This window comes from Sitophilus oryzae, unplaced genomic scaffold (genome assembly GCF_002938485.1).
Source record: "Sitophilus oryzae breed Bouriz unplaced genomic scaffold, Soryzae_2.0 scaffold_808_pilon_pilon, whole genome shotgun sequence".
In the NCBI taxonomy this organism is placed as follows: Eukaryota; Metazoa; Arthropoda; class Insecta; order Coleoptera; family Curculionidae; genus Sitophilus; species Sitophilus oryzae.
Genome location: NW_022147426.1, coordinates 4,141,381 through 4,213,469, shown reverse-complemented (window position 1 = coordinate 4,213,469; position 72,089 = coordinate 4,141,381). Strand labels below are relative to the sequence as shown.

The following is a 72,089-nucleotide window of genomic DNA, read 5'->3' as shown; positions in this document are numbered from 1 at the left end:
ATTTAGAAAGTCCAACGAAAAAAAAATAGAAATATAATTGCACAAACTTAAAATTAACTTCTCAACACACTTGCATCCTTGGCTATATAAAAGCGGCCTATAGAAGAGTAATTAATACAATTTTTAAAATAAAAAAAACGCAAAAAACAAGCATCGTTACACAGTGGAAATAAGATTATGACATATGATTATGACAATAGGATGACAATGAAAAGTTGGTATTCTAAACCGTAAAAAATTGTGATTATTTTGGAAATACGTGCAACTTTTAATGCGCATGCGCAAAGTAAGGTCCTCGGAAAAGACAAACTTATTGAACGTTTCATAAGTGCAATAAAGAAGGTTTGAAAATGGCATGTCGTGATGTTGGAGACATATTTTTTAATGCTAAACTTACGGCGTTGATTTATCCACGTAAGTATATATATGATCTAAGGTTTTTATAAATTCGAATTATTTGATGTACAGAGTCTTACTGTTGTAACAATTTTTAATATTTTGAATAATTATGATAAATATTTTACAACTTTTATGTTAATATAAAAAAGTAAAATGCTCTGTATATCTACTTTGTTCTCAAATATAAAGTAAAATATTAAAACAATAAAAAAAAAAAAAAATAAATAAAAGTACAACTGAATACTTTACTTGTCTATGAAAAGGTAATTCGGGGACCTTTATATTAGAACTTCCACACACCAAACACTTTCTAGTCATTTTTACGAGTATTTAGAAAGTCCAACGAAAAAAAAATAGAAATATAATTGCACAAACTTAAAATTAACTTCTCACTGAACACACTTGCATCCTTGGCTATATAAAAGCGGCCTATAGAAGAGTAATTAATACAATTTTTAAAATAAAAAACGCAAAAAACAAGCATCGTTACACAGTGGAAATAAGATTATGACAATACACATGACAATAGGATGACAATGAAAAGTTGGTATTCTAAACCGTAAAAAATTGTGATTATTTTAGAAATACGTGCAACTTTTAATGCGCATGGCGCAAAGTAAGGTCCTCGGAAAAGACAAACTTATTGAACGTTTCATAAGTACAATAAAAAGGTTTGAAAATGGCATGTCGTGATGTCGGAGACATATTTTTTAATGCTAAACTAACGGCGTTGATTTATCCACGTAAGTATATATATGATCTAGGGTTTTTATAAATTCGAATTATTTGATGTACAGAGTCTTACTGTTGTAACAATTTTTAATATTTTGAATAATTATGATAAATATTTTACAACTTTTATGTTAATATAAAAAAGTAAAATGCTCTGTATATCTACTTTGTTCTCAAATATAAAGCAAAAATAAAATATTAAAACCTTTTTAACGGCGTAAGAGGTTTTCTTTTATTTATTTTGTAATTTGTTATGGTTGTTTTAGGAGGTTAACTTTTTTATTGTACAGTTGATTAGTGTTAATAGATTTTTAGACGTTATTTTAATTGGCTTACTTTTAATTTAAAGTGTTATTTTAGTAAACTGTATATTATCAAAAAATTATTATTGTAAAATAGCAATTCAATAAATATATTGTTAATTTCTTCAAAAATTTTATATTCTTTCCTTTTTACGGTTCCGTACCCCAAGGGTAAAAACGGGAATTCTATTACTAAGACTTCGCTGTCCGTCCGTCCGTCTGTCACAAAGGTCTATCTTATGAACCGTTATAGCTAGACAGTTGAAATTTTTACAGATAACGTATCTATGTTGCCGCCATAAGAATAAATACTAAAAACAGAATTAAATAAATATTTATAAATAAAAAAGTACTTTCACTAAACATTATCTTTTAAGTTAGGCAGGGATGTGTCTTAGCGCCTCTCCTATTCAATATATTCATGGCAGCGCTCTCCATTATAGTAGATAGCAAACTGCAGGAGAGAGGTTTGGGCATTAGATACAGATACGACGGCGCACGGTGGGGTATTAGCATGAAAAAGGTGATCGAAATTCGAAAAAGCAAATGTGTTTAACATTTCCCAAAAAAAGATAAATGATAAGTTAAATCATGTCTGCCATGAATGGCGTTGCTATGGGTGCGTTTAGTTGCATTCATTTGTTTCAACGAAATGTCAAAGTTGTTACTTCTCACAGATAAGAGGTAAATGGCTAAATTTTATGTTTAAAGTTATAAATTGTTGTTGTTCTTGTGCTCTTTTTACGTTTATATTATTGTTTTGATTGAAAATGGCTCAGCAAGCTGCAGGTATGTATTCTACAAAAACGTATTATTTATTTCGGCAGTTTAATTTCGGAAAAGGCCAATATCGACTCTGAAATTCAGCACAGGATTAGCAGCGCGTCAAGAGCATTCTGGAAATTAAAAGACAGGGTTTTCTACAATCATGACTTGAGCACAAAAACTAAACTTGCGGTGTACCGAGCGATAATAATTCCCACCATGTTATATGGAAGCGAAACCTGGGTGCCGTACCGCCGACACATGAACGCATTAAACAAGTTGAAACAGAGACATCTTAGACAACTTTTAAGAATAAAATGGTTCCATCGTGTCTCAAACGTATCGGTCCTTGAAAAAGCTAACTTGCGAGAGTATTGAAGTCATGATTACAAAGTCCCGCTTAAGATGGGCTGGTCACGTATGCAGAATGCAAGAAAACCGCATGCCAAAATCGCTGCTTATAATAAAATAAAAATACAATAAAATAGAACATTTAATCATTCTTTAAACTAAAATTATTTACTGTATTTTATCTATACAGGGTGCTACAAATTCGAGGTACGAGCATTGGCATCTCGGTAACCGTAATAGATACGAACATGGTTAAATTGGGCTAAAGTTGCGCTTTGAGATGTTCACCAAGATGCCATCAAAAAAGTTTTAAAAATTCCAAGGATTGCTGAGTTTTTTTGAAAAAAACGGACGTCGTTTTTTTTTGAAAATCAAAAAACTAATTGCATATTTTCGTAGCCACTTTCTGATGGTATTTTTAGAAATTCAAATTAGCTCATAATTTGTGAGATACAGAGGTTAACTTAGTTTTTTTATATACGGACCTGCAATTTTTATTTCAGCTTATGAAAGAACTCGGTCTCCTGAGTACAATGAGATGCTACACTTATTTTTTTTTTGTTTCGGACATTCAAACACAATTTATTTAAACTAATTTCAAGTCCGGCTCTGTTTTGTTTTAATATTTAATCTATTCATCCTTACAAAATTTATAAGCCTTTAAACTTAACAATGGCGTGGGGTAAATGGGGTAAATGGGGCTATTCACAATAAAAAAGTTAAAAATAATATCTTTAAATTGCTGACCTAGATATTATTTATTTGAATCTTTCTATTGGCTCGATTTTCTTTATTCAATGTTAATTAGCGCTGATCAGTATTGTTGCGATGAATATAATCAGATTTTATAATTTGAAAAACCAGCGCAGCGTCGGACTTGGAATTCAAATAGTAATTAAATAGTTCTGTTGTTAAGGTACCCAAAACAAAAAAGGGAGGTACACATAAGATAAAACCGTTTAACTTAAAAGTTTTTTTACCGATTTTTATTTTATCAAGATTATAAATATGCATATCAGATTATTTTAAACTCACTACTGGTTGAATACCCTGTATAGTCCGTATTTATCATTGGTATTTATATTATGCAACCATTCTCTAACGGATATTGCTAATTAGTTCTCGTTAGTAATTTATGGCATTTGTGCAATCATCCCAAAGCTAGTTTGTTGCGATATCTAGTCTTTATAAACATTATCAATATTATGTAGACACATCGGCGTCTATAACAACAGTTATTGTGATCAAGTTCGATTTAAATATTATTTTTATTTAATACCGTAGTTAACAAATTAACTCCAGAGTATAAATTACCTACTTTTATTACGTAAGTTTTATTAGTAATAGCTAGATATAAATAAATACTATTATGTGAAGCAATATTGAAAAGGTTATCATCATTATTCCTTCTTGAAGCGCTTATCTCTCTAAATAAATGCCTTCATCTATTTAGAGATATATTATTTAAATTGACTGTCTGTGATATACATCAATTAAATAAACGTTTCAATAACAAAAATGTAAATAAAATACACTTTAATTTCAAGTACCCGGACGATTTTTTTTTTAAATAATACAGATTTTATATAAAAGGTCTTGTCGTGCACGTTTGAAGTGTTTTAGTTTGTGTTTTTTAAAGGTGATTTGTACAAAAATGAGAGATTATATTAAAATATTGCTCGTTTTTGCATTGCCTGTATTTGCAAACAGCAAATATGTAGGCAATTATTACAATAACGTAATTGAAGAAGATTCCTGTAATTTATCACAAGAATTATTGGATGAAATTCATTCATACGAAGACACGGCGAATAAGATTATTAACAGTTTAATTAATGGAAAGTATAAAGTAAGTATATGCCTTTATATACAATACTATATACTAAAAAAACGACGTCACAGTTGGTTTAGAAATTTATTTCCAAGCCAACTATTTAGTACTATTTTTGTGTTACAATCAAATATTAGATTTTCAATATATTTTTTCATATTAGGGTGGTACCTACAAAGAATTGGCTCAGTTTGTGGACAAGTTTGGTGCTCGCGTTTCCGGTACTGAAAATTTGGAAAATGCCATAGATTATGCGTTGAACTTAATGACTGAAAATGACCTGGAAAATGTACACGGTGAAGATGTTGATATTCCACACTGGGTGAGGTAAGTTATCCAAAAAATTATATTATACCGGGTGCGTCTCAAAAGTGGCTCACCTCTATAACTTTTTTATTTTTTCAGATAAAAAACGAGATTTGGTATATTAGTATATGACATAAATTAGGATTGATTGACGTATTCAATTGTTTTCGGTCACTTCCTGTTTCACCGGAAATGACTACAACTTTTGATTTTTAAATGGCACCCTCGGTATTTTTTTTACTTTATTCGATAGAAAATAACACTCTGAATAGAATGATATATGTATCATATGTCAACTTTTGACATTTTTGCATATGGTTTATTTGAAATTATAACTTGCGGTTCATAACGAATATTTAACTCGAAATACCAAGTGTGTGGTATCAAATTATTCGTAAAAAAATGCTTTTTCCAAATATATTAATGAGCCACCCTCGTTCCATTTGAAAAAATTGAGATATGACTAAAAATACAATTTGGACATCTTTTAACCGGCCAGGATGAGACACTAAAAGCATTAGATGATCAAATGTATTTTTCCAAAGCTCATTGATTAAAAATTAGTGTTTTTAACATAGTCATGGCACTCTAGATTGAAATCTAAAATACGATTATGTATTAAGTGAGAATGTCAAAAATTGACATACGATATGTCATTCTATTCAGAATGTCGTATTCTATCGAATAAAGTAAAAAAAATACCGAGGGTTCCCTTTAAAAATCAAAAGTTGTAGTCATTTCCGGTGGAACAGGAAGTGACCAAAAATAATTGAACATGTCAATCAATCCTAATTTATGTCATATACTAACATACCAAATCTCGTTTTTTTTTATCTGGAAAAATAAAAAAGTTGATAGGGGTGAGCCACTTTTAAGACCAACATTTTTAAACCTTTTTCTTATGTTTGCAATTATTACCTATCTCCCTTTTTCTAATGCCTTCAAAGTGTGGCTAATACAATTTGCACAAAAAGATATTTTTTTATAAACTATACACAGTGTCAATAAAATTTTGTTTATTTTTAAGAACATTGATAAACTGTTTTTCATGAAATTTGGTACTCTTGCACATATTTTAATACCAAAGCGAATGGTGATAGTGTAAAATCCCGTAACAGCTCTGAATAAAAAAAGTACGACCAGTAGTACTATTTACTATAATGGAAAGTACCCTTCCATGGGTGTTACGGAATTTTACACTAACGTCATTCGCTTTGGCATTAAAATGTGTCAAAGAGAACCAACTTTCCAGAAAAAAAAACAGTTTACCAATATTCTTATAAATAAAATATATTTATTATTGATGTAACTTCGTCGGGAAGCATTTTAAGACATATGTTCATAGGAACTTGTTTTTTTATGTGTAGAATAACTTACACTACTTACTACTTACACTTTTTTGACACACTGTTTATCTAATGTTGAAATATATCAGACAAAAACAATGAAATCGTAGTCTGTACAACAATTTTATTGTCACCTGGTACAGACACTTTGGAGCAAAAATTAAATAAATATTATTGTCTTAGAAATTATGAATACGCCGAATTATTGGAGCCCAGACAAGTCAAGCTGCCTGTTTTGGGTTTAGGTGGATCTGTCAGTACTCCAGCCGAAGGTAAGAACCTCTATATGAAACAAATATAAACAAATAGAAAAAAAACACTCGATAATGTTAAAATGTCAAACATTATTTGTTTGAAAAATATTGTTATCAAATATCCTAATGCCACTTCAGTGCTGGATAAAACCAGATTGGTTTTACCAAGATAAGAAAAATCGTCTTGAGTACAATGACTATGCAAAAATATATTGATTTTTTTTTAATTTAGTAATTGCAACTCATGATTGAGAATTTTTGTACTGATAATAAATAATACTTAGTACTGATAATTATAATACTCTCTCAAAAAAATTATAGAAAGCACCACTTACATGTGAGTAAAAATGACAGACACAACTGCCACTGTCATGCTGTCATGGATCATTTCATTGGACAGAATATATGTCTAGTATTCTACTATTAATAAATAATATTTTCTTGCCTTTAGCTGTGTATTTTTTCTAATTTCGAAAAATCGAAAGTAGAGAAAAAATTTAAAAAATAAAAAGTAAAAAGAAAATTGTTTTGCTTGTCGTAAAGGGGGGAACCAAGCTCCACTCCCACAACCGGTTTCTGGGCCTACCCTTCATCAGGTGGGCTGCATGGTACAAAGAATACAAGGTATGATATTGCGCAGGTTGGTCGCTACGTCACAGGTGATAACTGGCGCTATTGGTCAGCACCATAGATTTAGGAAGAACAGATATCACATTGTGCATTTTAATCCAATCAAACAATCGGAGGTTGACTACGTACTGTAAAAACCAACTGAAATAGAGAAGGCGACATTGCCACATCTCAAATTTGCGCCTATCTACTTAGTTTGATTTGCAGAAAGGTACCCTTTTGCAGAAAAGGTTAAAACCTTCACCGGATATCAATAAATCTCAATTTCTTAATTAAACTAATAGTTTATTTTTAAAGAAGCATGCGTGATTAACCAGAGGATATATGCGTTACTATTAAAGGACATGTTTACTGTTTAATGTGCTGAAACGTCTAGAACTATTGGCAACGTCGCTGCTAGTCTTCCAGAATGAAAATGAGCCGTCCGTCCCACCACCCCTCGCGACGACCCTTGGTCCGCCAAGTTATATAATAATATCGTCATATTGTTTTTTCTCATGCTGACATAAATGTGAGAAAATTTTATCCAGTTTGTATGTTAATGGAAATTTTTGCTTTGCTTTATCATCACCATTACAAATGATTAATTCGACGCGAACGAAGTCGCTGGTATATGCTAGTATTGTATATAGGGTATCTTTTTAAATTTAACAATGCTTTAAAATTGATATCATATCAATTTTTGTGCCCAGCTATCGTTTTTAGGGTTCCGTACCTTAAAAGGAAAAAACGGCACCCAGGCTTGATTTTCATGCTTGATACGATGGTCCGACGGCGCTCTGATTGGTCATAGCGTTTTCGCGCCACTTTTCATCCGTAAATTTTTACTCCAGCCCGTCAACGGAGAAAGATCGTACGATAACGGACGTTTTGACACTTTTTTGACAGATTTAATTTAACCTTAATAGAAATATAATATTACAAGGACTAGCAACGCAATGTCGGGACAACGAGAATTTTAAGAAAGCTGGTTCTTTAATATATTTTTTGCTATGCTCTCCTGACTAAAGTGCGGGTCGTCTGGCTGCCGGTAGACTACTGCCCATCACATCTGTACAGGGTATCCCATTTTCGTGTGTTTTATAGGATTTCTCGTTTATGAGTAGAGATACAATGATGCGATTTTCACATTACTTTGCTACTTTTTATGAAACTAAATATGCTACACATATGTTTGTCCTAGTTACTTAATTCCTGAAACACACGGCGAATTTTTTATGCTCAATATCGACAACACATCGACAATAAAATGACACCAATCGCAAGCAAATCGTATATCCGATGAACGGAGGCATGGAAATGCAATATATTTAAAAACTGCGTAATTAATATTAATATCGTATCGTATCATCGGACATCAAAAAAAAATATATATATGTATGCGTATTTCTTCTTTTTTAGGATAGAGGCGAAACAATCAAAATTAAGCTTTCGTTAAACTACACTAAATATGAAGACTCAAAATCTCGTAACTCGGTGGGAGAAATAGCGGGATCGTCCCTTCCAGAGAAAGTTGTTCTCATCAGCGGTCACATTGACAGCTGGGATGTCGGCGTAGGTGCTATGGATGACGGTGGTGGCGCTTTCATCAGTTGGTATGCCTTGGCAGTACTTAAAGGTTTAGGATTGAGAGCCAAAAGAACTTTAAGGTGGGTATTTGGATAACTATACTAAGGGCTGGCAAAGGTTAGTCTTGGGTCGAGATCTTCGTATGTAAGAAGAGTACAATGCGTTTATAATGTACTGAACAAAGAGAGGACAGTAAACACGTTGCCAAACATATGAAATAAACCGAGAAACTGTGCACATCGCTAAGAGACGTGGAAGGGGATATAGCAGATTTGTCGCAGTTGACCGCTCGACCCAATCAATACCTCTGTCAGTACTTAAAGTTCTAGGGAAAGGTGTACGTCATGCGTTCAGCTTCACGATTTAATTACGTCTCGTGATACTTAATTTGTTCATTTATTAACGAATCGTTGTAATTTTCTCTATAGCTTGAATTTTTTTAAGTGCAAACTAGAAACACTTGCATTTTTGGTAAAAATAAGTGAAATTGAGTGGGTGTTCGATAGTGGTCGCGCTATTAGAACTCTGAGTTCAAAAATCGATATCTCGAAATCTATTAGAAATAATAGATTGTAGTTTTTTCAAGAACTTTATTAATATTTCTGCTGTATTTTCTTTGTAGACAGTATATGAAAATCTAAAATAAAAAAAATTACACGATTGCTGAAAATTGCTATGCTCTAAAAGTAAATGGATGGATTGTTTACAATTTTTGAATAGAAAAAACAACCTTATCGAATTTTTCTTATGTAAACATGTTGTAAAATATCCGATCTTGAAAATAAAAAAAGTTTCAATATCTAAAGTGGTTCTTGACTTGAATTATGGCCTGTTATGTGTTAAAAAGTTCAGTTTTTAAATTATCGCGATTACTGACGTTTTCTCGTTATAAAAAAAATGACACCCTAACGATATCCTTATAATTCCATTTCAGATGCTCAGAAACATGTCTAATGATTTTATCTAGTTATCTCTTGAAAAAAAAGTCTTTTAAAAATAAGCGGTTTGCGATCGTGATTTTACTTTACTTGATAGGGAAAGGCGTATCGGCAACGCCGCAACAGCACACCGTCGCGCGTCGCGTCGGTCGGTCGCATTTCTCTCACTCCGACTTAATAAGATCCTTATGCGATTTACTTCCACACATGTAAATGCCGACCCAAAAGTAACAGTTGCCAGCACGGTATTGTGTATTGTTATCATTGTGTCTATGATTTGGGGTCTATATTTCGTTTAATGTTTTGTCAACAAAATATGGCGGGTAGTCTCGTTTTTTATTAATGTATTTTTTATGTGGTTTATATCTCTGTTTAGTGAAATGTCGTCTGAACATATTATTTTTGCCCTATCACATAAACTTTTTATAACACCTTTTTTTACACTTATACTGTGAAAAAAATATCTCCTATTAAGCCCTTTTATAAAAATCTATTAAAGACCGTTGGAGGACTCTCATTCCAGGTTACGGATGGAGCCTTTCAATTTCTTGACTTCTGCTTTAAGTTGGTTTCCACTTGGGAAACAGAACGGTTCTGGTCCAGTTAGTGGAGTGTTCGCTCCTTTTCTAGCTAGATCGTTTGCTTTTTCATTACCTTCTATTCCATGTAGGCCATAGTCATAATTTTAATAAAATAAGTGATAGATTACAAAATTAAAAAAGAATGTAATGTTTCTTGTTCAGGGCAGTACTTTGGACTGCTGAAGAACCCGGCTTGATAGGATGGCAGGCTTACAACGCCACTCATTTCAACGAACTGGGTAACTTCACTTTCGTTATGGAATCGGATGAAGGTACTTTCACTCCGCTGGGTATCGAATACGCGGCTGGTACTAAAGGAGGTTGCATAATCAACGAAATTGTCAAGTAAGTTAGATATGTATAAGCACAGACTTAGGCTGTATTCCGTTGCAAAACCAGGCGAACCAGACCGGTAAACTACGGTAAAGAGCGGTTCCTGAAAAACATCAGTTTGATCAAAGAATATACCTAGCTAGAAAAAGAATGGACTCTGCCATACTGAAAAATGGTCCTACAGAAGTGGCGCCATCTATTGAGTAGGGCTTGTTTTAAATGGATCGAAGCGCGGGCTTTTTAAATGATCGTATTTATTGAATTTTACTCTAAAATAATTAAATTTGATTATTAAATCTTATTTTTTACACAAATTCAACAATACTAATAACAAGTATCGTTGTTATGTGTAAAAAATAAGATTTAACAGCATAATTTATACAATTATTAAATAAAATTAAAGCCAAACATGTGAAATATTATTTATTATTTAAAGTTTTTATTTATAAGTCAAATATTTAAACATCATTTATTATAATAAAACAAGACCAACGTAATACGCCCAAAGTTTTGTAAATGGAGTAAATATAAATAGGTACTTAAATGATGGCAAAAATAAAAGACTTACATTATATTTTTAGGACCACAAACAAAAGGAATTGTCTAATTAAAACACATACACAACACATATAACAAATTATAGTTTGAAAAACGTTTTGATAATCATTTATTTGATAATATTATGATTGGCGCTATGACAACGACAATATTTTTTGAGAATTTGACAATAATATGACAATGGCCATTGGTAACTATGGAAACTAAAAAAAAATTCTGATTTAACGCCATCTGGCAATAACTAGTAGCAACTTCTTAACCTAAAAATTAATTGCACTACCACCTAGTGGCTAGGGCTGGAACTATTTTATTTGAGATTTCCGTGGAAACGGTGGAACCGCTTTTGCTATTTCACTTTCCCGCCCCTGGGGCGCTGTTCTGTACAATCGTCGGTATCGATAAGTTACCGACAGCTATCGGTACATATTTGTATATAGTAAACATGTGTTGATTGTTGTTGTCATAGTTACCGATCGGCCCTATGGCAGATATCGCAATTTTGTACCGACGAAAATCGGTATCTCTACCGTGCCTTTGTCAACCTCACGGTAGAGATACCGAGAGTCGTCGGTACAAATTTGCGATATATGCCATATAGTATTGGAAACGTCAAATGTGAAGTTTTCTAAATTTCAATACCTCTATTATAAAATGTATCTTTTATGCATTTTTAATGTACCTATTCTCTACTTTTACATTTGCTTCTTCTTTTCAATGGAGTTTAATATTGAAAAGTACTTTATTAATAAATTGTTAAATTCGTTAGACAGTTCAAGTGAAGATTTGCAGGTCCAATATTAAAACAAATCAATAATAAATAAACAAATCTAATCAATATTTATATTTTTATAGCTTACAAAACATTCACGATTACTTGTTGTCTTGTTTTTCATGTTTTCTTTAAATGCTCCTGACTTTAAGAAGCAATGAGTTTAAATGCTCCTAAAAAGTAATTCTACTTAGTTAATGAAATTTATTTACCTTTACTGCCTACCTCCATTGCTTTTGGATGTAAATACAAAATATTATTACAAATTTTAGAAATTAAATGACAATTTCACTCGAACTTCCAATATTTACTTGATTTCTGTCACATCAATGACATTGACAAACAAAACCAGAAAAAAACAGACCTCTCTGAACCAGACTTCTCGCGCTGGTTAGTTTGGTGACAGTTATAACCGAATTTTTCAGGAACCGTGTTCCGTAATAATAAAACTTTCAGGAAACCGATAGAAACGCATGATAGAAACGGAACATAAAACCATAACTAAGGTAAGCAACGGAATACACCCTTACTAAAAGTTTGTAATATAATAGATTAGGAGTATGCACAAAGTATCACAGTTGTTTTCATTAAGTTTTGATTTCTGATTAATGTTGAATGCCGTAATTTTTTATATTATACATTTTATTAGGTTTTTGGCTCCAATAAATGCCACACAAACAAAGTCTAGCTCTGCTGTTGGTTCAGATATATCCTCGTGGACAGAATCTTTGATCCCAGGAGGTAGTCTTCTCAACGCCAATGACAAGTAAGAACATTTTGTATTGGTAATCGGCATTAATAATTGGTCTATTCAATTGAGCTAATCAGAGTAAAAAGTCAGTGACATACAGTTTTTTTAGAAAAATGTTCCAGTGATTATACAACTCTATGTATATTTTTCCTATATAGAAGGATATGATTAATAAGTGATAATCATTTAAGTGATTATCGCTTGGATGATATAAAGAAAACAATGTTTTCTTTGTATCATGGTAATAATCATGGTTGCCACCTGTCCTTATTTGAAAAAGACAGTCCTTTTTTGGAACAAATTGTCCTTTTGACTTTTTTTACCCTAAAAAGTCCTTTTTATTTACGTATTTTCTCTGAAAAAATTATCTACCGCAACCAGCAATATTCCTTTCATCCTAATTTAATTCGCAATCGACAACTTAACCTCTCCCCCCCCCCATCTGCGCGACGGTCCTTTTTCATAGTCCAACGTCCAATTATTTTATGGTTTTACTTGACAAAAAGGTGGCAACACGTACCTATTCTCTGGTGGCAACCCTAGTCCCTTGTAAATCTGTCAGATTTTTTCATCATTAAAATATGTTGCACTTATAGTAACTTTTACCCTCAAAATGTCATTCAAAAAGCTAAACGTCTTGGTAGGAAATTATAATAATTCTAATATTCTTTTAGATACTTTTGGTTCCATCACACCCAGGCTGATACCATGGACGTTTTAGACCCTGACGATCTGGATAAAGCCACAGCGGTATGGGCCGTAGTCTCCTATATAATAGCCGATTTATCTGAGGAATTCCCAAGAGAAAGGGACAATTTTGTACTGGACAACATTAACAAAATACGAACAGACCCTTTGGTCAAACTAGTTCCTAAGAAAATAAATTGAATTTAGATTTTAAAAATATTAAACGATAATTACAGTATTAATGAATGTCTGTTTTTCATTTATTTAATATTTTCTTGTACCTAGTGTTTTAAATTTTATATTGATCCACTTTCAACAGGCAATAACTTTTTTATTTTTAGAGATATAACATTTATTTCAATTAATTGTAAAATGTTAAGATTGTTAAGATTCCATTAAAATAGTTTTAAATTAACTAGACATTTTAAAAATGAGAATAAAACAGGCCTTATCAAAATATATAATTTATTCTCTTCATTAGAAATGTATTTCTATTAGCGTTCTCCGCCGTATCTGGCCCTATTTAAGAAATATTATTTACATATTTACAAGTATATAATATTCTTCGATTATTTATTTAATTTTGCCTTTTTATTGAAAGCCTGTTGCAGATGTTTATTTTTTTTGTTTTCTTTGTCTGATAATTAACCATAGATTATAATTTAGACTCTCGCCTTTTGATTATTTTTTTCTGGACACTGGCCGAATGACCTATATAACTTCAAGCCATTTAAGAGGAAAGAAGAGCTATGTCAAATCTCTGGGTGCCCATGTTTCGAGCCATAAATATAAAAAAGAAGAAAAATATTACTTTGATTCTGTGGTTAGGGTTCTTTTAAAGCCTAAAATACGAAAAAGAAGAAGAATGCCGGTGGCGCCAATGTGGAAAAAGTGAGAAAATTATGAACTAAAGTGTTTTCAGAGTTGCCAAGATATTAGAGAAAGCTTCAAACCAACTTCAAACTAATCTAAATCAATATTTTTTGTAAGTCCAAGATCAATCGAACCGTTACAAAATCATAATAAATCTAATAAATACCTATATAATACAAACTTTGTTTCGGTAGAATAAATAATATATTTTCTTTAAGAGACATCATTATTTATTATTTATTAAACAAAAAATGACCATTCTGTTTTACGTGTTCAATCTGACAACGTTGACGTGCGACATTTTCAGTTAACAGAAATTCCAAAATTCGTTGTAGTTCTTAAAATTTTACTGATTTTTTGATAGAAAAAGTTATTTTTCTGTGCACTATTTGAGTTTATTCTGTTCCTTAAGGCCATTTTAATCTTCTGAAAATGTAAGTACCCATTATTTTGTCTAGTTTCTATAGACTTTTTCACTTAGAATATTGCAAACACATCGTCATTAAAAGCTTATATAGTTTTCCAATTTTCATAATTTTCGTTTTCAGAGTTGAGTATATGGAAATATAGATACGTTTCTTGAACTGTGATGCCTCTATTGTACAATAAAAGTAAAGTTATTTAGAATGTTATTGCTTCATATTTCCAAATATTGAAGTATTTTTTCCGCCATTTTTTTTTGGTTGAAATATTTTAGTTAACAAATTTGCATTGTTTTAATAGGTATAATGCTTTAATTTTTAATTTTCCTTTTTAGGAGTGTTATTACAATGATAATACAGTTCCAGCACCTAAAGAACACCTAAGAGAAGAGACTTTTGATCACCCTTTATATGTATAATTCTGTTTGGCCATTATTCTGGTTCACAAGATTGGATAATTTCTATTATCTGATTAAAAGTAAGTTTATTTTATTATTGAAAAACAATTTTAATAAATTTATTAAATGTTTATTAACAAACTAACCATATTTTTTAAGATACCTATATTTAATCTTAATATGACACAAAAGGAAATGTAATATTATTTATTTATTTTTTATAGATTTTATACAATTCAATACAGTTACAGGGCAGTGCATTTATCCTTTTTGTGAATATTACGAACGATGCATCAGGACTTATAAGTATAAAATATTATTTCTTTTGTGTGAATATATATTTTACTGGTTTTTAATATTCATCGGTAGATTTCATCATTTTTAAGGGAAAAAATTCCAGTAAGTCTCTGAGTTATATTTTTATGGTTCCTTAATTATTATCACATAGAAATTCAGACCAACCCTATTTCTGGGACAACCCTGTTTCTGGGTATTTTTTTTAAAGGTCTGAAACAACTCACACTCTATTTGTCATATGTAAAATACAAATATACAAATACTTTATTGCCGACAAAATGATCTTCCCGATCACAAAGCAACGTCACAGAACAGAGTATATTATCCCATTACAGAGTATATTATCTTAGAACATTAAAACATAGTAATAAATACACAAATATAACAATAATAAAAATTCAACAATATTCAGACAAAGGACATAATTAAAATTTCTTAGCTTCCAAGATTTTCGTAGAATATATCATACTTCCATATGAATTCAAAATGTTATCACAATGTTAAATAACGTTGGACATTAATAGGTATAATTACTTTGTTTTTTTTTTTTTATATGTATTTTAGTATTGTATTGGATCATTGTAGAAATATCTGAACAATTATAAATCGCACAGCACACAAATCTATTGTTGCATAGAAACAATAGGTAATTTTTTAAATTATATTATGATCAAAAATACACGTGGCTACGCTATTTTGCATTTAAATAGAATAAGTAGAAATAAGTAGAATAAATATATATCTAAATAATAAAAATATATGAAATGAACAAAATTCTTACAGCTTTAGTGTATATTAATAAATAATATTTTCTTGCCTTTAGCTGTGTATTTTTTCTAATTTCGAAAAATCGAAAGTAGAGAAAAAATTAAAAAAATAAAAAGTAAAAAGAAAATTGTTTTGCCTGTCGTAAAGGGGGGAACCAAGCTCCACTCCCACAACCGGTTTCTAGGCCTACCCTTCATCAGGTGGGCTGACCAGGGGCTGGTTCTCACCGATACGGCAAGCAAAACTTCTTCTATATCAACAGACGATGTCGTAAAGTGTCGGTGAGATATTAATGCATCTCCCGTCAAAAGATGGTAAAGAGCGTTTTTCGGCCCGCTCAAATATAGCAAGAAATGAACAAAATTCTTACAGCTTTAGTGTATATTAATAAATAATATTTTCTTGCCTTTAGCTGTGTATTTTTTCTAATTTCGAAAAATCGAAAGTAGAGAAAAAATTAAAAAAATAAAAAGTAAAAAGAAAATTGTTTTGCTTGTCGTAAAGGGGGGAACCAAGCTCCACTCCCACAACCGGTTTCTGGGCCTACCCTTCATCAGGTGGGCTGTCCAGGGGCTGGTTCTCACCGATACGGCAAGCAAAACTTCTTCTATATCAACAGACGATGTCATAAAGTGTCGGTGAGATATTAGTGCATCTTCTTACAGCTTTAGTGTATATTAATAAATAATATTTTCTTGCCTTTAGCTGTGTATTTTTTCTAATTTCGAAAAATCGAAAGTAGAGAAAAATTAAAAAAATAAAAAGTAAAAAAGAAAATTGTTTTGCTTGTCGTAAAGGGGGGAACCAAGCTCCACTCCCACAACCGGTTTCTGGGCCTACCCTTCATCAGGTGGGCTGTCCAGGGGCTGGTTCTCACCGATACGGCAAGCAAAACTTCTTCTATATCAATAGACGATGTCGGTGAGATATTAGTGCATCTCCCGTCAAAAGATGGTAAAGAGCGTTTTTCGGCCCGCTCAAATATATGAAATGAACAAAATTCTTACAGCTTTAGTGTATATTAATAAATAATATTTTCTTGCCCTTAGCTGTGTATTTTTTCTAATTTCGAAAATTCGAAAGTAGAGAAAAAATTTAAAAAAATAAAAAGTAAAAAGAAAATTGTTTTGCTTGTGAGCGAGCCGAGCGGGCCGAAAAACGCTCTTTACCATCTTTTGACGGGAGATGCACTAATATCTCACCGACACTTTACGACATCGTCTGTTGATATAGAAGAAGTTTTGCTGCCGTATCGGTGAGAACCAGCCCCTGAACAACACCTGATGAAGGGTAAAACCAGAAACCGGCTAACAGGTGTCAGCTTGGTTCCCCCTTTACAAGTAAACAAAACTGGTTTACTTTTACAATTTTTTCCTACTTTCGATTTTTCGATGAAAAAAAAACTACAGCTAAAACTGAAAAAATATTATTTATTAATAATAAAAATATATATCTAAACTATTTACTTAGATATTAAAAATATGTAGTGAAGATCTAATTGGCAGACCTACATTTTATAGAGCCGATGAACCATAGTGAACTTTAGAAATAAAACTATTAATAATTTCACTATTGAAGTGTAGATAATCTCCATTGACGGACATAGGGAGACCCCATTAACCTTCTTGTAATTTTAATCATTTTTTATGGCCTTATTATCAGCCATGCTGATGGTTCTTTATTCTATAAAAATATCGACGATGTCTGAATAAAATGGCCAATTAATTTCTATTCATTAATCTCTCAAAACCTCTTTCAAGTTTATTTTCTGTACAGGGTGGGTCAAATTCGACGCTTTTAAATGGAAACACCCTTTTCTATAGGAGATAGACGAAAACTAGTATCGGTGTCTGGAGCTCAATTTTCATCAAAAACATGATGGTGAAAACCGCACATCAATATCTGTTACCGTTTCGGAGTTACGGGGTGTTTTTCAAAAATGTGCATTTTTAACAAATCGCTGTCACTTTTTTGTTATGGAAAATTTTGTATTTCTATGAAAACATTTCCAAAGCACCTTTTTACGTAGAATTTAATGGTTTAAGTATAATTTTTTTAAAATTAATAATTTAAGAGTTATGAACAGAAAAATCCATTTTTTATTTGGGACACCCTCTATATTTTTAATTAACTGAAAAGAATTTAAAATTACCTTTCCAAAAATATGGCACACTTGATATTTTGTTATAATCCCCTTCGAAATACAGAATTTTGAAAAATTCGCCACTTTTAACTAGTAGGCTTTGGACCCCTTATTGATGATATGCCCTTAATGGAACTCGAAAACATATTTTTCCACAAGACGACGCATCGCCTCAGAACGCTGAAGTTATCAGCGTTTTTTTGAAGCCAATTTCAAGAATAATTGAATAGCTAACCAAGATCCCAGCCGTTGGCCGTCGAGGCCGCCTGACCTAGTGCCCATGGATCTAATCCTATGGATATATTTGCGGAAGAATAAAGGTTCCTTATTCTTTCGTATAATCTAGACAAGAATTAGAAATACTTAGCAGTTATGAGAGTGTATCTTTCACCCCCACTGAGTTAATGAATTCCGCGAGAAATGTTCAAAAACAGCCCCGTCTGTCCATAGCAGAAGACGGTCGATATGTCGAACACCTGTAGCAAAATCTCATGTCTTGGTTTGCTATTTATTTTTATTGTTATTAGATATAGTTTAAATGTGTTGATGTTGGTTAATTGATGCTCACAGCTAGATTTTTTTTTGCATTACAGCCGGTGCCGTTCAAAGCCTACTTATTTAAAGCGGGCGAATTTTTATATACTCTATATTTCGAAGAGGAATCGAGCAAAATATCAAGTGTGTTATATTTTTGGAAAGGTAATTTTAAGTTATTTTCAATAAATTAAAAATATACAGAGTGCCCCATATAAAAAATCTAATTTTCTGTTGATAATTCTTAAATTATTAATTTTAAAAAATTATACTTAAACTATTAAATTCTACGTAAAAGGTGCTTTGGAAATGTTTTCATAAAAATACAAAATTTTCCATAGCAAAAAAGTTACAACGATTTGTTAAAAATGTATATTTTTGAAAAACACCCCGTAACTTCGAAACGGTAACAGATATCGATATGCGGTTTTCACCATCATGTTTTTGGCAAAAATTGAGCTCCAGACACCGATATTAGTTTTTGTCTATCTCCTATAGAAAAGGGTGTTTCCATTTAAAAGCGTCGAATTTGACCCACCCTGTACAGAGGTTTTAGAGATACCTACTTTTCTAAGAAAAAAACTTTACATGAATGTTTATTCTAAACATTTTAACTTTTGAAATATAGAGTAGTAAAATTTAAAAAAAAAATTCGTGGTAACTCTGATATTATAGATATATCCTTATGAATCATGTCTTCTATATTTACAAACAATTTTATTTTTTTAAAGTCATAAAAGTGTTAGTTTTTGCGATGTAATTGACAATATAAAAAAAATCATTTTAACGCCTAATAAGAAAGGCGAAAATGTATTATTAAACTGACAGAAAGTGTTAAATTCAACGACCGTAACCATAATTTCTTGATAATATATTTATTTACAAGGTATTATTTTTAAATCTTTCTATATTATTTGGTAATCTGTGAACGTTTGAAAAAAATTGGCGCCTGGAGGCACGTAGAGCTGCCCATACAAAAACTGCGACTTTGACTGATTTTGATGTTATTACAAATTTTATAGCAAATAGTATTCCTAATCTTAAAGTCAAAACCGCGTTTCGCTAGCTACTGTAATTTTGGAGTTACGATTTTTTAAAATTTTTAACCCCCTCCCATACCCCCTTACCAACATCCCACCCCCCACCAAAAACTAATGGCCAGATTCTCGGGTGCCACAGTATTTTTGTGCCAAATTTGGTTAAAATCGGTTTAGCGGTTTTTGAGTTATCGTATTACAGACGGACAGACAGACAGACACCATGAAAATAAACACACCGGAAAAGTCTAGGGATATTACAATTTTACCCAGCCATCGTCAGGAATTTTATTATTTGCATTTCTGATATAATAAAATTAAAATAAACAAATAGTTTACAGGACATATTGGAAATAAAAATGCTAAATTTACTGAATTTTTCAAATTTACCTTGATTTTTATTGAACTCAAAAAAATACACACATTTTTTTTATTCTAAACTGTGAATTAAAAAAAAAGATAAAAACCATTTTTACTTAATAAAGGGTATGGCCTCCTCTACTGTTCATTACAGCCCTACATCGTCTCTCCATGCTCCTGATCAGGTTGTCGATCTCTTCTTGAGGTACAGCCTGCCACACTGCATTCACGGCCCGAACCAGATCCCTACGAGTTTCACGAGGCATACCCATTCTCAAAATTCTTCTTTGGCCGCGTTCCATACGTGCTCGATGGGGTTGAGGTCAGGAGATTGTGCCGGCCAGGGTAAGATGTTTAATTGATGAGCATTGATAAACTCACTTACCACTCTGGCTGTATGAGGCCGTGCATTGTCATGCATGAGAATGAAGTTTCTCCCAAAATCATTGCCATATGGTAACACGATAGGCTAAAGAATTAAATCACGATATGTCCTATTAGAAACCTTTCAAGAAAAACGAGATCGGTTTTTCGGCCTAACTGGACTCCTCCCCAGACCATAACTGTTCCACCTTGATAAGGGTGCACTTCCTGAACATGATCCAACCGAATAAGATTTCCCGGTTCTCTCCATAGCCTAAGCCTTCTCGAATCCCGAGGAATTCCAAAGCGTGACTCATCCGTGAAGAGAACATTGGCCCATTGTTCATTCGACCACTGAACATAATCTTGAGCCCACAAATATCGTACCTCTCGATTTCCTCTCGTTAAGGGTTGAGCTCTCCAAGTGCGTCTGCTTCTTAAGTTGACCTCTCTTAATCTATTGCGAACAGTGTCAGGACTCACGGTTACATTATGTGTTTCCTGGAGAATTAAACTAAGCTCTGGTGCTGTTAGAGTCGGTCGGCGTCGAGCATTTAATTGTAAAAAATGATCTTGCTGAGGGGTAGTAATGCGATGTCGCTCTGTGTGCCTTTCAGCAACATCACCACTTTCACCGTAGCGTGCACTTAATCGCGATATTACACTTTGCGTTGTATTTAATGCTCTAGCTACGTCGATTTGGCGCATTCCAGCTTCGAGCATACCCATGGCCCTTAGCATTTCGTCTCTGTTAAGATGTCTACGCTCCATAATGTCGTTTAATACTAAACAGAGTTATTTGAATGAATTCTGACCAGTTATCATAAAAACATAGCCAGTACAGGTTAAATTCGAACAATTGATGCTAGGTGCTTTTTATACATCTGACAAAAAATGCACAAACACTTCTGCAAATATCCTAAATTTAGAAATAACTAGTGTGACAACTTCGTTTCAATCGAAGTAGAAAGAATCGGCCTACAAATATGTGTTTGTTTATTCAAAACATTTATTTTTAACTTTAATAAAATGATATCCCTAGATTTTTCCGGTGTGTGTATTTTGTATTTAGGTCATTTATGACCCAAATAACTCATTTTGAGTGAAATAAAAAAAAACTTTTTTTTGCCGATCTTAATAGCCTACCATACCTGTTGGTATGGTCGGCTAAAAAATAGCATGTTCTATTGGGATTAAAAATGACTTTTTGTGTCTTGTCTGTAACATACAGCCTCGCCACAAAGAGTGTCATTTTTACTCCTAATAAAACAATATACTATTTTTTTAGAAAATTTTACTATTCTGTATCTGAAAAGTTAAGATGTTTTGGACATATGAAGATTTTTTTCTTAGAATAGATCCAAGAATCACCTCGTATATATTAGCACGTTTCTAGGTTTGACTATACTTGCGTGAACTGTTTTTGAATTATTTTGGTTAAATGTTATCAGTGCTTTGAAAATTTCTTTCAATAAAATTCTACAAATGTTTTCAGTGTATTTACAGGGTTTTCAAAGATAGTAGTAAATACTATCTATAACTATTAACTTATATACCATACGTATTTATTTTAACAACCGGTAATAATTCTCAGTGTGTGAAAGTTGTAAAAGGTCAAGCGGCCGTCCTGTACCATTTAAAATAGCAAATTTATTACTGGCTGTCGTCTAGTGTCCACGCTGTTTTTGCGTGATTCTGAAACGAGATATTACTATTCGTATCCGCTACGAAATAAATTTATGTAACTTCAACGTTTACAGAATATTTCAGATTAGATAGTTCGCGTCTACCAAATAATCCGAAATAATCACCAATGATTGACTACAATATTGGACAAATATTTCACGACTAATCAAATACAGAGTAAACTTCTTTAGTCTAAGGAGCAAACCTGTGTTCATAGACAAAGAAATTAAAAAGCAGTCCTCCTATTCTTGGTCTAAAAGCAAACAATCTGGCTAGAAAAGGAACGAACACTCCACTAACTGGACCAGAACCGTTCTGCTTCCTAAGTGGAAACCAATTTAGCGGAACTCAAGAACCTGGAAGACTCTAACCGTAACCTGGAATGAGAATCATCCAACGGTCTAAGACACTCGAAGAAATTTCTCAGAACTTACGACCGAGAAAAATCAAAGATTTTCCTTGATTTAAGTAGGAACAATCTTCGGATTGTCACGGGGTCTTTGACTCTCTCCTTAAGGCAGGCGGCCACTGCGAGCGAAACTAAACTAAGCCAAGCGAAGATAAGATTTGTAAAAATCAGCTCCCATACTTTTAAATGCATCAGCGGCCACTTTAGCGAAACTAAACGAAAATATATGAACGAAGATTCAAATCGTAGTTTAGTTTCGCTCGTTTTAGTTCGTGACAGGTTCCAGCGAATTTTTCGCAGGGATTAAAGCCGGAGTCTCATGCATCCGAAATCCGATGACACGACGATCCGACGGTGCTCCTATTGGTCGAAATATTTTGACACCAATTTTTATCCGACAATTTTAACTAATCGTCCGATGTCGTATAAAGTTAAATTTTGTTTAACTTTTGTACGATATCGTGTGTTTTTTAACCTCACTTTTTTTGAAAACATTTGTTTTTAAAAACAAGTTTAGTGGGAAGTGGGCAATTTGGGGATATTTGGCGAGGAAGTTATTTTTATAAGTGTTTCTCCAATAAAACATGACATGAATCTCTATTCAGTGCAGCAGAAAAATGTCAAAAGTGTCAAATTTCGGAACGAACTTTCGGATGTATGTGACAGGCCTTTTTTATTTCACAGGATAACTTCAAATTTCGGATGTCGTACCAGTGAGTGGTTGCCTGAGACAGTGTTGCCAGAACTACTTATTAATCTGTAGATTTACGGATTTTGGGTACAGAGTACATTAATAATACGGATTTTCTAACATTAAACAATTTAATATAATATTATATGTTTAAACAAAGAACGACGTCAGAGTTGGCTTGGAAATGAAGATCGCTGTTATTTCATATGTAAAATATTATGGTAAATGTTTATAATCGTCATTTTCAAGCCAACCAAACGACTTTTTTCGATCATACAATATTTTCAGTACTTATAAAAGAATTTTTATTTTTGTTGTTTATTCTATGTTTAACACGAGTAAATTTTCAATACATAAACGCGGATTTTTCATCCAAAGATATCTTTGTCAAGCGTATTACAGATAGTAATTAAGTTGAAGAGTATATATATATCTGGAACAAATGATTAAACTGAAAAAAGAAAATCAAACAACTGAAATAAAGAGACGAGTAAGACTGGCCTGGGTAGCATTTGGAAAATTAAGTTACACATTAAAGAACAAAATATCCACAGAACCTGAAAATCAAAGTATATAATCATTGTGTACTCCCTGTACTTACTTACGGATCCCAGGCCTGGACACTAACAAAATCAAACATGGATAAGGTAACAAAAGCTCAGAGATCCATGGAAAAACAAATGCTACATGTAAGGCTGGCAGATAGAAAAAGGAAAGAATGGATCAGAGGTAAAACAAAACTAATAAGGGATGTTAGAAGTGAAGTAGCAAAATTGAATTGGAAGTTTGCCGGTCACAATGTCAGACAGAAGGATGATCGATGGAACAATCAATGATACGATGATCGCATCATAAAGTGGAGGCTCTGGGAGAATAGAAGAAGTAGAGGAAGACCTCAGATGCGATGGGTGGACGATCTGAGGAAACATGCGGGCACGAGATGGATGAGCACGGCGAGAGAGAGAGAAGAGTGGAAGATATTGGGGAAGGCCTATGTCCAACGATGGACCGAAGAAGGCTGAATAGATAGATAGATTACAGATATTACAGATTTTAATATGGCAACACTGTCGCTTTCAGATCCACACCGTCTTCAATATACCTTCGCTAGCCGATATCAGCTTTTTCTGATCTCTTGTCTTCCAACCTTCCGGGCAAGAGTCTTCCGACCTAAGATAACTAAATCATCGGCAAAGGCTAAGCATTGGTGCCTTTTTGTATACAGAAGGCCCTCTCTGTTGATTCCCGCATATTTAAAAAAAAACATTACAGAAGTTAAATGAAAGACACTGACTCAGAAATCAGTCTATCTACACGTGCCTTTATTAGAAACAATTTATAGACAAATCATTGTAAAATATGTGGCTTTTGTTAAAGACACAATGGGTTTCTTGGTATACGTGACACCGATGTATCCTTGGCCACAGTCTAGTCGGATATTAATAAAAAAATCTTGTTCGGTTATTAACTTTACTTTTTTTCATTTATTTTGTTGATTAACCGTATTGAAATTTTAATTTAGTATTTAAATCTACTCTGATACGTGTATTTTCGACCGTAGTCAAATATAGGGAATAACTATTAAGTTCATATCTTTTTCTTACCGTATGATCGAAAAAAAAACGGCGTCAAAGACGGCTGGGAAATGATAATCGATGACAATAAGACGGCATTTGTTAAAGATTTTTTTAAAAGAATATTTTTTCTCGAAAAAAAACTAAACTACATTATTTAAAAATAATATTTACTCATTATAATAATAAAGTACAACCTTCTTAATGGCAACTGGCAGTAAGCGCCATAAAAAAATCAAGAAGGGTACGGTCCTAGTAAATGACGTCTAGGGCTTGACCTCGCCAAAATTATCAGCGATTGTCATTCCCAGTCGTGTTTGACGCCGTTTTTTGAACCGTTAAAACGTACCAATAACAAAATATTTACAGCGATTTTCTAGATCAAATTGGTTAAAAAATTATGTAAATGTATATAAGTACCAAAAGCATGCAATGAAAAATAACCTAATATATCAATAGAATTATTATTGGTTTATGTTAGATTATTAGATCTTTTTATTTACGATGTCTAAAATCTCTTTAAAAATAATTGTTAGTGGTTTTAAATCAAAAACCAGAAATAACTACACTAATACCTACTCGAAACTGTATCATCAAAAATATATTTATTAAAGTATGTTAGTAAATATAGATAGAAATAATTAAAAATAATTTCTTATCTAAATATCATTATTTCGGTTTTTATATCCGTTACAAAGTTATATTAGGATTTTGTATCAAAAACATGTACCTTTAATCAAAGATTAATTAACTATATTGACGTAAACTAATCAGTTATCTTTGATAATTAATTTTAAATGAAAACCAGCCACTGTATCTATATAGTCCAGTCCAGATTAATTATAATCGTCATACTAAAAAGAAATATATTAAGTCACAATATTAAAATAAATGGACCCGCCCATACCGAAGGTTCCGTATTTATTCTTTCCTTAAAGGTTGATTCTCACTATACCTTCCGTATCAGCTACCTTTCCGTTTTCCCTTCCGTTTACATAAAATATTATATCATGTAAATGAATAGGACTATGCACACTATCCGTTCCGTTTCCCTTCCGTTCCATATTCTTTCTTTTCATACATTTTTTTGACGGACGGACTGAAGCGTAAAGTTACATTCAGGCTGAGAGCGTCGCGTCGCATTTGCGTCGCGTCCGCCCCATTGAACTCGAACCCCGACGCTCAGCGGACGCTAGCGCAACGGCAAACGCGACGCTGTCTGCCTGAACGGTCTAATTTAAGTTAAGTGAATTGATTCCATTTTCGACACGCGGACGCGACGCAAACGCGACGCGACGCTTCTCAGCCTGAATGTACCTTAACGGAAACAGAGTTGTCAAGTTCTTTACATTTGTCCAGCTCTGTTAACATTTTGCTGGTATTTATTTATTCTTTCCTTAAAATTTGATTCTCACTTTATACCTTCCGTTTCCATTGCATATCCATTCCATACCCGTTCCGTATTTCTTTATTGTATTGACGCTATACGTAACCTTCCGTTCCGTATCAGTTCCATACTTTTTATTGTACAATTTATATCATTACGAAAGTTTTATTTTAAAAATTTGTATCTTTTGAAAAAGGTATAATAGATTTAATTAAAAGGTAACAAATAAATAAACATCAGCAAAATGTTAACAGAGCTGGTAGAAATGTAAGAACTTGACAACGCTGTTTCCGATACGCTTCAGTCCGTCCGCCAAAAAAAATGTATTGAAGGAAAGGATATGGAACGGAAGGGAAACGGAACGGATAGTGTTCATTGTCCTATTCATTTACATGATATAATATTTTATGTAAACCGAAGGTAGCTGATACGGAAGGTATAGTGAGAATCAACCTTAAAGGTTCCGTTTTTTTTTGAGGTGCGGAATCCTAAAAAACATGATTTGTATTGTATTGTAATGTTATAATCGATAAAACCGCAGGAAAAACTTCTAATGTATAAATTGGATTGAAGAATCTCACTGAGAAAACGGTTTTTGCAGATTAATCATGGTATTTTTTACTTGAAGCAAATTACTACTTTTTAATAGCGCTCGTTCCATTGAACTTGGGCATTGAACTTGTAATAAACCCAACATAGGAACACGTTTTATTTCTCAAATCATTCTTTTTATTGCATATATTCTTAATGTTAAGATTAACGATAATTGTTAGGAAAGTATGCTTTTATCAAAACCATTAGTTGCACGAGCACCATATTACGTACAATAATTATGTTACTGCTTATATCTTTATTAGTCTTGCGTAAGATGGATTTATGTCGAAACATTTTTCTAAGAAAATATTTGTTTTCTTACAAAACACAATTTAGTCAAACGAATTGATGAAGTCGAATAGTTGATTGAAAATGCTGTACCTCAAACTGCCAAAATTTTGGCAATATAATTGACAGACACAAAAAATAATGTAAAGAATAACAAAAAAACATTATAAGGTACATTCCTGTGTCATACTTGATCTCAGGTAATTCTCAATTATTTTGAGTTTAGAAAAACTTCTCTCTCCGGTTGCCACTGAAACAGGCAGCGTTAATAAGATTCTTATGGAGATGTAAATATTTGGAACGTTTCCAATCAGATCGTGAATTTTTAAATATTTTAGTGTTTGTTTTGGACAACTGAAGTTTTCGACATTATCTGGTGGTATTAGAGCAATTAGAGCTAATATCTCGTTCCGAAGCTCTAGGCCATTAATATTATATGTTTGTCTCCGTCCGTTAAATAGAGATGAAGATCCATACAATGCTTTGTTATTTCCTCTTGTTGATATTCCTAAGAACTGTGAAGTCGTATAAAAACGAAAAATAGTCCGAGTGAGCTTTTAACTATTCAAACCTTTCCTGGAGAGCCTCATGGATTGTATCCAGGACAACAAAAAAAAATCGATTTTAAACTTTTCCTGTGGATCCAAAAATTGGCTCATCCACTGATTCATACAAAAACTGTCTAGTTTTTTTTCTGGGGCAAACTCTAAAGTCATTAGTAAAAACTGCTTCAATTTCCAGCTCTTCTGCCAGCTCTGCAGCATCCACTAATATTTCTCTAAAATGGTCGTCGTCAGTCCTTATTTTGACAAAATAGTCGTCGATAGCTTTTAGAGCTTTTCTGGACTCAATGATGTCGAGTTTCTCATTCTGAAGCAGTTTACTAGTTGCATTTATACTGTAGGAAATTTCGTACCGAAAATGACCATTTTTCCAAAATGTAGTACTGACGTACCGCATCAAGATGTACCGAAACTGCCGCCTGGAGCAACCGCTCCTCTGCTCCACCCCTCAGGACGGCCCTGCCAGTCATGACCTATGCATGCGAAACCTGGACACTTAAAACGGACATCATAAGGAAACTGCAGGTCACACAACGCTCAATGGAACGAAATATGCTGGGAATAACCAGGAAAGACCATAAAAGAATAGAGTGGATACGACAAAAGACCCAGGTAATAGATGTCATCCACAGAATCAAATCCCTCAAGTGGCAATGGGCAGGACACCTGGCGAGGAGGACAGACAACACATGGACCACAAAAATTACAGCATGGAACCCACGAGGAATAAAGAGACCTAGAGGAAGAACAAACTTGAGATGGGACCATGATATTAGGAAGTTAGCTAGGATAACTTAAGCCCGCGTAGCCAACAATAGACAACAATGGGCCCAACTACAAAGAGAGTATCTAAATATGTGAAAGAGGCTACACAATAATTGGAAATGGTTGAATAAGCTGAAAATGATGAAAATAATGATATATTTTAAAAAGAAAACTATATTAAAATTAATTACAAAGGTTGTATGTAGAATCTTTTATACAATTTATTACACAAAAGCAAGTTATATGTATAAATAAGTGTTATTTCATTGTAATTAAATACTGAATGCCTATTTTACATTATGTCACATATAAAAGCGAACTGCACGGTTCGAAGCAGACTTTTCACTCTCTGTACTTTGTCGAGAACGTTTGTAACAATAAAATCGTTTTTTAAAAACAACTCTGTTAATTCAGAATAAGAAGACTAAGGAAGGAGCATAATGCTATCCATGTATTCATGCATGGTGGGCGGAAAAGCCACCCAGTTAGCTTCTATTAAAAGATCAGCCTGTAGCCAGGATTTATGACGTCACGCTAGGCCCAACTATAAAGAGATTAATAAATATGTGTAAATACATGGAAAACAATAATTGGAAATCAGTTGAATAAGTTGAAAATGATTTTAAAAATGATATAGTTTAAAAAGAAATATACATAATATACAGTTAATAACTACAATCATTTATACCTATTTATACAAAATAATATATCTTTCTGTTTTAATAAACTATGAACCATACAAATGCAGCAAATGTTTTACAATGTAAAAATAATGTATAGAATAAATAAGACCTAATGGAAGAAAAACTTAAATATATTTTTTAAATTTTGGGGTTTGAAAATCAATCTAATTTAACAAAAAACATTTAATATCTACTAATGGTGATGTACAGATTATTTGCATATGTGAAAAAATTTATATGTATATTTTGCAAGTATCAATGTTCGAAAAATTATATTTACAAATAATACAATATTATCTAAAAAAGGCGTCATGATGGCTATGAAATGATTTTTAGATTCGGGAAAAAAACTTTGATTAAGTTTTCATTTGGGTTTTCATTATTTTTATTTGGTTTAAAAAAAAACGTTTCCGGCTAACTATAGCCTTCACAGTGTTGTGTCATATGAGAAAAATAGTGTCGAATATAATCCAAAAAAACTACATATACAATATAATTACACACCTCATAATGTTTAATGCAATTAATAAACTAATATAAACTTATCAAAATCTGACCACATATTTTATAAAAATTATTATTCTTAACACTAAAAATTATCTACATTGACTATGGAGACCTAGCAGTAAAACATTATGTGCGTGGGACCATGATATTATTATATGCAATTTTTGGATTATATTCAACACTATTTTTTTCATATGACACAACTACTGATGGAGTCTAAATATTGAAAAACCTGTTTTTTTTAAACCAAATAAAATAATTGAATAAGCTGAAAATGAAATAATCAATCATATATTTTAAAAAACTATATTCCAAGAAAATCACAAAATTTAGAAATATTTAGAATCATTTAGGTTCAATATCAAATTTTCCAAGATTCTAATATCTTATCTAGTTTATTATTTTATTGTACAGTTATTTGGAATGTCATCGATGTTCATTTCCAAGCCAACTAGACGCCGATTTTTTTCGATGATACGGTATAATTCTTACGTAAAATGTAAAAAAACAAAGAAATATGAGTTTTCTTAGTATTTTAGAAACACCTTTATTCTTAAAACTTAATTTTGTATTATGCAAATATAGGAAATTTTATTGTTATTTTATTCATATTGTATTCAACCATCACTTAAATATTTAATATTAATTTGGTATTATAAATAATCAATACTATTCATTAACAATTACTGAACAAATATATGTTATGCTTAAAATGATGATTATATATGATCAAACAAAAAACAAAACTATATTAAACTGTACAAAGTCTTGTCTTTAGAATCATTTTAAACATTTGAACTCAAAATAATAATCTTTTTCATGATCTCTAATACACATATTCTTTACACATGGACTACAAAATACATGGAACCCACGTGTTTAAATCTATCGAAGCTGAACCACAACACTTGAGATGGGATTCCACAATATGGGAAGTTAAATAAACATAACTTGAGCCAGTTTTCATTAATAGACATCAATGGGCCCAACTACAGATTTTCTAAATTTATTAAAGATATTTTCAATAATAATTGGAAATGGTTTAATAAGCTGAACCCACTTTTCTTGCTCTTCCGGACACTTTAGGGCTGCCTAGTATAATAACTATCCTTAGTAACTATCCTTTCCACCAGGAACACAACAAAGATGAGGCATAGCACCAAAAACACACCCACCACTTAAGCTTTATTGATGAATTGTTAGAGTCTTAAAAACACACACAAAATCATGATATATTTTAAAATGTATGGGCACTATTAGGGTTAAATTAATTACACAACGTTGTATGTTTTAATCATTTCTATTTTTTACACAAAACCATATGACCATATATCTGTTTTAGTAGTTTGTTGTCACTTCAACACCAAAATTATTAGTTTTTGCACCCACAATAATAAATAATACCAAGAATCAAGAGTTAAAACCAAAAATCAACCGACAAAATATGAAACGGAATCTAACCCAATATCTAAGTATGTAACAGCTGATGAAGTAAACAATGCCCAACGCCCGTAGTGATCTTTTAATAGAAGGCACTGAGCCACCATAAAAGCTCTCTAGGGTGGGGATCCTTGACAGTTCTGTTTGACGATTCATTTGACACATTTGAATTTGATTTGAAATTTTGTGGATTTGTCAGTCTTTACACAGCTTATTTTATGTTATTTATTATTTATTCTACTACTGATAGTTGTATAAAGGTAGTAAATCTAGATGGAAATTGTGGCAGAACTTAAATTAACAGTGACACTATCGCGATTTATCCAAAAAGACTCTAAAATAGTTGGTTGTGTAGCGTGCGGTAGATCTCGGCAAAAATTGAGTGAAATAATGGAACAACTTTTCGCTAGTAAGTGACTATATATACATACGTGAAGTAAACCGATCATTTATGAAATTCACTTAAATTAACTAAATTATATATTTTTTCTTGCATTTTAGCTTTTATTTATTACTTGTCAAAGATTAGATGTCAAAGAATTTAGATACGTTAATTTGACTTGCCTGCTTCAGTAGCGTATCGGATGTTTGTGTTAATAAATACTTATTATAACTTATCTATTTTTATTAGAATTATATATTTTTATAACAATTTTAATAACTACCAACATTTATTCACAACGTAAAATAAAACAACAAATTATTGAGTCTACCCCACGTCTACCCTACCTCATAGTTTTACTTTTTTAAAATAAAATTAGAACGACACTGATAAACCGGAATTTAAGTCGGCCATATTTGAGGCCCATCGCGGTGTACCTAAGATTTTTGATATGCTCCTTCCTTAGTCTTCTTATTCAAAGATTCGATCAAATCAACCAGTATAAACTGGATACCTACTCAAATCCACGTTCAGACATTTTGGTAGCAGCGAGTAAACAATGGTTTGACAGGCACAGACACTTGATTTTACGCAGTAATAGGTACAATTTATTTTGAAATTTGTGGGAAAATAAATTACTGAAACTTGAAACTTAGATAATGTACCCAAAGCTGCAACAAGTCAGTCTTAAAAAGACTTAAGTCTTAAGTCATTTCTACAATCAAAATGATTTAAGTCTTTGACTTAAGTTATTTTATTTCAAGTCAAGTCATTTTATATCGTTTTTGTGACTTAATTATATGTTTTTGACTTAAATCATGATGATCTCTAAAGCAAGTTTGTTTGGTAAAATTAATATAATTACCCTCAAGTCAAGACAACCAGAATTCAATTTAAGTACCTGTTTTAAATGTTAATATTAATTTTCTTGTATTACCAATTAGGGATTTTCTTACTAAGATACAGATGAGACTAAAGCCACTTAAATCAATATAACGTCGTTATTTTAGTCGTTTTTATGACTTAAGTATATATTTTTGACTTAAATCATGATGATCTACAAGTTAAGTCAGTAAAATGACTTAAATCAATATAATTACCCTCAAGTCAAGACAACCAGAATTAAATTTAACCTTTTTTTAAATGTTAATAGTAATTTTCTTGTATTACCAATTAGGCTATTTTCTTATTATTATCGATTTATTAATTTATTGTAGATACAGATAAGACTAAAACCACACGGTTAATTTTCAGAACAACTACAAACACAAAAATATGTTTTTTTTTTATAAAATTTAACCGATTTTGTAGTGATTTTGTACCTACTTTATATGTATCCATTACAGCTAGATGTCATCGAATACAGTCTATTAAAAATGTGGTGATGTGTTTTGATCACTATGTAATAGTCGATGGCATAAGACAGGGGTGGATGGGGAAGTGGAAACCGGCGCGGGAAAAACAGGCAACCGGCCCAAATCCACAAAAACAAAATGACCATAACGAAGAAACATATTTTATTTATTAATAATTAAGTAAGGGTGTTAAGCTCTTTTGCCTCCGGTTTTTAAAAAAGAAATAAATTGTCTTTTTGGTCAAAATTTTCGCAACCAATATTGGGTCGGCCATCTGAATTTTTACTACAAAATGGCTCATTTTTACAGAGTTCTACTGCTTTAGTTCCATTATCGATAACGGTAATTTGATCAATAGGTTACGATTTTGAGTCACGATTTTGAGAAACTTTAAAACTTCCTGATTCATTCAGTTCAGCTGACTCAATCCTCTGTGAAATACATTACTTTTAGCTTTTCGGGTATATACTTTCTTACACATTGTAGAAAGAAATTCTCTCTTTTTTGCTACAGCAGCAGCCTCCTAGTGTGCACGTGTTTTTAACTGAATGAACCGCGGTCGCCATTAAACCTGCAGCATTTTTAGGTTATTATATAGTTCTTATCACGAAACTTTTCCTCTATACTTTTCTACATTTGGCATCTTGTATGATAATGCCATGACTCAAACGAAAAAAAACTAGGCAATACCTAGGGAGTGGATATAAATGTGTTCTGATGTAATGCTATGTTACAGCCCATAATAAGAATATTTGGATTTTCGAGACATTAATAATTTATTATCTAATCTAGTTTAAACCTTATTTAACTCTTTTCTGCTGTCTCATTAATTTTTAGCAACATTTTAAACAACAATTTAGACTTGGCTTTTAGTTCTCAGACTTGGCTTTTAGTCCGTCCCCAATTCAAGCCAAGCATAGATATGTTTTCTCCGTCAACCGCAGAGTTCGCGTCAAATTCGTCTACCTTCTTACAAAGGGGAGCTCGAAAAATATTGGACCGAGGCCCCCAGTTGTCAATCTAGGCTACCGTATTCTTAGTATACATTTAGATCGAGACTATTTAAATTTACCTAATGCTATTCATTCTTTTTGTTTTGCTGACAGTCAGTCATATTTATTAGTTATTAATAAAAGAATAGTGGGTAAACTATATAGGGTGAGTCTTAAATAAGTGCAAATATTTTCAAGGGTGGTATATTTCGACCCCAGGTCTATGAGGTTTTTTGCAAAAAAATATGTTAAAAATCGAGCATTTTCTTTTAAATTTTCCTGTATATCTTAGAACATTTTTTAGAACTTCCTGTTCACCGCAAATTTTCTCCCACGGTATAGTTTCTTAATCTCTGATATTACGGCACTAAAAGAGATGCAAATACCGAAAAATTGAGGTGGCTTAAATTTTTTTAAAAATAAATCATTTTTTTTTAATTTCCAAACTTTAATAACTCGATTGGACTTATTTGAAACTCGATAAAGAGAATATATTATGTTTATTTTATTGAGATCTGCAAGCCCTGAAAATATATGCACTTATAGACTCACCTTGTATAATAAAAATTTTCAAAGCGAACAAACAACAGATGATTATTAAAATTATAAGTGTCCCCAGTTAACCATTTAATTTTTGCTAATCCAATCTTTTTTGGGCTCTGTTCGGGACCGGCCCATCTTTCCACCGGTCCACCGGGAATTTTCCCGTTTTCCCATATGGCCCATCCACCCCTGGCATAAGATAAGACGTGGAGGATTTTAAGATACTCTTCAAAAATGACTTAAAATCAAATGACTTAAGTCATTAAAATGATTTAAATAAAAAAAAAGACTTAAGTTTTCTGTGAGCTCTCAGCCCTGAGTGTGCCTTGCTTGTTAAAAAATAATAGTTACGAATGCTTTTTTACCTATATGCCACTTTTGACAAAACGTCAGTTAGTCAAAATTGGCATATATTATTAATTATTGACTTTTCGATTGACTTAAAAATAAAAGCAGAATATCGTTTTAAGGAATTATGTTAAGCAAGGTAAGTTTTCTATAAATATCTTACTTATAAAGTAATATAAATATTTGTTATATTTAATTAATTCCTACTAAAGTATTTTTTTTTCTCGAAAAAGCAATTTTATTCAAATGTTTTTGTTTTAATGTAAACAATACCTTTACAAAAGATTTGTCGGTCTTGGGCCGTCAAACACAACTCAAATTATACTTGTTGCAAAGCTTGTAGTATGTAAAATTTTATATTTTTTAGGATATGTCTTGCGTTGATATAAAATGAAGAGCACACGGGAAAAACGATGAGTGTCCAAAAACGGGGGGGAGGTAATCGTTTTTTAATTCAAATTACGCATGTACTTATCGTTTTTCCCATTTTTAAATGCCTGTTTCTATGTGACCGTTATCGATATTCCCGATTATTTAGTTATCAAAAGGTGTAGCTTTTTAAGACGACAAATATTACGCATTAAAATCAAATTAACAGAAAATGGACTTTTATTGTTTTTCCGTGTACTCTTCAAATGTTAGTCATTTTAAGGGAGTCCCCGGGAGAGAACCGTATTTCCGAGAATCTGTCTAAAGTTGTGAACACTTTTTTTTATTAAGCTTCAAAAAAATATTAATAACGGTTCAAAACAACTGAATTTTACGGGAAAAATTGTAAAGTTTAATATACTTTAGGGTATAATATGTATGAGCTTAGGTCATTCTCCGCCGGTGCTGCCACCATCGGATAATATCGCAAACAACTGGCATATACAAATACACGGATTTAAATAGAGAGTATACGAAAAATTTATTATTTAATAATTATAAAAGTATTAGGAAGTATAATTTTTGAAAATTCTATAAATGAAAAACTAAATATTTTGATATTTTCAGAAGATCTAACTAATAATTATATATTTGTATTATAATTTATTATTCCAGTTAAAAAAAACTTTTTAGATGAGTTCAACTATGGTTTTGCTAGTGGGGTCATAATTGGGGCTATTTCGGCTATAACGAAATTTTTTAAAGGTACATAATTATAATTTTAGAAGATGTTCATAAAACATTTAATCAGTAGTTGATTAAAAAAACTAATTATTAATATTGCAAATTATATTTTATCCTCTCATAGTATGTCTAGTTAATTTTTTGATAATGTAGTGGGTACTTTGTTTACTCATTTGTTTCCTTGAACTGCTTGCATCCAGGTTTGCTTTTAATCAAATCGGTGTGAGAAACTATGAAGCTATAAAATGTTGTTTGGTGAGAGTTGAATATCTCTATACAACAACCGTGTAATTACGTCCTACTTTACATGTTAACATTTTTTCGACAATTTTATTTAATAATATAATAATATTTTAAATTGTCACAACACAAAGCAACGCCCAGTTCGAGTTCTTTTTCACTTAATTTTTACTACCCGAAATAGCGTTACATCGGGAAATACAGAAATTCTCTAATTAATTAACTTCTAATTTCTGCCGAATCGAGCGCTGCGGTCGAAATTTTGAAAATGAACTGAAATGCATCAAGATTAAAGAAAAATTAATAAATTTTGATTACAGTCAGAGTTTGCAACAATATTTTTACAAATCTAAGTGGAAAACTAAACAGTCTGTGGAATATAAAATTAATACTAGCCATTTTTATGTTTAATACAATGATACGAGTCATTAAGATCTATGAGTAGTTACAGTACATCTGCTGGATCTGTGTCTATGAAAGGAATGCGGGCAAAAAACATTTAAATAAACAGCAATATATTTTATACGTCGATTTGACGAGTGCGTCACCGCAAATCGCTCCGCCCACCAGGGGCGTAGATAGGTGTATGCTATGGGGGTGGTACTATGATTAAGTCGCAAAAAAAATCACCGTCGGAATTTTTTTGTCGAATTAAAACGACGGCGATTTTTTTGTCTTCAAAAAGATATAAAAACATAACACAAAAATTAAAATATAGATTTGTAAATAACATAAACAAAAATGAAACAACGACGTTTATTAGTTAATTTTCTATAAACTATAAATAAAAATCTCTAAACTATCAAAAAAAAACTATAAAAACTATAAACTATAAATAAAACTACAAAACAAAATCAAGTTTTCTAGTACGCTGTTTGGAAAACCTATCAATAACAGCATCAACATTTTTTTCAATATCTTTATGGATATTGATTAGAGTTAAGCCCACTAATCTGTCCTGGCCAATAAGAACACTTTGTGTGCTTTTAATTAGGTCGAACATATTATAAACGATAAATCAACATAATTAAAAGCATACAAAGTGTTCTTAATGTCGGATATTAATTAAAAAAAATCCTTTCATAGTCAATGACTATTTCAATTCTCGTATCTCGTCAAGCGTCAGGGGGGGGTACTGTCCCCCAGTACCCCCCCCTTATCTACGCCCTTGCTGCCCACTCACTTTATTGGCTACTTGCAAATTTGTCGAATTTTTATTGATGGGACGCGTCGTCTAATTTTTTACGAAAAACATCGAGAAAATATCGTTTCCCCTCTCACGGATACCCCGGAGCTACAGAACGTACTGTACATATGTTTTTTCTACAAGTTAATATAAAATTCCAGACAATTATTAATAGTTCTAATATCCAATAATACATTTAAAAACGGTACCTAATGTTTATATTTTTGCTGTCAATTTTTTACATTTTTTTACTTGAAAAATTACTTAGATTTACTAAAATACGTTTTATAGTGACGCCTTATTTACACCGATTTATTATGTGCACATAATATTATCGGATATCTAAAAATACGCATAATTTATTTACGTCAATTATTTTATTCTGTAAACTTTGTTTACGTTCATTTATACAAATAACAATTATGTTTTCAAGTAATGAAAACCATTTGTTATTAGTAATTGATACGACAGTCAACAGATCCACGTGACACCTCGGCTTCTATACAAGATTAAGCGAACAGCCAGCTGATCCAGTACCATTTCAGTACTTTGTATTCAGATTCAGTACTTAAATAGATTTCGTTTAGTAGGTTTCGTGCAAGTGCGCTGTCCGCTAACCTCACAAAACCATAAATAGTGAAACAGAATATTTTTATTTAGAATTTAGAACACTTTCAGTTGTTATCGAAATATTTGTTGTGCTCAGTTTTGTTTAGTGTTTGCATTAGTGCTTCGGACAGTTCTTTAATAGATTTGTAAGTTTTAATTTATACTTTATTATTTAGTTTTAGTTAAAGAATACTTGTAACTTGTATGTATTTTGTTAAAGGTTTCTCTTTAGTTTTAAATGCCTATGAATTGATGATAGTGAAGACGATTCTTGAGAAATTCATCTTCTCGGTTTGATTTTTGGTTTAAAATTCTGTTTAATTTTCTTTTGTAATTGTTTGTAAGTTTTAATTCTAGAAAAGGTAGGTATGTAAATATTTGCAGCCATTATTTGTACAAAAATTTGTATAAATATTTAGTCTTTCCATTTGATATTTTGTGTTTGAAGTTTTGTCTGTGACTTATACTTTTTTATACTATTGTTTGTTCTTGAATGAATTTCTTTTTTTGATTTGATTGTTATTTTAAAATTTTTATTGCAGTTTTAATAAGCACCTATGTAGGTTTATTATGATACCTATTTAATACAAAGATAAACTTATTATTTATACGTTAGTAGATTTCAAATTTTTATCGGTTTATAGCATTGTTTATTTATCTAAAATATAAATGTTGATAATTTGGTTTTTATGATTTTTTCCTTGATCTGGTTGTAAGTAGTGATCACAGAAGTGATCTTATCTATAGTTCACATCAAATAAACTTTTACCAAAAAAATCCTTTATGGGTATCTCGCCACTGCACTGCAAGAAAATCTACTAAATAAAATAGTTATTTTTTGTAAACACTTCTGCGTTAAATCTAAACGGACGCTGCTTGTCAGAAGTTATGTTTACAGTTATACAAATTTGCCTAACAAAGAAAAAAAAATGCTTAACGTTTCGGAAAGTTATCTCTTTCCGTCGTCGGAAGCAAAAAAAATTCAATGAATAAAGAAAAAAACTATTTAAAATATTTAAATTCAACTATTCGAGAACACTTTACTTTTTTAAAACAGATACGTCTACAAGAAACCGTTGACGTTCTGTTAAAATGACATTATATCAAGTTAAACTTCAAAATTAACAATTACTACCTGATAACAATTACTTAATAAGGTAAAACCAAAAAGCCCCAAACTTTCTGTATGATTATTTTTAAATTTTACGTATGTTATGTTTATTTATGTTATGTTCTTTAAAATCAAAAAAGGCGATTATCTACAGATGCATGAGCAATATATTTATTTTTATTAGATTGAATTAAAAAAGCCTCTTTCATTTTTCTTTTAGAGGCTATCGCCTCTTTCGTTATAATTTTGGCGTTATTAAAATTTATTCTGTGCCCTGTGTTCCGAGAATGCTGACAAATCTTAGATTTGTGAAAATCTCCCTTTCTTAATTAATATTTATGTTCTTTAATTCTAACATTTAAGGGTCTAGATGTTTCACCAATGTAAAATTTATCGCATTCACAGGATATTTGGTATATTACATTTTTTGTTAGTTGTTCTGTATTCATTGGTTTACTAGATAAACACAATTATTATTAATTTTAAGTAGATAATATCCTTATAATATATAATATGATTGCTTGGTAAATATTTTGAAATATTCTATACTTACTTTTGAGTGTAATAATATATCAAAAATATAACAATAATGCAATCAATAAGTAACAGATAAAAATTAAAACTTTGGTCTCTAGTATATTTACGAAGTTGCGTAGCATACTATAAATATAATTTGCATAAACTTGCCAAGAAATAAAAATAGACCGTATTGAATCAGCTAAAATGTAAAATACGTCTTTTATATATTTCACTCATTAATTTTATGTGATATATTATAGTAAAAAGTTATAATTTGTTGTAAGGATTGTGCTTTATGTATTTATTCATTATGCGTAAGATATAAGGAAGAATGAATAAATATATGTACATGTTTAATGATTTATCTATTTTTTATTATTTTACATGCATAAATAATCAAGAGACTATAGACTGCTAACTTTATTTATGTATTATGTATGTAATAAATTTTGTTGTGTAAATACAAGAAAAATCCCTATTAAATAAGAATAAGCCTCAGCCAAGTGAACTTTGAATAAACTGAATCTATTATGATTCATGCGTGCTTGCTAATATACAGTGTGTCCCCGGATTGTCTTTGCAAGAGTAAAACAACTTTTTTAATATTGGAATTTTGAGAAAAAAAGCATTTTTCATACATTTTTTTGCTTATTCTAAAATGATTAATCCTGTTTATATTTTTTTCAAATTTCCATACCGTTTTAGAGAAAATTTAAAAAAAACATGAAAATATTGTTGAATTTTCCTGAAATCCTGAAAATGAAAAGGCGTTTCCATGATAATATAATTTCGATTTCATTCTTTGATAAATGGTTATTATATTAATAATTTTGAATACCGTCATATTTTTTTCTGTAAAAGTATCATATTTTCCAATAACTGTTATGACCCTTTCCTTTCCGTAGCATTGAACTAAATAAATTTTGTGCTTATTTAACATAACAGCAAAAAATATGAAGCTAATTAAAATTCTATCAACGACAGTCTATAAAAGAAAGAAAAATGAAAGATAACGAAATTATATTACCATAGAAACGGGTTTTCATTTTCAGGAACTATACAGGGTGAGTCTTAAATAAGTGCAAATATTTTTATATTTCGACCCCTTCGAAACGCCTTTTGATTTTCGAAAAATTCCACTATATTTTCAAGTTTTTTTTAATTTTCTCTAAAACGGTGTGGAAACTTGGAAAAGTATAAACGGGATTAACAATTTTAGAACAAGCTTTATATATAACACTTTTTTATAAAGAATGCATTTTTCGCAGAATGTCAATAATAAAAAAGTTTTTCCTCATATAAAGACACTCCAGGGACATACTGTATAAATACATTTTTAATTTTTATTAGTCAATTTTATTTAATTAATTTTACATAGATTTTTTTTATTGTTGATTTTAAATTTGCTGATATCAAGGGTTATAAATGTAAGTACTCATCTACAGCACATAAGCTCTATGGGACCCCTTATACAGGGTGTCACGGTAACCAATTTTCCAAATTAACCAAATTTCACGGTAACCAATGAGATCTCGGAAACTATAAGAAATACCATGAAGGTTAAATTATGACAAATTTTATGCCCAATAAAATGACATTTTGCAAATTAAAAAATTACTCCAAATATTTCGAATATTATTTTTTTTATTTATAAATAAATAATGACGAAAATCCAGTTAAATAGGACGATGACAATACTGAATATAAAAATAAATAATTTAGCTTATTTTTAATTAGGTTGTTTTTGTAATAAACTGTTGCATGGTAATTTTATCTAAATTTAGAAGTCCTCCAATCCACGATTGATATAAAAGTATCATAAAAACAATTTCCATAACAGTGAATTAGATGCCATCCCCCGTAATGGTATTTTTAGTAAAATTGCTAGATAATTTATACAATCAATTTGGTTAATATCAGCATAACATTCTCTGGTTTTATAAGGGGAATTCTCAACATAAGCACATTTTTTTTCACGGGTTTCCCGTAAATAGTGTACAATAATGTTTGTTTAATAATAATAAACGGTATTTTTATTACACCTACTTATTGTTAAGTATACCTCTTATTTTATTATTCTAATCCATTTTTTTGTGTTGTGTTCTATCCCATGAGTGTCAACAAAATTCATATCTTATATATGTAGATAGTAGTAGTATATTATATCTATCATATACCCATTTGGTCATCGAACCTGCGCGGTCTAGATTTTAACGTGTAAGACAGTGATGAGAGTGTAGACAGCATGATGGAAAATCCAATGTATTAAGAGTCCATTTCACTAGTCCGAAAAAGTAGCAAAATTAGCTTTCGGCATTTAACGTTTTATGTAAAACTGATTAGGTATTTTTACATAAAAGAAGAAGGAAATTAAAGATAAAGGATTATACTATATCCGTATCGTAGCAGATTTTTAGACAACTTCTTTATTTTTAAGATTTTGATGGTCAAACATCAACAAAATATTCCTTATGTTTGGACTAAATGACACGCATGAAAATTCAAACCACATAGTATGGATGACCAGCAGGGTATACTATAGGGTGATTCACTGCGATGGTACGTTAGTGGTTTGTGGAGAACCGGTGATCGAATTTTTGTGAAATTTTCTATTTTTCATAAAAGCACCTGCTCCATCTGTCTAAAACATATTTTCAGTGTTGCCGCATCATCTGAAAAGCAGTACCACCTTTTTTATTTTAAATGGAACACCCGGTATATTATTACATTTTTGGAAACTAATTTCATAATCTCATAATTTTTCTATTATACTAATAGTTTTTGTGATAAAAATTTAAATATGTGTAAAATTGACAAAATCATTATTGTGAATACGCATTATAAAAATAATGAATTGAACATTTATCAAGCTGAAATTTCAGTTATAAATTAATGAAAATCGATATATTTGATCTGTCTAAAGGTACATTCAGCCTGAGAGCGTCGAGCGTCGCGTCGCGTTTGCGTCGCGTCCGCCCCATTGAACTCGACCCCCGACGCTCAGCGGACGCTAGCGCAACGCCAAACGCGACGCTGCCTGCCTGAACGGTCTAATTTAAGTCTTTGGTTAAGTGAATTGATTCCATTCAGGGCCAGTCAACTGAGATATACGACCTTGAACGATCTTTTTTTGGGGTAGTAATTTCCGGGGGCGCTAGATGGCGTATTTTTATTTTAATTTTTCTAGTTGCCTAACAATTGCGTACAAAATTGTTTTTATAGTTGCCTAAATAGGCCTATTAATTATGTTCTGTCATTGTTCTGTATGTCAAATCAGTTTTCCGTTTCCGGCTTCCTCCCAGTGTCACCAACTCCGGAATTTTATCCTATTATTTATATTTTAGGGTTTTTTCGGGATATTTTTTTAGGTTTTTAGGGATATTTTGGGGATTTTTGATGCGAGTGTTTAGATTCTTTGGGAGATAAATTTTTGAGAGTTGGAAACTCTGCTTCCTCCTTCCTCTTCAGTTGTGTTTTGCAATTGAACGGAGATGTGCTTTTCGCTGTTTTCTGGTTGTTTGGCTGTGTTTTTTGCTATCTTCATTTTACAATCGTGATTTTGTATTTTTGAATTTTAGTTTAACCTGGTTTAACCTTTATATATAAATCCTTGTTTTTTACCATTTGACTTGTTTGCCAACTTGGGACCAATCAGATGACTACACATTATTTTGTAGAAATCTGATTGGCTCTAACTGGCGAACAAGTCAATACGTCTTGCTTAAAAATAAATTGCATCTATTTAAATTTGCCGCCAGCCGCCACATTTGTTACTTTCCTGGGTGGCTAGATGGCGCCACTTCAATATACAGATTACAGATTTCTTTACAAATTTGAAACCGTTTTGAAACTAAAAAATGCATGGGAGTTAGCGTTCTTCTTTAGTGTGTTCTGTGATTCCATTTCAACACGCGGACGCGACGCAGACGCGACGCGAAGCTCGACGCTCTCAGCCTGAATGTACCTTAAATAAACCGATTGGATATGTTACAGGGAGAGCAAAATCATATTTTGTTTCGTGTTTCCGTTTGTTATAAAATTGCTGAAATCTTTGTTATTTTAAATTCAACAACTATAATCTATAATCGTTACTTTTTAATACTGTTTACTGTACAGTGTACTGTACCATTTAATGTTTTAATTGCAATTTAAAACAATAATATGTATAACAACGTTTATGTGATTCATTATCTAGACTATCCCAGTGGAAAGTAACAGCAAATGCATAATTTTTAAATTAGTCAGAACACGGAATAATTTTATTGAATCTAAATCAACAAAACAAGCATGACTTATGAAAATGTTTAACATATATCAGGTCCGTTATTAATTTTGTTTCTTTTTTCTTTTTTTATAAAAAAAATGGTATTAACTTGCAACATCAATAATTGTCTTTTTTCTCCAATTATTCATTGCAACCTGTAAGGCCTTTTTTGTTATCCCTGTACTCTGCACCAATTTGTGCAGGTCCTTGATAAGATAGGAGCATATTTCCTCCGGCTTTGCTTTCCCAAATAGAAAATGTCTTTTGCGATCCAGAGCCTAGCAGTGACATATTGGGTGCTCTGCTGTTTCAGGATCTTTATCTGCAGCAAAGACTTCCTTGGTACAGGTTGAGCTTGTTCAGGTAACACTTGACAAACTTATGTCTTGTCAAGAAATCTGTTGTAGTCAGCACTTTATTCCTGCTAAGCATTAGCAACAAAAAAACACAAAGGAACGTGTTTTTTTTTCAAAATTTCAAATTATGTATCTTGTCATGTCATATCTGTGTGACATTTTCAAATATGTTATGGCATTTTATTGTCACATCAGAGCATATAGATACTACTTATTGGTTTTAAAGTAAGAATAGTAGATACATACACATTTTATATAGAAATTATATAAAATGTATTATCTATATGTTAATTTAAACTAAATGAATAAAATATTTTCATTCATTACAGGTTGTAGCCATGAAGATGCACAGCATGAAACTGGCTATGCCTCTCTTGGGGGTACTCTTATGGGTACTTTCCATTCACGCTGGAATATTTTCCGATGCCAGCAACCAACGTTTGTTGTCCAACTTCGAAGGTATGTCGCTTTTATCTTCTTAGTTAGTCATTCTTATTAATTCGCAATGAATCAAGAATAACATTTACTCGATCTGATTTCTTTATTTATCTAAAGATTCATTCTAAAGTTTGCAAATAAATATTTTTAAATTGTTCAAAGAAAACACTGCTTTTTTCCAGAAACCTTTTTTGCTTCTTTAAAAGTTATTTTGTTTGTGTAAATAGCAGTTGTTTTCTTTGATTTTAATCTTGGTAACCATTTTTTTTTGTCCTATTTGATGTTTTCTCTACAACCATTTTCTTTTAGGTTGTTATTAAATAAAAATGCGCAGACTTGTTCGGTGGGGGAAAATGCCGCTTTGTAAGGGCTGTTAATTATTTTAATAAAAATCTAAAACCTGGATAAAATGTTATTCGTAGATAGTATCTAGTAAGGAGGTAAGAATACTACTCTAGATTTTCAGAGAAATCTTGCAAAATATGTTACATATACATTTCTTATGTTTTTTACTAGTAGATCTAAATCACAGCCTATTTTTAGGTTTGTTTTTCGATCCTTGGCAGTTAGCTCGTCATTTTCTAAACGGTCTATAAGTTTCGAGCTGTTAATACCGTGTGATCGAAAAAAACGGCGTCTAGTTGGCTTAGAAATGAACATGGATCTCACTCATATAATTTTACATAATAAAATGACAGCGAGCTTCATTTCATAGCCATCGCTGACGCTGTTTTTTTTCGATTATATGGTACTAGGACTATGTTCGTCTTTTTCTATTTGTGTAGACTAGACAAGGAAGAACTATTACTGAAATTTACTGACATTTATTATTATAATTTATTGAATATTTCCGGTGAAACAGGAAGTGACTTCAACTTCAATAACTACAACTTTTGATTTTTGTGGCCTCAAACAAATGACTACATCTTTTGATTTTTAAATGGCACTCTTGGTATTTTGTTACTTTATTCGATAGAAAATGACACTCTGAATAGAATGGCATATCGTATGTCAACTTTTGACATTTTTGAATATAGTTTATTTGAAATTGCAACATGCGATTCATAAAGACAGTAAGTGTGTGGTACCAAATTATTCGTAAAAAAATGCTTTTTCTAAATATGCTAATGAGCTACCCTAGTTCTATTTAAAAAAATTGAGATATGATTAAAAGTACGATTTGGACATCTTTTAACAGGCCAGGACAAAACACTAAAAAGATTAGACAATCAAATCTATTTTTCCAAGGCTCCTTGATTAAAAATTAATGTTTTTTTAACACAGCCATGGCACCCTAGATTGACATTTAAAATACAATTTTGTTTTAAGCGAAGATGTCAAACGTTGACATACGATATGTCATTCTATTCAGAGTGTTATTTTCTATTGAATAAAGTAAAAAAAATACCGAGGGTGCCATTTAAAAATCAAAAGTTGTAGTCATTTCCGATGAAACAGGAAGTGGTCGAAAAGAATGGAATACGTCAGTCAATGCTAATTTGTGTCATATACTAGCATACCAAATCTCGTTTTTTTATCTGAAAAAAATAAAAAAGTTATAGGGGTGAGCCACTTTTATTAATGTTTTGTGAAATTTGCGTTTATTAGCATTATATGATTTAAAAAATTCGTGCAATCATAAGATTCATGAAATTTCATGAAAATTACTGATAATTTTAATTAGAATAAAAGCATCTATTAAGTTTTACAGTTATTGCAGCGTAATTAAACTTGTTTTGGTAACAGAGTAGAGTAGAAGCGTGTGTAACAACTTTCACTTAAATAATAATAATTATAATAAAATAGCACTTTGCGCTACTTAAACAATGTGTCCATTAAATAGGTAAATAACTTGTTGTAAGTGAATATCCCTGACATTGAAAAAAACTATTGTTTTTGCATCTCAAATTTCAAGGGCGATTTTAAAGTGGAATAAGTTCGTGTTTCTATTAAAAAAATCAACAACTGATAATTATTTATGTATTAGTTGTGAATGTTTGTTAAAATAAATACAAATAAATGATTCGAACTGTATTCCGAAAACAGCATTATCGACAGCAAATTCTGCAGATAAAAATATGTAAAAAAGTCAGTATAAATGTATATCCTAAAATGCTTACTTTTGGAGATACAGGGCGTTGAAGTTTCATTTTTATTTCGATTTTTTCCAAATAATTTCTGAAGTAACGTCAATATTTGGATGAAAATTGGTGTCTGGCAGTTTTGAGACATGAGAAATTTGACTTTGATGTCAGTATAACTCCTACTTGTAGAGAGCGCCACCTACATATTTTTTAACTGTTATGAAGAGTAATATGTTTTCGTCCGTGCTTGTATAAAACTACTGGGTAAAAAATATACATTTACGACGTTTTTTACGTAAAAAACGTGTCTTGGTTAAAATCGCTACGAGTAATGGTTCTCGAGATATTTGGAATCTAAATTATCAATTCTTGTCATAATTGATATAAATTAAACATGTTTACACTAAATAGTTATTAGACTGAAATTATAAATTTGGAATGTTTTTGTATCAAAAGTTCAACAGAAATTGTTTGGTCAACATTTTTTCGACGAAAACTTTATGATTAATTTAAAAAAAATGAAACGTTCCCAAATTTATCATTTCAGGCAAATAACTATCTACTCAACATATGTTTATTTTTTTTAATAATGACATGTATTGACTATTTCCATTCTAAATATCTTGAGAACGGTTGCTCGTAGCGATCTTTTCCAAGAGACATTGGGTGCGTTCACCAGACGACAGCAGCTAACTTTAAGCGCTAATCGTTGTGTATGAATATCGGGCAGCAGATGGAAATTGGCTGAACGCCCCGCTGAGTTCAACATTCAACTGTCAGATTAGACTGTTGGACATAACCTTTTTTTATTAATATTCATATTCATAAAAATATTTTTACCGCCGTATTCTAAGTTTTGTCACTTTTATCTTTAATGTAAAGCAATAAAAGGAAAGCGGATATCTAATCTGAAATGGAGATGGATAACAATCAAATTCGGAGACTCTATTAATTAAAAACCTTATAATTAGCTTATATTAAAATAAAAAAAAAACAGATTTAATGGGTATAATATAAAATACAAACAATATTCATGTTAATATGTTTCTTTGGGTAGAAAACATTGTTTAAAAAGGTTCATTTTTTCATTTTGTAGCCTGTTGCTTTCCTCAATGCTTTCACATATTGTTTTCAGTTCTTTTAGTTTCTCTTCTTTACTTCTAACTGCCTTTTTCTAAGTCTGTCCAGTCTATTTGCTTGAGCTGATTTTTGATATAAAGCCACAGAAGGTGTATCTTCTGATACAGACTATTGTCCAACTGCAGAAGTGGATGGACTCGACAGTGGGTTAGACACAATGTTGCTGGAGCTACTGTTGTTGCTACAGCTTGCCTTATCCTCCAGCTCAGCACTAATTTTTGAGTCTATTTTGGTTGAAGAGAGTATATTTTTTGGCAGATTTACTGTTTTGTTCTCTTGGAACATATCCATAAAATAATTATAGTATTCCCACTGAATCCTTCCCCTACCAGTTGATTTCTTTTTATTATTGTTATCTAAAATTGTTCGATAAGTGTTTTTCATGTTCCTCATTTTGCGATCCAATAAATCAGCATCCACAAAATAACCTTTTTTTCTCATTTCCAGAGCAATTTCGTCCCATAATGTTTTTTTCTTAGTTTTTGGATCCCTAAACTTTAAAAATCTGGTTTTGTATGCATCGAGCATCAAAAGGGTACTTTGATGTGTCCATGTAAACTTTTCCTGATCTAAAAAAAAATAAATTAAATTAATTGGCCCTCAAAGTTATCATTAGATCCCTCCAGTTCAAAGTTAACAATAGATGCCAGTAGATACTCCCAACGCAAAAGAAAGTTATTGGTCTTTCTTACATTTTCATTTTATAATAAATCTGCATTTCATTTAAATTGTATTCATATGATTACACTAGGATTTCTATTCACCACCATGAGGGGACTCCTTAGTGTTTTCAAAAACAGTATTTTCCTGTGCTTCTCTGACTGGATCCGCGTCAACTTGTTAAAAAAGGAGCCGTCGCGAAATAAAACTAATTCGTTGGATTCTCAACACAGACTGACTTTACATTCAAAAAACATTTTACAACTAAAAGATCATAAAAGAAACAATAAAAAACATATGGTCCAACTTTCCCTTAGAAGACAAGGGTTGAAAATGATAAGATATTATTGTGGAATAGTACAAGTATGTATACCCATGAACAAAACAGTTAAAATATAATATGTAACTCTATAAAATAACCAAAAGATCTAATACTGTTTGCATTTTTAGATAAATCTTGCGAATATGTGTCTCTCACACCAAACATAAAAAGACAGTTCAGCTTAGTTGTGTTGAAATGTAGCCCAAAATATTGTATACGCCACTGTGTTGGATAGTATTTATGGGTGACCCTCCACCTATAAATACTATCCAACACAGTGTATCCAATAGTATTAGATCTTTTGGCTATTTTATAGAGTTACATATTATATTTTAACTTTTTTGTTCATGGGTATACATACTTATACTATTCCACAATAATATCTTATCATTTTCAATTACTGGTTGCTGATCCTCCTCAGAAAACACCAAACTGTTGGATGAGATAATTTTCTGCAAAGGATGACATAATTTTCTGCATTAGGATCCATAGTACGTTTTTTATAAAAAAATAAACAATTATAATAAGACAAAGCCATAGCCCGCCAAAACAAACAACAACAAACGAGCATCATATGTCAATTATGTTACATGTCAAGCCCATGATACAAAGAATACAAGGTATGATATTGCGCAGGTTGGTTACTACGTCACAGGTGATAAACGGCACCATTGGTCGGCAAGCTCCGCGCGCCAATTTCAAATTGTCAAACAGATGACACAATAAACGCGAAAATAATTTTTCAAATGTCAAGCTCGATAATTTGACATAACTTTTGGGGTTATGTCCTGATTCTTCCCTATTTTAGGTCTTTTTTTTATTAGTGGCATTTGAACAATATGGATATTTTTCTGTATGGCGTATGACGTCACAGGTGGTATGCGCAAACTTAACGAAATTGGAGCCGCTATCGATCATACCTTGTTTTCTTTGTACCATGTGTCAAGCCTATGTTGAGTTGGTCAGCACAAATGATTCGCGCAACTGTTGTCATCTGATGAACGCACCCATTTTTAACGTAAAAAATTACGGAAATGTGTATTTTTTCACTCAGTAGGTTTTATACAGGTACGGACGAAAAGTTATTACTCTTCAAAACAGTTAAAACACATGTAGGTGGCGTCCCCTAGTCATGTTGACATCAAAATCAAATATCCCATGTCAAAAAACTCCCAGATACCAATTTTCATGAAATGAATTATGAATGAAACTTCTACACCCTGTATCTCCAAAACTAAGCATTTTAGAACATACATTTATACGAACTTTTTTACTTATTTTTAACTGCAGAATATGTTGCTGAAGTTTCCGGAATACAGTTCGGACCACCCTGTATGTCACAAAATGGCTTAGTTCAAAGATAATATACAGGGTGTTTCAAAACAAATGCGAAAAACTCTAGGGGGTGATTCCTTGTTCAAAATAAAGGGTAGTTTGCTTTATAAACGTGGGGTCAACAGTCAACCATTAGGGAGATATTGCGGTACAAAGATGGCGAAAAAATAATGTTTTTATTTTTTATCTTGAAAACAAAAAGAGATAGACTAATGAAATTTTATGGAAGCGTTACTGTTATGAAAACACACTTTCTGGTAATTTTTTCACTTTTTTAAAATGAGTGGAAGGGGTTTAAATAAACTACCCCTATCATTCTTGTTAACGAAATTTAAAGAAAAATCTTATCAAACACATGCAAATGCTTTAATTTGGATAGTTTAGTTTGTTTAGAAACTTTTTTATCTCTTGTGTTTCTTTGATAAAACTCACCGATTTGAAATTAAAAAATAAAATGTAAAGAATTACATATCAGGACAAAAAACATTTTTAGATTAAGAATCTAGTGATAATAACGATAATAATAATCATCTAGATAATAACGTATTGCAGTAGAGTAATGTCAAATAAAATAATATTAGGAACATCCTAAAAAGTAACAGCGGCCGACTAGATTTTTTCCTAAAAAAATTACAGCAGCCAACTAGATTCTTTATCAGAAAATGTTTTTTGTTCTGACATGTAAGGCTTAACATTTTATTTTTTAATTTCAAATCGGTGAGTTTTATCAAAAAAATACAAGAGATAAAAAAGTTTCTAAACAAACTAAACTATCCAAATTAATTTTTTTGCATGTGTTTGATAAGATTTTTCTTTAAATTTCGTTAACAAGAATGATAGGGTAGTTTATTCAACCCCTTCCACTCATTTTAAAAAGTGAAAAAATTACCAGAAAGTGTGTTTTCATAACAGTAACGCTTCCATAAAATTTTATTAGTCTATCTCTTTTCGTTTTCAAGATAAAAATAAAAAACATTATTTTCCCGCCATCTTTGTACCGCGATATCTCCCTAATGGTTAACTTTGACCCAACGTTTATGAAGCAAACTACCCTTTATTTTGAACAAGGAATCGCCTCTGAATTTGTTCGAAACACCCTGTATAAACACCCTGTATCTGGCCATTAATTTCCGTATCTGGCCATATTATTTTAAAAAAAACCGTTTTTGTTTGAGGGCATTATATTGCCCTATTGGCATTTACTTGACTTGCCGAGTCTGTTCGCAGGTTTTTTCGAGGATTCGGAGGAGAATTCCATCGTGAAAAGAGAAAACAAGGTGGAAGAAGTTCTGAAAGACATCACCAAGAAAGACCTGAACCACACTGTGAACTTTGCCATTGACATCGTGGGCTTCATGAAGAGATTGGAGAATAATTTGTTGTGGGCGAACATTAAGGTAAAATATATTTAGTAAACGTAGAGTCTTTTCACGCAATTTATATTATTTATCACGTGATATATTATCACGCCTTACCATTCGTTACGGAGCGTGATGTATTTATATGTAGTATTGACATAAATTTCATATTGATACGTCTAAATATTAATCTCGGCACCAAATACCAGAATAACTATTAAAGTATCGAAAAAATTAATGGATAAAACTATACAGAAAATAAAAATAATCATTTTTAAGTAAATTAAGTTCGGAACTACGCCATCTTTCGCAACTGACAGCACAATTGACACCTCACGGAAAGCTTATTTGTAATAATTTTGCCCAATGTGAGTCTGTGACATACATCATAGTATACAGGGTCCAGGGGGCACAAACGATCTTTAAGGTTGCAGTGATTAACCCCCCCCCCCTCCTACTCATAGAGGGTCCAGCAAAAAGGCGTCGGGCATCTGTAGCTCCTAGAATAAGAAACTTGAGAATTTTGTATATAATAAGTACCGTATGATCGAGAAAAAACGGCGTCAGCGATGGCTATGAAATGAAGATCGCTGTCGTTTTATATGTAAATTTATATGGAAAATGTCATCGATCGTCATTTCCCAGCCAACTGGACGCCGTTTTTTTTTCGATCATACGGTATAATATAAAAATAAAGTATGTACTAGGATGTATTTCAGGAAAATATTTTAACTTCTATAGGGTGGCTCAAAAAGTGTGAGTGGATCGGGATATTTTTTTTTTAAATGGAACATCCTGTATGTTATTGCATTTTTGGCTTCTTTTCAGATCGCTTTATATAACCCTAATATATGGGTAAATATATTTCGATAGTTTCAGAGATATTAAGAAATAAATAAAAAATATATATTTTTCAGCCTTTCAAAAGTGATTGATGGCCTTGGCCTTTGACCTTTGTAGACTACCAAAAAGCCTTTGACAGCATCGAAACCTGGACATTTCTAGCTGCAATGGAGGACGCGAGAATTGATTCCAGATATTATTCCATTATTAAAAATATCTATGATAGTGCAACCTTCCAAGTTAAATTAGATGATGACCTCAAAACAGAAAAAATACCACTCGGCAAGGGCGTGAGACAAGGAGATACCATCTCTCCCAAGTTATTTACACTGGCACTGGAAAATGTCTTCAAGAAATTAGAATGGGAAAATAGAGGTCTAAACATCGATGGGGTACACCTTAGCCATCTGAGGTTCGCAGACGATATTGTCTTGCTGAGCACCGACATTCAAGAACTAAACACCATGCTAAATGAGCTAAATGACCAATCCCAGAAAATTGGCCTTAAAATGAACTTGAAGAAGACCAAGATAATGAGCAACAATATCCATAACATTACCGTTGACAACGTTATTATTGAAAACGTAGACCATTATATATATTTAGGTCATAAAATCAAGCTGGGCAAGGAAAACCAAAATACGGAGATCAAACGCAGGATCCATTTGGCATGGGTAGCATTTGGAAATATGAGCGATATTTTCAAGGATAAAAAGGTGCCCATGAACCTAAAGAAAAAGGCTTACGACAGCTGCATTCTACCTGTGCTTACGTATGGCTTAGAGACTATGGCAATTACCCGAAAAACAGCAGAACAACTACGAGTAGCACAAAGAGTCACCATTAGGGAAAAAATACGGAATACCCACATACGTCAAAAAACAAAATTAATAGATGTCGTTAAAAGAGTGGCAAGTCTGAAGTGGCAATGGATAGGACATGTGGCAAGACAGGATCCACACCGATGGCCCCAAAAAGTAATTCTATGGAGACCTAGGGGAACAACAAGAAGTGTGGGCCGACCAAAAAAGAGATGGGTCGATGACGTCAGGGCAGTGGCGGGAAGACAATGGATAAGATTGGCTAGAGATCGCGAAGCATGGAATATCCAACACTGGATGGAACCAGGCTGAGAAAGAAGAAGAAAGAAGAAAAATGAGTAAAAATACAAGAACGGTCCTGAAATCAAAACTATATTATCCGTACTTACTTTGCTATAAATATGGTAATGGTAAATCATACAGGATGTTCAAAATTCTACGCCAAACTTTCTAAAATATAAACTAAATAATGTTTCTTGTTTTTTTTTTAATGGAACACCCTGTATATTATTTTTTCAATAGAATTAAAAAATGAACAAAATGAAGAATTCAACAGAATTAAAAAATGAATATTTTTTGTATTTAGAGTTATTTCTATTTTTTAACGGTTTTGCAGATATTCGCGGTTTTATACCGTATGATCGAATAAAAACGGCGTCCAGTTGGCTTGGAAATGACGATCGATGGCATTTCCTATATAAATTTACATATAAAATGACAGCGATCTTCATTTCATAGCCATCGCTGACGCCGTTTTTATTCGATCATACGGTATTTCATATAGCATTTTCCACAGTAAATTTTTATCAAAGCCACCCAATGATTTTTCTCTCATATTTTACCGTTGAAAGAGCCATATGAAATAATACTGTTTGTATCTGCGAATCCATTAAAAAAAATTAAATACTCTAAATATAAAAAATGTTTTTTTTTCTTACACTGTTAATTATATAGTTAAGCTTTTGCAATAGTACAATTATTAACCAAAACCATAACAATATTAACATATAATTTTGGATGTTTAAAGAAATATAATTGTACCATGATTACATTCTGCTTTGCATTTTAAGATTAATGAAAATCTCTTTCCAGGTGACAGATGGAACACCTTCCCATGGAATGCTTATTTCGTTTGGTCCTGAACCGGAAGCAGTAGAACGAGGAAAGGACGCCCTGGTTGCACTGAAAGCCACCAATCAGCTTATGCATATGTTCTGTGATAAGTAAGTGTCTATATTTGTTAGAAATATCCTTTGAATAAGAAGACTAAGGAAGGAGCATAATGGTATACCATCCATGTATTCATGCATGGTGGGCGGAAAAAGGACTCTAGGGTGGGGATCCTTGACAGTTCTGTTTGACGATTCATTTGACACATTTGAATTTGATTTGAAATTTTGTGGATTTATCAGTCTTTACTGAGCTTATTTTATATTATTTATTATTTATTCTACTACTGATAGTTGTATAAAGGTAGTAAATCTAGATGGAAATTGTGGCAAAACTTAAATTAACAGTGACACTATCGCGATTTATCGAAAAAGACTCTAAAATAGTTATTATAATAATATATTTTTATAACAATTTTATTAACTACCAACATTTATTCACAACGTAATATAAAAAAAATTATTGAGTCTACCCCACGTTTACCCTACATCATAGTTTTACATTTTTTAAATAAAATTAGAACGGCACTGATAAACCGGAATTTAAGTCGGCCATATTTGAGTCCCATTGCGGTGGACCTAAGATTTTTGATATGCTCCTTCCTTAGTCTTCTTATTCAAAAGAAATATCCAAACTTCTAATCACATTTATATAATTTTAAATAAATCTGACACAATAGTCTAGAATATGACACAATTTACCCACAATATATTATAAAAACCGTCCAGCTAACAAACCTTCGTGATAATCACGTGATTTTATAGTTTTTGGAACGAAAATTCTGTCGTGTATATCATATAGAAAAAGATAGGATTCACGACAGACAGTTGTCTGTCATTTTAATTCACAACTAAGTTGTATTTTGTGTAAAAAATCCGTGACAATCAGAAGATATTACGAGCCCTAACAACTATAATATGTTGGGACAAGGTCTTTTTTGCAATAAAAATAGTAATTTGTTAAAACGACTCAATTTATTTTGTTTATTATTCTAAATTCAAACGTTACAATAGGATCTAGACAATTTTACTATATTTTTATAACTTTGCAAAGAAATCATTTTTGATAATAGCTTATTTTGCCAAAATCAAGCCAAATTTGCTGATAACTATATATTGGGACAGCACAACAAGAAATTTGTTTAATACGGAGTTACATCACCTTTCGCCGTAACAACTGCCTGAACTTTCAATGGCATTGTATTTACAAAAGATTGGCACATTTGAGGAGAAAAATTATGTCAAATTTCCTGCAGTTTTGTCCGTAAATCAAAAATTGTTCGTTGAGGGTGGTTTCTTAAATATTGCTTCATTTTATGCCACACAGTTTCTATAACATTGAGGTCCGGACTACTTGCAGAATTTTTAGTTAATTTTGCTGAATGGCACGATGCTCCATCTTGTTGGAAAATATAGTCTTCGTTTGGAAACAATTCTTGAGCACTAGGCAAAGTGAGGTCTCAAGTATATGTTGATATTTTTGAGCGTTAACAGTGCCATCTATAAATTTTAATTTGCCCAAACCCCATGCAACCCCAAACCATAATTAACTTAGGAAATTTAACAACCCTCTTTAAGCAATCTTTATGAAAGGCTTCTGCTTTATTTCGTATTATTCGTTTTCAATGATCTCCAACGCAAACATCAAATTTAGACTCATCGCTAAATATGACCTTATTCCAATCATTTTGTGTCCACGATAATTTAGATTTTGCCCAATTTTTCTTTTGAATTTCTGTCAGTAGCGGTTTTTCTTTGGCCTAAATAAGAATTTGTATCAATAATCTTCAGGTAATTGATTATCCACACAAAATAAAGTTTACCTTGTAAAACCCCAGACCGCATTTGTGGATATATTTTCGGCAACATTCTCTTGATATATTTAAACCAGTTACTGTATTCCATTTAACTGTTACTTCGCGAAGAGTACTTCTTCTCGCAGACTTGCAACTTTTTACTAAATTTCGTAAATCTCTCTGAGATACAACTTTTGGCCTTCCCAAACTTTTACCTCTAATCTCTACATTGGCAGATTCGCCGTATTTTTTTTATTATATTAAAGACCGTGGTTTTTGGAATACTTAAATCATCACAAATTTTTCGAATTGTTTTTCCACGGACCATTGCTTTGAAATAAAAACACTAAATCACCACAATACACCAAAACACTTTTACTTTCACACTGGACGCGCGTTTCGCTAACCATGTTAGCATCATCAGCAGATGATTATAAACTCAAAGTTTATAATAGTGTTTTTACACAAGTGTTTTGGTGTATTGTGATGATTTAGTGTTTTTATTTTGCTGTGTAACACCAAAGGTTCCAACCCTCAACTGTAACCATTACTTTGAATTAAATTAAAAAAATTAAAATGACTTACAGTAAATCTCACTACTCAAAGTATCGACTCACTTACAAGCTGGTAATGCTGAATAAACAGTTTGCAACATTTGTGACGTTTATAGCAAAGCCGCCTATGACCAAAATATGACCTTGTCCCAACATATAGTTAGTTGTTAGGGCTCGTATTACTTAAATCAGGGAAAATATTTGATTTTTCTCGGTCGTAAGTCCTGAGACATTCCAGGTTACGGATGGAATCTTCCAGGTCCTTGACTTCACCTTTAAGTTGGTTTCCACTTAGGAAGCAGAACGGTTCGGGTCCAGTTAGTGGAGTGTTCGCTCCTTTTCTAGCTAGATCGTTTGCTTGCTTTTTCATTATCTTCTATCCCTTGGTGGGCTAGCACCCAGTGTAAGAGGACTTTATTTTCTTTGCCTCATTTGTTCAGCTTCTTTAGGCGTTCTTTGACCAACTTCGAATTGATGGTTACTGAGTTGATCGCTCTTAAGGGTGCTGGTGTGGTGCCTATATTGGTTCGGAGTATTTAGTTTTCGCCTAAACACTCCTAATCCCTGTCCACAAGAAACCTAATTGAAGAAAAATAAATTTAATAGATCCCTAAAAAGATATTTTATTACATAATTCCGCATTGTCTACCCCTTTTCATCAAACCATACGTTACATTGTTTCAGGATAACAAAAGCTAGTTCGAAACCCTTGTCCAGCAAGGACTGCGCCAAAATTATGTCTAGATTTTCGTTCCAAGGTACTGCTTTGGACCACGCCTGTGATTTGCTCAGTTTGCCATGTAAAAAGGAAGAGTACAATTCGCCCTACAGATCGTTGAACGGAAGCTGCAATAACATCGTGAAAGGGCATAAGGGAGAATCATTCACTGGGTAACTTACCTAACGATTATAACCTTAAATATATTCTTTTAAAACGATTATTTTACAGATTTTCCAGATTGCTTTATGCTGATTATTCGGATGGAACTCACGGTCAGCGTCGATCTGTGACCAAGAAAGTTTTACCTAATCCACGTGTAGTGGTCAGCTCGTTGGTGAGGTATAACGGTAAACCGTCCAATAAATTTACGTTAGCGCTGATGCAATGGTCTCAGTTTATTGAGCACGATCTCAGTAGATCAGCTACTGCAGTAGCAAGTAAGTTATTTACAATATTTACTAATCTATACAGGGTGAGTCTTAAATAAGTACAAATATTTTCAGGCCTGATAGATCTCGATAAAGCAAACATATTTTCTCTTTACCGTTTTTTAAAGTAAGTCCAAAATAACCAAGTTATTTTACTTTGAAAACTTCCAGAAAAAATATATTTTCCTTAAGTTTTAAGAACCACTGGATCTTTTCTCGGTTTTCTTTCTTGTAAATTTAATCTACTACCTATGTTGCCATATTATCAAGAAATTATGTTTTTTAACTAAAAACAATTTTTTTTTCAAAAAATTCCAAATTTTCATATACTACCCTTAAAAATATTTGCACTATAATTTAAGACTCATCCTGTATACATATACAGGGTGGTCCGAACTGTATTCCGTAAAAACAGCATATTCTGAAGATAAAAAATAAGTAAAAAAGTTCGTATAAATGTATGTTCTAAAATGCTTAGTTTCGGAGATACAGGGTGTAGAAGTTTCATTTTTATTTCCATTTTTTCCAAATCATTTCTGAAGTAACGTCAATACTTGGATGAAAATCGGTATCTGGGAGTTTTTTGACATGAGAAATTTGATTTTGATGTCAATATGACTTCTACTTGTAGAGGGCGCCACCTACATATTTTTTAACTGGTTTGAAGAGTAATAATTTTTTGTCTGTACCTGTATAAAACAACTTAGTAAAAAATATACATTTACGACTTCTTTCTACGTAAAAAAGGTCTCTTGGTAAAAATCGCTACGAGTAGTCGTTCTCGAGATATTTGGGATCGAAATTATTAATACCTGTCATCATTGACATAAATTAAACAACTTGACTAAATAGTTACTAGACTGAAATCATAAATTTGAAATATTTTCCTACCAAAAGTTCAACAGAAACTGTTTTATCATCTTTTTTTCCCAGAAAAATTTATGATTAATTTAAAAAAATAAAGATTTCCCAAATATTGTCATATATTGTTAATATTATTACAATTATTATTTCAGCCAAATAACAATTTACTCAACGTATTTATTTTTTGTCAATAATGACCTGTATTGACTACTTCCATTCTAAATATGTTGAGAACGGTTGCTCGTGGCGATTTTTACAAAGAGACATTTTTTACGTAAAATGTCCCGGAGATGTATATCTTCTTACTCAGTAGTTTTATACAGGTACAGACGAAAAGTAATTACTCTTCAAAACAGTTAAAAACATGTAGATGGCGCCCCCTACAAATAGAAGTCATATTGACATTAAAATCGAATTTCTCATGTCAAAAAACTCCCAGACACCAATTTTCATCCAAATATTGACGTTACTTTCGGAATTATTTGGAAAAAATGGAAATAAAAATGAAACTTTTACACCCTGTATCTCCGAAACTAAGCATTTTAGGACATACATTTATACAAACTTTTTTGCTTACTTATTTTTAACTGCAGAATACGCTGCCAAAGTTTCCGGAATACATTTCGGACCATCCTGTATATAAATGAAATGACGTTTGTTAGTCTCGCTATAACTCGAGAACGGCTGGACTGATTTGGCTAATTTTGGTCTTGAAATATTTGTAGAAGTCCAAGGTAGATTTAAATGGCGACAAGTTATGAATAAATTGCAAGAAAAATACTAAAGAAATACAAAATAAATTTGACGTTTAACAACTGTTGTTATAACGTTATAAATGTTTAACATTTATAACGTTATAACTTAAGAATGGTTGGGCCCATTTTAATGATCTCTGTTTTGTTGGATTCATTTCTGCCCCGAATAGTCGAATAGCTATTAAAATATCGGAAAAATATATAAAAAAATTATTAATATTAAATATTATATTAATAACTTTTCTTTTCAGTCCATACGGATCATTCCATAGAGTGTTGTAGCGAAGAAGGTGAAACCCTGTCACCTAGATACATCCATCCATTTTGTTCTCCCATCTATGTGACGAACGATAAGGATTATTCGAAACAAGGAGTTCGTTGTTTGAATTTTGTCCGATCCATACCAGCTATCCGATCGGATTGCACGTTTGGGGCTTCTGATCAGGTAAGTTTTGAATTAAAAAACACATTTAATTATTTATTTAATATTTCAAAAACCTTTGCGTTCTCGCTTACTTTGTTGACTCTTTGTGTTCAATGAGTTGGACTAATTAAACTTGATTTTCATGCATCCGTTATCCGTTGATACCATGGGCCGACAACGCTCTGATTGGTCATAGCGATTTCGCGCCACTTTTCATCCGTAAATTATTTTACTCCAGCCCGTCGACGGAGAAAGATTGTACGATAACGGACGTTTTGACACTTTTTTGGCAAATTTAATCTAACCTTAATAAAAATATAATAGTTCAAGAGCTAGCCATGTCGGGAAAACGAGAATTTAAAAAAAAACTTGTTCTTTAATATATCTTTTGCTATGCTCTCCCAAGGGCGCATACACGGGAGGGGTAATGGCAATGGGGGTAATTACCCCTCCCAGGAAGAAATTTATAAATAAGAAAATTTGGTATGAAATAAAATTATCACAAAATAAATTAATAATAACAATCGAAATAGAAATCCAGAACAATATAAGTTTATTTTTTTCCATAGTCACTATACCGAGCACAGTACCTTTCAGAGAAATTTTAATTTAAATCTATTACTTTATTTAAATATTACCCCTCCCAGACTCAATCTCTGGATGCGCCACTGTGCTCTCCTGACCAAAGTGTAGGCCATCTGACTACCGGTAGACTACTATGGTTCACTACTGCGCATCACATCTGTACAGGGTATCTCATTTTCGTGTGGTTTATGGGATTTCTTGTTTATGAGTAGAGATACAATGATGCGATTTTTGCATTACTTTGCTACTATTTTATATAACTAAATATGCTACACATATGTTCGTCCTAGCCTCCTTAGTTCCTGAAATACAGGACGAATTTGTGATGCGCAGTAGGGAACAGATGTTGAATACAAATATGATGCGCAGTAGTGAACGCAATGGCTACCGGTAGCCAGACGGTCCGCACTCTGTTCTGAGACAACATAGCAAAAGATATATTAAAAAAACAGCTTTCTTAAAATTCTCTCTCGAAAGCGTTACTAGCTCTTAGTTTATAAGTAAAACAGCGAAATCGTTATGGAAATGAAAATATAAAATGACACCAATCACAAAAGCAAATCGTATATCCGATGAACGGAGGCATGAAAATGCAATAAATTTAAAAACTGCGTAATTTTCTAACCAATCGAAGTCTTTAAATTCAACCAATAAAATTAATATCCTATCATCGTATCCTCGGATAACGGATGCATGAAAATCAAGCTTTAGTGATAATTTCAGGAGTTTTTGTGTTTAAATGTAAAAATGGGTGAGTCCTATTTATAATTATTATAATTTTTGTTAAAGGTGAATCAAGCTACACACTATTTGGACGGATCCCAAATCTACGGGTCGACCGATCAAAAATCCGCAGAACTGCGTGCGTTCAAGGACGGAAAATTGGCAACAACCACTTACGAAGGTCACTCGTTTTTGCCGCTGTCTAAAGATCCCACTCACGATTGCCAAATATTCTCCAAGAATTCCGTGTGCTTTAATAGCGGAGACGCCAGAGTCAATTTTCAACCACAGGTAAACCGTCAAACAGATTTACAGAATGTGTCAAATTCGAGGGAGAGCATTGGGATCTCAGAAAACATAAGAGATACGAAGGAGGACAAATTTTGGGAAAGTTTTGCCAATATGTCCAAAAGAATGACGTTTTGAAAAACAAAAACATCTTCGTATCTTTTATAATGGTACGTATACATTGGTGCGCTGCGCAGCGAACGCGCGGCACGCGCGCACCAATTCGCCTCTATTGGTACGTGTTTTCAAGTTGCGCGCAAACAGCTAGCCGCGAACCATCTCCAGTCGGTTTTTCGACCTATGTTCGTTGTTCAATCCGCACAGTGGGCAAAAATCCAGAAGTATGTTGCAAAAATTCTTTTTTTGTACGATTTCATTCAAATTTGGTAAAAACATTCTATGCTAGTAGCCCGTGAACCCAGTTAGTTTTGGCTGACTTGAGAGTGGGGTGGGGGGGGGGGATTCATAAAATGGGAAAAATCATCTATTGACTAATACAGCTACCAAAAGGCGGTAAGAATATTTTATATTTCACTAAATTTTACGATTTTTGGCAGAGCCAAGATGAAACAGACAAATATTGAGCAATTATTACTCCTCCGGCATATACCTTTGAATAAGAAGACTAAGGAAGGAGCATAATGCTATCCATGTATTTATGCATGGTGGGCGGAAAAGCCACCATAAAAGCTCTCTAGGGTGGGGATCCTTGACAGTTCTGTTTGACGATTCATTTGACACATTTGAATTTTATTTGAAATTTTGTGGATTTGTCAGTCTTTACGGAGCTTATTTTATGTTATTTATACTGCTTGCTACTGATAGTTGTATAAAGGTAGTAAATCTAGATGGAAATTGTGGCAGAACTTAAATTAACAGTGACACTATCGCGATTTATCGAAAAAGACTCTAAAATAGTTGGTTGTGTAGCGTGCGGTAGATCTCGGCAAAAATTTCAGAAATAATGGAACAACTTTTCGCTAGTAAGTGACTAAATAATATACATACGTGTAGTAAACCGATCATTTATGAAATTCAGTTAAATTAACTAAATTATATATTTTTCATTGCATTTTTAGATTTTATTTATTACTTGTCAAAGATTAGATGTCAAAGAATTTAGATACGTTAATTTGACTTACCTGCTTCAGTAGCGTATCGGATGTTTGTGTTAATAAATACTTATTATAACTTATCTATTTTATTAGAATTATATATTTTTATAACAATTTTAATAACTACCAACATTTATTCACAACGTAAAATAAAACAACAAATTATTGAGTCTACCCCACGTCTACCCTACATCATAGTTTTACATTTTTTAAATAAAATTAGAACGACACTGATAAACCGGAATTTAAGTCGGCCATATTTGAGGCCCATCGCGGTGTACCTAAGATTTTTGATATGCTCCTTCCTTAGTCTTCTTATTCAAAGGCATATACAGTATGTTTGTCCGTTCTGTAGCTACGGGGTATCCGTGAGAGGGGAAACGATATTCTCTCGATGTTTTTCATAAAAAATTAGACGACGCGTCTCATCAATAAATATTCGACAAATTTGCAAGTAGCCAATAAAATGAGTGGGCGGAGCGATTTACGGTGACGTACTCGTCAAGTCGACGTATAAAATATATTGCTGTTTATTTAAATGTTTTTTGTCCGCATTCCTTTCATAGACACAGATCCAGCAGACGTACTGTACAGGGTTTGTTTTATATATTGACATCCTCTGTATCTTTTTTAATCGACGTTTTCGAAAAGAGTGTCTTGAATAAAAGTTTAATGGTCTCGAATACATTTTTCAAAACAGTCTTCTTTGCATATACAGGGTGCCTTAGAAATCCTGTGCGTGGCCCCAACTTTCTTATTTCAAATTAGTACCCAATTTCTTATTTGATTTTTATTTTCTCCTAAAAATCCTAACTACTTTTATGTAGGATAGCCTATACCCTTGTTTATATATTCTTCTATACCTAATTTGAAATAAGAAAGTTGAACCATGCCCAGACTTTTGAAGCACTTTGTATATGCAAAATAGACCAGCAGCAAATTTATTCAAAACCACTTTCATTTGAGACAGTTTTCGGAAACGTCAAATAAAAAAGATAAAGGGGGTGTCAATGTATAAAAGAAAACCCTGAGTATACTAATCCAATCTATTCAAGATTGTTTGTCATTTCAATAAGTTGGGTCTCTAATAATACCAGACAATATGTGAACAATATTTATTATTATATTTTAAATAAGTAACCATATTCTGAGAATTAAACAATGACGATTTAGAAAATAACAGAACTTATACCTATTAAAAATATCTAAATTTTATTTTACCATTTACTATTTACTGATATTTTGTTTTATAACAGCTGGATGCAATGGTCACGAAGTGCACATTTTTAAATCTGAAAGAAAAATCCATTTCATTTAATTTAAAAAATTTGGTACTGTCAAAATTTGTCAATTTGTCAAAAAAATGTCATTTGACATTTATGACATACCTCTTCGGAAATCTTGAGAAAAAATACGTAACTTTATATTTCAAGTTCTTCTCTAGCTACTATAATAATTAATTTATGAGAAGTGTCCACATAAAGGATCTTACTATACACATACGCATGGAGACTTACGCTTCCAATAAATTTAATGTTGCGATTTTTTGCGATTTTTTTGACTCAACTTTTCTAAGACAGAATATATGCCACTATCAAAAAAACCTTAAATGATTATGTTCTACTTTGACCTTTACCTAGTTTTTATCCAAAAAATCAAAATAAAAGATACTTTTTTACTTACCTTGACATTAAATTTACCGCAACCGGGAATCTACGTAAAACACGTTATGACAATTTCACAATAATTATTGACAGCAAGCTAAAGTCGTCCGATTCAATTGTTATAATACTGTGTCACTTGAATGCAACGCCTACTATTTAAAAAATTGTAGAAAAAAGGCAGTTATTGGACACAAATTTACTGAAAATGTAGGTTTTGCGCAAAGTTCGTTTTACAGCCCCTCGAAAGAGACTCCGAATATGTTTTTTTGTTAGTTTTATGTGGTTTCCTCTAAACTAATATGTTTCCAATCTAATGTTATTGTCATAAATGCTAACTGTGGATGTTATTTTTTGCAACTTGGTTTGGACATATTGCCTACTGTGGGCCGGTGAAGACACCGCGCGCATTTATCAGTGACTATGTGTGTTTTCTTTGAATAAATTCACTTTTTTGTGTTTTTCTTTGAATATTGTTTATTAATGGAGTGTTTAAAGAGTCGCACTATTAAAATTGCGTAGTTCTTGGACTTCTAAACTAATGTTCGCGGGATTTCTATGGATTGCGGGATGTTCGTTAAAAGAATAAAAGTAACGCGCGGCGCAGCGCACCAATGTATACGTACCATAATAATAATAACTCTTTATTTCCAAAAACTATACAAAATTGTCTACAAAGTTATAGTTTATATATTTGATATCAATTAAACTTTTAGTTACGTAATCGAGGGCGGGATTTTTAAATTAATTGTTGCCGACCATGGACATATTCGGCGCCGGACTGACTAACTGGAATTTAAATTTCCCCCTGGGGATTCAGGTGGTAGCTCTGCTGTAAAGAATATCAAGTTGCCACACTTGTTTATTTATTTCCTGACATTGTTAGTCGTTTTGAGACTTTAGTTTTGTATTACGAGTTTTTGGTTTAAATAAATAGTGTTATGATACTTTAATGTTGAAAACGTTTACTAGCAGACCTTGCAGTCGAACACTGTTCTTTTTAGAACTTATTTTAGCGCGATGTGTACAAGATAGCTTAATAGCCGTAAAAGCAACTTTATTAGAATATTTAAGAAGGCGAGTTTTGTTGATGTAAATAATAACTGTTTATGTATTTATAATTAATTAATTTTTCTTTTCTAAAATACTTTGATTAAAAGAAAATAGGTAAAAGTAGGCAACGTTGTGCCGGTCAAGCTTAATCATGTGACTAAAAGTTTATTTGATATTTTTTATTACAAACTATTATAGTTTCCGAGATCTCAACCTTCAATTTGGTACAGCCTGTATAAATAAATTATCTATATATTAATTGTATTTTTATTCTTTCAATAGCTAGCTCTTATGCACACGTTATGGTACAGGGAGCACAACAGAGTTGCCGATATGTTGGCTAAAGTGAATCCTAGCTGGAATGACGAGACGTTGTTCCAAGAAACTCGGAGGATTATCATTGCGGAAATACAGAAAATAACTTACGACGAATGGGTTCCAGCTGTATTGGGTATGTAAATACTGTTAAACAAATAATAATAATGTAGGCTGTTTTTCACATTAGAAAGATACGGCAATATAGAATTCAGTGGCTTGGTCAGATTTTGGCTATAATTTGTCATTAGTTTCCTCTCATCGCTTCCTCTCATTCTTTCTTTGCGTTAAAGCACTTCCAGCTCTTTGCAAAGTTCCCGATGTCGCTGTTCGTTGGCTTCTGCTGCTTCCTCTAGTCCCTCCAAAAAACCGCGCCCTAATGTTTTAAAGCGTCGGTATTCCAGTGCCAGACAGTGGGTACAACAGGTGCTCTATGGTTTCTTCTTCCTCTTCACATTCTCTGCAGTAGTCGTCGTTGGAAATCTTCCATCTCACGAAGTTTACCCCCGTGGGGCAGTTTCCAGTGACAACACCTACTTATTATGCGTACTAGGTTCTTTTTATGCCCTAGTAGCTATTTTTTTTGCTATCTACCACTGGCCACAGTCTTCGAGGTGTAGCGCAGTCCTCACGGTGTTGCCACGTCTCTTGCTGCTTGGCCTTAATGGTAGTGCCTATAGCTTCCTTCTGCGTGTTGATCGTCACAAGTGGTGGGTCATCTGCCACGGTCTCTCCCCTAGCTCCCTCTTTGGCGAGTCTGTCCGCTTCTAGGTTGCCCACTACATTGCTGTGGCCTGACACCCAGCACAGAGTGGCCCCGCCTTAATGTAGCCAGGACAGTGCTTCTCGGCAGTCCATCACAATTTTCGATCTTACTGATTGCATGGTGATGCTTCTTAAATCTCCCAAGCTGTCATCACGATATCTCCTATTGGTCTATCAGCGATTTTCTCTGGTATACAACTATGGCCGTTTACTTTATAGCGTAAACCTCTGCTTGTAGAACATTACAGCCATCTGATAACCATAAAGATAGTCACACTTAAATATTACCCAAATGTGTATTTTTTATCACATCCTTTCTTGTGGACGGCATTAACATTTATTTAATCTTAGGCAAGTCAGAGAGCGCCAAAATGTCAGCTAACGCCTACAACAAATTAACTGAAGCCACTGTGTCGAACTCGTTTGCTACCGCTGCCATGCGCTCGATCAAATCATTATCCGATGGAAAGCCAAAACTTTATGATGAAGACAGGTATGTATTTATTGTATTTAACAGTATATCAATAAAATGCATTATTTGACTTTTTTTTGACACTTTTTTTGACACTTTTTATTTGACACTTTAGGTATAAATTTCGATTAAAAATATATTCATATTATAATGCTAACTTGTGTTTTAAAAATGTTTTAAAATTCTTTTTAGAAACACAGCTACGATAATTTAGCAACATTAAAATTGAAAAATTAAATAAATTTAATTAACCTTACTTTTTCAATACCGTTTCTCTTTTTGTCACGTACGTAGTCTTCCACGTGGCAAAATGGCGACAAACTTCAACATTCCAGCATGTATACCCAATAAAGAACTAATATAACAATATTTTTTTCTCGATATAGTATGATTTCCGCGCTAAAACTTAAATTTATTTCTTAAAAATACGCGAAAGAAAGACGTACATCTATCAAGTCAGTGTCAACGACAGAGACAGTCATCGAATAGCGCTGATATTATGTTTTCAACAAGAAAGAAGCGAATCGCATTATAAGATCTAATGATTTAATTGTTTTTTTCCTTTTACAGGCAAACCAATGAGTCGATTTTCATGAGAAACTATTTCCACAATCCTGCAGTACTCAGACAGGCGGGAGTTGCGGATTCTCTGATTAGAGGTTTAGCCACACAACCTAGTCAGAAATTAGACATCTATTTTGCAGATGATGTAAGTAGTTACTTAGTACTTCTATTTAACTGAGTTGTAGAATAGAAATAAGGTTGCTGGGCAGTAAAAATTAGCTACTATTTTCGGAGAAATCTCGCATACTACACTCTATTTTTCGAACCTGTAAATGATTTTATAGTTTTTTTTGTCTTGTGTACATTTTTGATATAGTTCGTCCCATGTAAAAAACTTGCGCAGGAAGAACTATACATACATATATACTTGTTACATAAGATAAGCAAATATCTAGGTAGACATGCAGAGTTCTATGTAAATGATCATAACTCGACTAGCTGCCCAATAAATAGGCTGTGGTTACATGTAGTGATGGGATAACTCGAGCGAAAATTCGCTCGAGTATTCGATTATTGAGATAACCGACATCGCTCGATTATGAACGAGCGATGCAAGTGACGAGTACCAAGCGACGAACGCAAGCGATCCTAGTATGAAATAAATTGAAATCCGATTTTAATGTGACATACTCGATAAAAAGCCGAGCGAATTTTCTACATACATTGCAGTTAGCAAATTTATACGACGCCGTATATACTATATTTATCCGTTGCGTATCCGAGGGACAAAATTTTACGACCTACATCGACAATGCTTTGAAATAAACTAAATCAAGCGATCAAGCGAATCGCTCGCCGCTTGCTACTTGCCATTCATCACAGAAAGAATAGTGCCCTGCGCACGCAACTTACTGCTTGGCGCTTGGCATTAACGAGTACTTTCAACAAGCAACGGGTGAAAAATCCGTATTTTTAAATACGAGTGATATTTCGCTCGAGCGATCACTCGGTTATTGCAATCGCTTAAAACTCGAGTACTCGATTATTGAAATTAACCGGTTTTTTCCCATCACTAGTTACATGTGGAGACATTAAGTTTTCTTTAATATATAATAGAAACTCTTTAACAGTCGCATTAAATATTAACGCTTAACAGTCACCTTTTTCTTGTTAAAGTTAATCAACAAATTATACACTAATGGTCACTATGGATTTGACGTGCTGAGTTTTGACGTTCAAAGAGGCAGAGACCACGGACTTCCGGGATACAACAACTTCAGAGCTTTTTGCGGTTTGAAGAAAGCCAAAACGTTTAGTGGCTTCAAAGATGTCATATCTCCGGAGGTTTGTTAATTTGTCATCATTATTTTACTTAAAATGACATATAAATACTTTTTTTCATAGAATGTTGCAACATTGTCACATGTCTACGCAAGTCCTCACGATGTCGATCTGATTATTGGTGGATTATTAGAAAAACCGAAGAAAGATGCGTTATTTGGTCCAACGTTTTCTTGCATAGTTAACGAACAAATGGCAAGGACACGCAAAGGTATTTTTTTAATTATATTTAACAGAAAGAATACATTTTTTTATAAATTTTACAAAAACTATATGAACATATCTAAAGAGATGTTCTTAAGATCTTCCTAAATTCTTGGTCTGGATATTAAATATACAAAAGTTTTACCATTGGGACATTTGAACTACTATGTATATAGTCTGCGCAGCAGAAGAATTTATACAGACCAGGGCAGGGGTCCGATTCTGTAAACATATTTCCTCTCTAGTGGAGTCACTTATTATTGGATGAGTATCCATCGTATACAAATAGCATAGGCTAGACGGGAAATTTATTGCTACGGAGCTTACAGAATCCCACTGCTGGTTACCCTAAATTCGTAGTCTGGATTTTTTACGTTGAAAAATATACAAAATTTTTACCATTGGGACATTTGAACTACTATGTATATAGTCTGTCCAGCAAAAGAATTTATACAGACCTGGATATCCTAAATTCGTAGTATCCTTTTTTATGTTGAAAAAAATTCAAAATGTTTGCCATTGAGACAGTTGAACTACTATGTATACAGGATGAGTCTTAAATAAGTGCAAATATTTTAAGGGATAGTATATGTTGACCCCAGAAACACGATTTTACGCAAAAAAAAATCGAAAATTTTGAATTGTTTGAGAATTTTTTTTAATTTTTAATTAAAAAACATAATATCTTCATAATGTGGCAACATAGATAGTAGATTAAATTTACAAGAAAGAAAACCTCATCCTGTATAATCTGTCGAGAGAAAGAAGATATACAGACCTGGTTATTCTAAATTCGTAGTCTGGATTTTAACGGGGGTATGACAGTGATGGAGATACTCTAATGGAAATTCAATTCTTGTTCTTCTCTCTGTTTATCAACTGGTTATAAGACTACTATTTTATCTTTCTCTGATTCATCAAAATACAGACCACTTATTATTTATGGAAGACATACGAAAAATCTGTCTGGTTTATAACTTGTCGTCTAACAAAGATGATAAATTTGTTTCAGGTGACAGATACTTTTATGACAATAACAAACAACCAAAACCATTCACTAAAGATCAGTTAGCCCAAATCAAGAGGGCGACATTAGCTAGAATTATGTGCGACAACGGAGACGATATTAAAAAGATGCAGCTGAAAGTGTTTGAACATGTGGGAACAAGGTAACTTAAAATTATTGATAAAATTTTTATAATCTTCTGGTGTATGAGGGGCTAATAAGATTTGGACTAAATCCAAATTTGACAGTTGTTTAAATTTTCTAAAAATCTCATTTAAGTGTCGTAGTAATCAACGTAGTGTTTAACAAGTACGATTTCGCAATGAAGTGATCCCAGACAGTGCAATATTTAATTTCTTTTACTGTATGGGGGAAATAATATTGGGAGTAACAAAAAGAAACATTAAACACTTATTTTTGGCGCCCAACGAGGGGCTCGTACCCACGACCCTGAGATTAAGAGTCTCATGCTCTAAATAATCACAGACAGTGCATTTTATTTAATGATTTGATTCACGTTCACCTTGAATCGTCATCTTTTGCGAAATGGGTTGTACGTGATTGTCACCCACTTGACCAATTTATCTGTGTATTTCATAAATTGTATTGATGTATCTTATATTTTCTTTTTTTACAGCAATCCATTGCTTGACTGTTCTTCAGACGAAATACCAAAGTTGGATCTCGCATACTGGGCGATGCTAGAAAACACCCAACCGGAAACTAGAGCTATCTGAAAGTATTCGTACAAAAAAAGACTGATATTATAGTTGTTTATATTTAATTTCGATATATTATAATAAAATAGATAACGATTAAAATATGACATAAATATATGGATTATCAACAGCCTGGTCATTCGCAATCTATGGTCTATACTTTAATGAGTCAGACAAACATAAAATAGTTCTTTTATATTTTAGAGCTTCAAAGAAATGCAGGGTTGCTGGTTCCTACGTGCGATCGGCATGATTTAGGATTAAGGTAGATAAAAATAATGATAGAATTAAGCAGGGCCACCAACAGAGTGTAAAATATTATGTCAGGTATTAGAACTGTAGCAAAATTATTTTAATTATTGATATTTAACGTTCTAACTCTTGCTGCATTAATACCCGCAACACTTTCTTGGTCGTTATTAAGTATTTTAACGGAAAACCGGCAATACCGCATAGAAGTATCTCTCTGTATCTCCATCGTTTTCTAACATATTAAAATCTTAGACCAAAGAATTAGAATGGCCAGGTCTGTATATTATCGGGCATGATTGTCTGATATCATTTAAGACTGCATAAATACGAATACCTTCATCTTTACTTACTGGGGCTATAAAATGATGAAAATATTGTAATAAGCTTCCTGAAAGTAACTGATGTATAAATATAAAAAAAAGATGTCATATCTTAATAAATTAGTAGATTAAACCTATCTAGTATTTAAATATGTATAGAATATTGATCAGTTCAAATAATTATTGTTCGCTGTTAAGCTATATTAGCTTACAGGTTGATATAATAGTACTTAGATTTTTTGTACTTACTTCTATTTAATAAAGATGAGAATATAAAATATTCTTCCTTTCAAACCGGCATAGACCCTTATGGCTTATTGTACAGGGTTGCTCCATATATAATTATTTGTTATATTTTTATATATGATGATCATGTATAAGTTATATATGATGTCATATATAATTTATATGTGATTAGTACGAGAGCTAGCAACGTCGGAAAAACAAGTATTTAAGACGTCTGGCTCTTTGATATATCTTTTACTATGCTCTCTAGAACAGCATGCGGCCCGTCTGGCTGCCGGTAAACGTTGCGTTGCCTACCGCGCATTGAAAGAAGATCCTATATTTTTATTAGTCCTTTAAATTCTAGTATTGAATATAAATCGATCATGTCTCCATAGCGCAGTGCGTAGAGTTTCCGACCACGAACCGATGATTCAGAGTTCGAATCCGGGTCGGGGCAAAGAGTTTTATTTTATTTTCGTTTATATTCTGATAGTAAAGTATTAAATATTTGTTTTTATTTAATTACCAGAATTATTTAATACTTTACTATCAGAATATAAACGAAAATAAAATAAAAAAGTATTTGACCTGACCCGGATTCGAACTCTGAATCTACGCTGTTCGACTTATATTCAATACTAGAATTTATAGGACTAAATTAATAAAAAATATAGGATCTTCTTCCGATGCGCAGTAGTGAACGCAACGGGTATCGGCAGCCAGACGGGCCGCATGCTGTTCCAGAGAGCATAGTAAAAGATATATCAAAGAGCCAGACGTCTTAAAATACTTCCTCGAAAACGTTGCTAGCTCTTAGACTAGATGTCTTATAAATTTATATACATGTAATTTTAGATAATGGTGATAAAACACTAATTCGCCACAATACACTAAAAAATTTTACTTTTGCACTGGACGCGCGTA

The 72,089-nt window shown here is 32.4% G+C and overlaps 2 protein-coding genes and 1 long non-coding RNA gene across 5 annotated transcripts; all 3 read left to right on the top strand.

Moving 5' to 3' along the window:
- Window positions 1–4,012: 4,012 nt before the first annotated feature.
- On the top strand, window positions 4,013–13,349 carry LOC115888885 (carboxypeptidase Q-like). The gene is made up of 8 exons (XM_030908752.1): window positions 4,013–4,398; window positions 4,544–4,707; window positions 6,216–6,304; window positions 7,124–7,146; window positions 8,318–8,565; window positions 10,167–10,349; window positions 12,314–12,430; window positions 13,090–13,349. Exons 1-8 carry the CDS (start codon window positions 4,204–4,206, stop codon window positions 13,301–13,303), a joined length of 1,233 nt encoding a protein of 410 aa, XP_030764612.1. The 5' UTR covers window positions 4,013–4,203; the 3' UTR covers window positions 13,304–13,349.
- A 920-nt stretch (window positions 13,350–14,269) lies between these two features.
- Window positions 14,270–15,107, top strand: LOC115888825. Its single transcript, XR_004051321.1, has 3 exons — window positions 14,270–14,409; window positions 14,733–14,875; window positions 15,020–15,107. It is a non-coding gene; the product is annotated as an uncharacterized LOC115888825 (long non-coding RNA).
- Window positions 15,108–34,512: 19,405 nt separating this feature from the next.
- On the top strand, window positions 34,513–71,217 carry LOC115888750 (peroxidase-like). Of its 3 annotated transcripts, none has more exons than XM_030908584.1 (15): window positions 34,513–34,643; window positions 44,232–44,361; window positions 51,109–51,278; window positions 53,996–54,126; window positions 57,107–57,313; window positions 57,372–57,580; window positions 59,442–59,635; window positions 60,989–61,213; window positions 65,322–65,490; window positions 66,471–66,612; window positions 67,162–67,300; window positions 68,272–68,439; window positions 68,500–68,647; window positions 69,653–69,809; window positions 70,284–71,217. In XM_030908584.1, the coding sequence occupies exons 1-15, from the start codon at window positions 34,632–34,634 to the stop codon at window positions 70,381–70,383; spliced, it is 2,301 nt and encodes a 766-aa protein (XP_030764444.1). In that variant the 5' UTR covers window positions 34,513–34,631; the 3' UTR covers window positions 70,384–71,217. The 3 variants fall into 3 exon arrangements, with proteins under 3 accessions (XP_030764444.1, XP_030764445.1, XP_030764446.1); XM_030908585.1 differs by lacking the exon at window positions 34,513–34,643 and adding an exon at window positions 37,544–37,798; XM_030908586.1 differs by lacking the exon at window positions 34,513–34,643 and adding an exon at window positions 44,109–44,127.
- The last annotated feature ends 872 nt before the right edge of the window (window positions 71,218–72,089 follow it).

Bases quoted from the DNA above. Each gene is read 5' to 3' on its own strand.
- LOC115888885 (XM_030908752.1), top strand. From the start codon at position 4,204: ATGAGAGATTATATTAAAATATTGCTCGTTTTTGCATTGCCTGTATTT. The intron at 8,566-10,166 runs GTGGGTATTTGG...TTTCTTGTTCAG, and splicing joins AGAGCCAAAAGAACTTTAAG to GGCAGTACTTTGGACTGCTG. The intron at 12,431-13,089 runs GTAAGAACATTT...ATATTCTTTTAG, and splicing joins CTTCTCAACGCCAATGACAA to ATACTTTTGGTTCCATCACA.
- LOC115888750 (XM_030908584.1), top strand. The intron at 61,214-65,321 runs GTAAACCGTCAA...TTCTTTCAATAG, and splicing joins GAGTCAATTTTCAACCACAG to CTAGCTCTTATGCACACGTT. The intron at 65,491-66,470 runs GTATGTAAATAC...ATTTAATCTTAG, and splicing joins ATGGGTTCCAGCTGTATTGG to GCAAGTCAGAGAGCGCCAAA.